Source organism: Trichoplusia ni, chromosome 26 (assembly GCF_003590095.1).
Source record: "Trichoplusia ni isolate ovarian cell line Hi5 chromosome 26, tn1, whole genome shotgun sequence".
Taxonomy (NCBI): domain Eukaryota; kingdom Metazoa; phylum Arthropoda; class Insecta; order Lepidoptera; family Noctuidae; genus Trichoplusia; species Trichoplusia ni.
This window is the reverse complement of record NC_039503.1, coordinates 2,406,185-2,461,103: the sequence shown is the minus strand read 5'-3', so window position 1 is coordinate 2,461,103 and position 54,919 is coordinate 2,406,185. Positions and strand designations below refer to the sequence as shown.

General features: G+C 38.0%; 2 protein-coding genes across 2 annotated transcripts; one reads left to right on the top strand and one right to left on the bottom strand.

Annotated features, from left to right (window-relative positions):
• The first annotated feature begins 993 nt into the window (after positions 1 to 993).
• Positions 994 to 43,610, top strand: LOC113505713 (serine/threonine-protein kinase 10-like). The gene is made up of 26 exons (XM_026888521.1): positions 994 to 999; positions 1,360 to 1,485; positions 2,484 to 2,657; positions 3,056 to 3,254; positions 8,603 to 8,733; positions 9,400 to 9,579; positions 10,110 to 10,253; positions 12,624 to 12,702; positions 13,119 to 13,315; positions 13,709 to 13,936; positions 14,306 to 14,770; positions 15,597 to 15,755; positions 16,983 to 17,121; positions 17,561 to 17,673; positions 18,221 to 18,342; positions 18,875 to 19,021; positions 20,862 to 20,954; positions 21,550 to 21,652; positions 22,289 to 22,446; positions 22,903 to 23,110; positions 23,400 to 23,603; positions 25,415 to 25,569; positions 25,958 to 26,132; positions 26,519 to 26,614; positions 27,504 to 27,647; positions 38,822 to 43,610. Exons 1-26 carry the CDS (start codon positions 994 to 996, stop codon positions 38,969 to 38,971), a joined length of 4,095 nt encoding a protein of 1,364 aa, XP_026744322.1. The 3' UTR covers positions 38,972 to 43,610.
• Positions 43,611 to 45,349: 1,739 nt separating this feature from the next.
• On the bottom strand, positions 45,350 to 53,188 carry LOC113505689 (complement factor D-like). The gene is made up of 10 exons (XM_026888491.1): positions 52,867 to 53,188; positions 52,003 to 52,100; positions 51,047 to 51,114; positions 50,897 to 50,958; positions 50,403 to 50,569; positions 49,562 to 49,674; positions 48,551 to 48,703; positions 47,459 to 47,576; positions 46,944 to 47,075; positions 45,350 to 45,545 (listed from the first exon to the last, which is right to left on the bottom strand). The coding sequence occupies exons 1-10, from the start codon at positions 52,934 to 52,936 to the stop codon at positions 45,378 to 45,380; spliced, it is 1,149 nt and encodes a 382-aa protein (XP_026744292.1). The 5' UTR covers positions 52,937 to 53,188; the 3' UTR covers positions 45,350 to 45,377.
• Between the last annotated feature and the right edge of the window lie 1,731 nt (positions 53,189 to 54,919).

The following is a 54,919-nucleotide window of genomic DNA, read 5'->3' as shown; positions in this document are numbered from 1 at the left end:
GCAGTTTGCCTGAGTGTAGACGATGACTGATTTATCAAGCTAAAAGTTGCGGAATAAGAAAAACATATTTTAGAGTTTTTTTTTGTGATTTTTTTTAAATTAGTTTAGAGAAATTTGTTCATGAATTGCGGCGCGTCTCAAACATTAATTTCACGTGTCTCTTGATGATTCACAATTAAAGGTTGTTAATTGTGAATCAATTGTAGGTATTTATCGTGTTTGCCCGACTAGTTTCAGACCAAACGGAGTCCTTAATCATGAACTGACGCGGCTACGGGTCACGAGTTGGGTCCGAACCTAGTTCTTTAGCCCTTTTCGATTGAAAACAAAACTTTCGGTTTCTTTATCGTTTAGCGTTTAAAAGCTAGGTATATTATAGCGTCCTCATTACAAATGTAAAATGTCCTTTACACGCGGAAAATTAAACAAACTTTAAACATACATACATTGTTTGTCCTCAAACATGCTAATTATATTTTATGTTATGTCACGTTTTTGTTATAAAAATATTCTCTAAAATTGTCTTTCTTAAATTTTTACATCACATGTTATTTGGTTGAAAATTTTCTTCTTTAAATGGACTAAGATTTTTTTTGTTGAGCAATTCTCTTTTCAAGCGACTATAAAAAAAGAGAAGTTTCCCTATTCGTCTGTATTTTCTTTTTATGTTTATTACCTCAGACCTTTGATTTTATGAAACGATGTTGATTCAGTTTCATTTATCGTGAAATCGCCGTCATGGATTCCATATTTTTTCATTTGTATGTTTCTCTTGTTCAAACAATACTATACTTGTAGTTTGTCATTACTAATGTATTATTATAATTTGTTACAGCGATGCGCAGAGGCAGAGTGGCGGGTGTGACACGATGTGCAAGGACGGATGAGGCCGCCGGCGCGCGCTCACGCGACGCGCAATCTAGCAACATGTCGTTCTTTAATAATCTTAAAAAAGGTAACACTGAAATATCGATCTGGACACCTGTCGCCGGCATGTGCGTGCACAAAACAAAATAAATAAAACTCTATTGTCCTAGCCATAAGATTGAAAATAGCTTGAAGTACCCCTTGTATAGTTTACTTCGATGGTTGAACTTCCTCGTGGGTGGGTGGAGGGGGGGGGGAGCGGGAGCTTTAACCGTCGACTTTTTTTATTATTTCTTGTTTCGTAACTTAGAAAGTAATGTGTAAATTACTTGCTTGTCAGTGCCGTATTATCCATAAGGCACTTTATTGCCTTGGGCCCACTAAGACTAGGGGCCCAGCACTCCCGAATTAAAAGGCGGAATTGTGTGGTTCTATGAAACCACGGTAGAAAGCCCACATTATGGACACTAAGACCGGCCCTGCTTGTTGTAGGTGCTGCACCTAGGCAGCGGCAACGATGCCAGGAAGAAGAAGGTGTTCAACAACATCCGCGACAACAGCGACCCCTCGGACAACTGGGACATGGTCGGCGAGCTCGGCGATGGCGCGTTTGGGAAGGTGTGTATACAACAGTATTATTAAAATTAAAATTAAAAAAAAAGTTTTATTGACATAAAAATACAGTTCAGTATAAATGTAACCCTTACGCCTGTGCTAGGCTTAAAGCCTGTGTTACAGGAGCCAGTGTCTTCGCCCGTTTAGGTTATAATATCTATATCTATTTATATGAAGAATATAGATAGATGGATAAAATGTACATTATTGCATACTGCATAAATACTAGATTGGCTGAAAATAAATAGTTATATGGTGATAAAATGGGTGTTTTATCGCTTAAGTGATCTTAAATGAAGATTGAAGACTCGAAGAATATGTAAACGATTTCAGTTTGCTTGCACAGATAGCTGAGTGGATTTGGCCACCTCGCCAAATCTACTATCGAAGAAATAACGATTATGCCACTTAAAATGTTCTTAAAATCCAAGATTATAACCTGGACATCTAGGATAATAATAAAGGCACTATTTTAGGCAACTGCTACCCCTAACCAGTTGTCTCAGGTTCTAAACGAAAGAGCAAAAAATCGTCTAACCTAAAGTTGTTACTTTTCAAACGTTGCTAGCTCCGATACTATATTCACCAAAACGAGACAACGTCTCTGCAGTGCCGGCGTAAGGACCACTGACACCCCGGGCGAAAATATTGTGGCGCCCACTTGAGGGAAGCAATATCAAGTGTTAGTTTTTGCTGATCCCAAGTAAAATTATATTAAGAATTTCATCTTTCCTTTAGCGTTACGTTTGGCGGTGGAAGTATTCCACCTCTAGCGTAGAGCACAGTTCTGAGGGTTTGCGCCAGGAGAGGCAAGAGTCTCCAACTTCACATCTTGGCGCCCCCCAAAATGTGTCGCCCTGGGCCATCGCCCCATCATGCCCCCCCCCCCCCTAACGCCGGCATTGCTTCTCTGCCCAATACCTAGAAGAAATAAACCCAGTTCACCGTCCCTAAATCCTTCCCATCGCAGTATACTTTAAACAATCACCACCCTTCCACAGGTATACAAAGCCCAGCACAAGACGACCGGCCAGCTCGCCGCCGCCAAGATGTGCGTTCTGGACAACGAGGACGACCTCGCGGACTTCACCGTCGAGATCGACATCCTGTCCGAGTGCCGGCATCCGAACGTCGTCGAGCTGCACGAAGCTTACTTCATCGATAATAAGTTGTGGGTGAGTTGGTCACTGATATATCATCGGGTCTATAGTTACTTCTCAAAGACGAAGAGAGGCCGTCTCATGCCGCCTTGCAATACGAATGTAATAACGTATAGCCGAGTGGTTGAGGTCGCCACGCCAGACCTGCAGAGACTGCCAAGCGTTTGTGTGATCCATGAATGCTTGTACTGAGTCCATACGTACGGGTGTCCATGTGTTTTTGAATCCCCTCGCGACTCAAAAATCAAATTCCTTAATAGTGGAATTGATTTTTTTTATCTGTTCACTTTTTAATAGTAAACTAGACCATCTTCAAAACCTACAGTATATTTAATAAAATCCAAACTAATAACTTCAAAGACTCTTATTCTCATCTTCATAAAGCCTAATTCCCCCTAACCCTCAACCTCCAGATGCTCCTCGAGTACTGCGACGGTGGCGCCCTCGACTCGGTCATGGCGGAGCTCGAGAAGGGTCTCAGCGAGCTGCAGATAGCGTACGTGTGTCGCGAGATGTGCCGCGGCCTTCAGTTCCTGCACTCGCGCCGCGTCATACACCGAGACCTCAAGGCGGGGAACGTGCTGGCGACCATGACCGGGGGCGTCAAGCTAGGTAAGGATTACCTCAAACCTGGGCCCCAATTCTGCTATTTACGATGGCCGATAGATAAATGAATGAAAATGATACTTTTGGTATTATCTTAAGCATTTTCCCGACACAATAATTGGAAATTCAGTATGGGACTGTACACTCAAGGTCAAAGCAATTTACTTCCTATTATTGTGTTGGTAAAATTCTTAGGAGAATAGGAATAATTTCAGATTTAAATCCAATTGCCATTCATTTATCGGCCATTGTAAATAGCAGAATCGACGATCAGGGATGTTATGGATGTATATTTTCGGATCCGGATACGGACACGGATATGGATACTGGTAAAATAAAATATCGGTTTCGGTTACGCTTATGATGGATATTCAATTATTTCGGATTATCCGATAGTTTCGGTTAGGGATATTAATTTTTTAAGGAACTGTAAAACGAAAGGTGTCAGCTGTTGGGATTTGTCAGTTTTATGTCAATTTGACATGTCATTTTTACTATAAAGTAAAAATAGTAAATATGACACGTCGTGACAAGTTTTTGGTTTTCCCCCGCGCCTAATGACTCCGCCCTATCTGAAGCTATCCGTAACTTTTATTTCGGTTATGGTTACGGTTACGGATATTTTTTTATTTCGGATGTCCGGTAGTTTCGATTACGGATATGGATATGGATCCATAAGAACACTGCCTCAAACAAGACTATTGTCTCTAATGCTAGGGCCACATTAACAAGAAATACCATTAATTATCGCGATTTTGAACGTTAAACTTTGGCGTAGCTACTACTTTAGGCGTTAAAATTACCGTTTAGAGTGAGGCGAGATCTCAATCAATCAATCAATTAATAACTTTATTGCATTCCATAATGTGTACAAAGCTGGTAGGTAAAATTAAAAGAAACAATTATGGACCCTGTCGGGCACAGCAAAATTAGTTTTTTAGAGGAGAGGATGAAGAGGGCTTTTTAACATTTTAATATTGCTTCAAGTGGCGGTACATCAAAAAATAGTTAATGGGCATTGACGTTAGCCACTAGTGTGGCCCAAGCATAAATGCGTCGGCAAATGTAGTGTCAAGGCCCCATCGGCCGATGTATGATGAACTTCTATGTGTAGTCAGGGCTGGACGTGGTGCATGAAGGATCGCAACGCATTGCCATACACCGACACAGAAACGCAGATGACGTAGCGCGGTTTAGGATTCAGTAACAGTTAGTTCAGGCCATGAGAATGGACTGTTAGAAGAGTGTAGGTCTGTAGTAAGCTCCGCAGCCCGATGGATAAGAAAAGAGGATGACCTGCCTTTGTGGGGTAAGTTTTGGGAGAGTTCTATGTTTAGCAGTGAACCGCGATATCGAATTAATTCATGCCAGGGCGTGGTGGTTTTACATGCACGAAGTGAAGGTTCACTTATAGCATTGCCCTGTGACTACTGTAAGGTCTGGACGGGAGGGACTATATTACATCGACCAGATAACTGGCCAAGAAGGAGACGGATGCGTTTTCCTTCTCGTTCGTTTTTACAAGAAGTGCTAGGTTTAGGCGTTTTACACTTACCCTACGCGAGTCCAATGGGACGGTAGCTAGGCAGATTCATGCACTAGTGATCTCGTGGGTCTTATATTACTTTAAAACGTGGTGGTAAACCCCAAGTCAAGGTGGTTTTCATAGAAATTCTAATTCACAAGTCATGTCTGGGTGATAGGAAAAGTGTTGTTGCAAGTTTACTAACTTTATATGTTTGCGTATTTTTTAGTGATTATAGTTATTTAGTATATTATAACCTACTAACAATAGGGATGATGACTGGGTATAAAAAGAAAAAATCTCATCAGTCCCTCAGTTAGATAATTGAAAAGTATGAGACACGTATTTTTTCCTTTTTCAGAAAAACTAGAATTGACAAAGATTAACTGCTTTAAAGTTTAGGAGAGGGGGCTTGTGACCTAACGATAGAGTAAAATTTATACTCAATCGTGACGTCACGCGTAAGTTTAATTCACTGTAATTTGGTCAATTTATGTTTGCGGGACAAATTAAAAAATACGTATCCATTTTTATACAAAAAACTACAAGACGGACACTGCAAAAAAAATTGTCGTCATCCCTATTATATATTTGTCAATTTTCTTATATTGGAAAACCTTTTTTTTTACTAATATTCTTAGTATAGAATTGCTTTGTAACGTAGGCATGTATAATAAGGTTTATTATTATGTTTATTAAAAACTATATTTACAATTTACACACCAATGGTAACCCATAGCAACGGTTTAACTACCTAACAGATGATAAGTTTATATGACTAGCTGTTGCCCGCGACTTCATACTTGTAGATATAAAAATAAAGCAAGTAATTGTATAATAAATAAGTAATGGTTTATTAATGCAAAATCAAAATCTACTTAGATAGGAAAGCGAAAAATCTATATCTATACTTCTATACTTGGGTGATTCTCCAGAAAAAATTAATAACACAAGTTAACGTCGTCATTATCCTCACCAACTGGTCTAAGTAACTGTAGTACAAAATTTTTAAAATTTTTAAGTCATCTTTTAATAGCCTGAGTACTTTGCGAACTTGGATAAAAATAATATAGAATACATCAATCTGCAGTATCAAAAGTGTGGTGAGGATAATGACGTTTGCAACTTGTTTTTCTTTTTTCCGGAGAATCACCCACTTACTAATATATAATGCTTTAAGAGTTTGTTTGTTTGTTTGAACGCGCTAAACTAAGGAACTACTGGTTCAAATTTAAAAAATATTTTTGTGTTCAATAGACCATTCCTTGAGGAATGTTTTAGGCTATATAAAATCACGCTGCAACTAATAGAAGCGAAGATACAATGGCAAATGTGGCAAAAACGGCTATAAAAATTCATCTTCATGGGCTTCCGTTCAAAAATTCCTAACTTATATCTTCTAACCACGCGAACAATGTCGGGGGCAACAGCTAGTGTTTGTATAAAAAGACACACTGCGATAGTTCATCTTTCAATCAATTTAGAATATAGACATAATCTTAAATCTCAAACTAACTGTAATGATAACCAAGCAGTAACCATGGCAACGCTTCGACAACAGACGATCTCTCCCAGTCATACATAGAGACCTGAAGCTATGTTGTGCCTTCAAATCTCTGTGTATGATTGGCCGCGTTCGTCACTAACAACGGCGGAACGGGAGCGGTATGTTATATGTGTATCTTGTATGTATATATATGTTGTTATATATGTTGGTAGAATATGTTTAATATACTCCCAGATTTGAAAATTTTGGATTTAGGGGTTTTTTGGCTAAGTGAGTTTGCTAGACGAAAGCGTGGTAATTGTTGTTTCAGCTGCGTTAATATGTCTTTCTGACAATTATTCATTGTTTTTGCCCATCAGACGGATTACTTTTATTGGTTTTTAAACGATTCTGGCAGTGATGATTTTAAAAATTGTGTCGCAGGGCTTTCATACACATTCAAGTCTACCTTATATAATATATAATTATTTACTAAAATACGCGATTTCACATAAATAAATGTCTGGGAGTATATTACATTGTAAATAGTATGTATTTTTACGTAAGTTTAATTACCACGTAACTTGTAAATATTTGCTTTATTATATTTAAATAAGCTTCTCACGTTGAAAGTACAGTTGATGGCATGGTAGTGGTAACATTTAAACTTCATTACCGGTACCGTTTATCGTAAATCATTATATGACTCCTTCAACTTGGATGGGCTTTAGGGAGTATCAGATTTCTACTGACTTAAACCCTGGGTGGGTTTAAGTAGTGTGACACTTTCGGACAATCCCGCTCGTCTTACAGGCATCAGTCCTCAAGAGCTCCCCTGAGCTTGCGTCATCTCAGTGACCTACCCATCACTCACCAACCGCAGGTGTAATATTCTATGTAGCTAGAACAATTAATATTAATAGAGTTTATTTATTTATTTATTAAATTTTTTTTATACAAATATGTACAATGGCGGTCTTAATGTCAGAGGCATTCTCTACCAGTCAATCAAGTGGTGGTGCAGAGTTACAAGAAGTAGGTGTACTAGCAAATAGATAAGGCAAATATAAAAGCAAAATTCAATATTAAGTATATACGCGACAAAAAAGAGGATTGTTTGTTTTAATGAACAACTGCGAGATTCAGTAATTTAATCCTTGTGTCGCTTTATTTGCATAAGTATTCAAGTTACAAACAACCTAGTTTTCGGTCCGAAACTAGTCGGGAGATACTGATGAATATACGTTTGGAAACCGTTTATTTTTTCTATAATTCCAATATATTTAAATATAAATATGTTTTCAAAAGTTTCTAAACGATTTTAATTATCCTCATCATTACCATGCCATCATTTGTACAAGCATGTAGCCATATTTATGTTTACCGTATCAACTTACATAATATTGTGTATGTAATAATAATAATATGCGAATGTTTGTGTTCTGTGAGAGCGTTTCTGTCAACATTATATTAATTGTCTCACTGTTAGTCGTTGTAAAGTGATGGGTACTTGTGTAATAGGGATTTAAAAATAGTTAAAAAACGAGGTTTATCAAAACGTGTTTGCTTTAAACTAAACTATAATATAAAAGTTATTTCCTTTATTTAAACATAAACATATTGATTACATTTTTAAATATACATACATACAAATACATAAAAAAAACAACATATATTTAAAAATATAAAAAATAGTGTCCGACTGGCATCGTGAAAAGGGCCCAACCAGCTGTGGTCAAGGCTCCAGAGAGAGGAACGTGCCGTGTCCAGAAGTACCGCTTTCTGAATTTAAACGTCATTATTATTAGCTTTTGGTGTCCCACTGCAAGCCAAAGGTGTCTTTCTTTACCGTTTGTGTATGTTATGTATTTATATATATTTAAAAATTGGTGTTGAAAATTAAACATCTTTATTTTCGAGATGGGTGGTTATGGTTTGTATTGTAACTCATTTTAGTATTTGAAATTATAATTGTCTAGTGTACAAACACTCCTTCGAAACGGCTTGACCGATTCTCATGAAATTTTATGTTTATTGGGTAGGTCAGAGCAAGATAACAGCAGTTTTTTTTGGTATTGAGTAAAGTGTTGTGAAGTTTTGTAGTGTTTTTTAAATATTCGTCAAGTATTTTTAAATGTGTTTCTGCAAATTGATTGAATTTTATGATTTTTAAATCTATTACGTTACATTCAACATGCTTTTCAGTTTATAATCATAAGATCATTTATTATAAACGGATTCTTTAAAAATCATCATCTCCATACACCATAAGCATTGTCACACCTACGTCATTAGACTATAACAATTCAATCACCTTTACCAACCCTCACATCATTTGTTCAGCGGACTTCGGCGTGTCGGCCAAGAACAAGTCGACGCTGCAGAAACACGACACGTTCATCGGGACCCCGTACTGGATGGCGCCGGAGGTCGTGCTGTGTGAAACGTTCCGCGATCATCCTTATGATTTCAAGGTATGTGTGTTGTTTGTGAGGGTGGTGTGGTGGATTTTGTGCAGTCCGCCCTCCCAGTGGTGGATTTTATTTACTGCAACGCCTCGCCCTGTGGTGGATTTTATGTAGTCCAAACCCTTCCCCATGGTGGAGTTTATTTACTGCAACGCCTCCCCCTCTGGTGGAGTTTATTTACTCTATTCCAATACTCCCCTAGTGGTGGAGTATATAGTCCAACGCCTCCCCTCTGGTGGAGTTTATTTACTCCAATCTCCACCTACAGTGGTGGATTTTATTTACGAAAATCTCTCCCGCACCGTGGTGGAGTTTATTCACTGTCTTCTAACCCTCCCCTGTAGTGGGGTTTATTTACTGCAACCCATTCCCCCCGTGGAGGAGTTTATTTACTCTACTCCAAAGTGAGGAATTTTTATTAAATCCGCCCCCTCCTCCGTGGTAGAGTTTATTCTGTCTACTCTTACTTCCTCCCCGTGGTAAATTTTATTTAATCCACGCCCATCCATGATGTGAATTAACTCGTAGAATATTTTATAATAGTACTGGACTATCGGTCGACTGATCTCTGATTCGCACAGTCATACCCAACCCTCTAAATTCCTCTGTCCACGGAGGATATTATCATAATTATTATACTATTATTTTATTTTATTGTTTTTGTTCCTCCAGGTGGACATCTGGTCTCTAGGCATCACGTTGATAGAGTTCGCGCAGATGGAGCCGCCCAACCACGAGATGACGCCCATGAGGGTACTGCTCAAGATACAGAAGAGCGAGCCGCCCGCCCTCGACCAGCCCTCCCGCTGGGGGAAGGCCTTCAACGACTTCATAGCCAGGGCGCTCGTCAAGGTGAGCCTTTTTTATTGTTTTGGGCGAAATTGATAAAGATTGTTGTTTGTAGGATATCTTTATTCAATAAAACACCGCACATACGTATACAGGCAATTACTATTCGCCCAAGAACGGGTGCCTTCTTTACTATATGGTTTATAAGTAACTACTTTTACCTTTTAAAGCTTATGTTTTTGTAAAATTATTTTGTAGAAGGCCGTATATAAATACTTTGCGCAAAAGTCGTCTTAAACTAGTCAGAGATAAATTGTTGTTTTGTATCGTCGCGCCTTCTACCCTAAAATTTGTTTTACTACTATTGAATAAAACAGTAAGTTATTTTCTGTGATTGTAGCATTTTATTTATTAGTCAGAAAGATATTCCACCGCGCCTTTGGTCTATAGCGGGCATTAACGAAACTATAATACTACTAAAAACACGATTTGCCTGAAAAGACTTTAAAGACGCACAAATACGTAATGGTAATCTTTATTAACTCCCAAAGTTCCATTGCGCCAAATATTAACCATCATATCTTCGCTCCCAGGACCCTGAGAAAAGGCCGACGGCGGTGGAACTCCTGAAACACGAGTTCGTGAGCGGTAACCTCGACTCGAAGCCGTTGCGAGACCTGCTGCTGGAGTACAGGGCCGAGGTCGTCGAGGAGGAGGTCGTGGATGATGATAGCGAGGTATGTGCATGGAATATTCTACAACTTGTACTAATATTATATAAAAGTACTAACACCGTTGGCTCAGCGAACCAAATCTTCTCTTGGCCTTTGATACGAAAGAGCACCTCGTTAAACGATCCTCGGCTATACACCGTGATTTTTTTGTCGTCTTACAAAAGCAGTTCGTGTATCCAATGACTAGAACACATTCATGATAAAAAAATAGGTATTTATGAAATTTGAATAAATTTAAAATGCAATTTTTATTCAATATTATGATGCAATTTGTAGTTTTTTAGAAACATAGCTCTGTTGCGAGCGCTGTCCGAGCCTTGTAACAATGGTGAGGGGCGCGGGCGGCGTTTTTATCATTTTTAAGAGTAGCCTAGGGGTATTTTACGTCGGATACATGAACTGGATTCCTTTTGTAAGACGACTAAAAAAACACCGTGTATACTTCTCGCCAGTCATCGGCTTGTAGCGCCGAATATAAGATATTCCCACGTTTTTTATACACTCACTTTTATTATATTGTTTGTTTGTCGTTCCGTTTGGATTATTGCAACTCAATTTTGAGGCACTTCCCGATAAGCTAGCAGGCTGACATTTTCAGGGTGGCTTCAAACCCTATTACAATACAATTTACGACTATAAAAACATCTGTACCGATTTTGATAAAATTTTAATATATATTTAAAAACGTGGGCTTTAAGATCAATTTAATCTATTCATTAGTTTAAGAGTCACACCAAGATTTTAAGTAACTTAACAAATGGAGTATAATATTATATTAACACTGTGTGTATGCTTTTATTGCACGCTTACTAACATGCTTGCCTCTTTTCGATCGAACCTTTTCAAACTATAGTCGAAATCGAGGAGAGGCAAGAAAAACAAGGAACAGTACCAGAGAATTGGTTAGTATATATTTTTGATGAATATTTATTATGCATTTATAATTTTGTATGTGAAATCAACTCCGAATAATATTGCTTTAACAACAAAAACATACAACCAATTTCAAATAAAAACATCTGAGCCAAACTGGATGAAGGCTTATGGGACTAAATGGAAGCTCCTTCCCGTAAATAAAAAAGGAATAAACAAAATCGGTTCATCCAGTCCGAAGTTATGTGGTAACAGAAGTTCAGATGAATTGAAAATGTCTCTTTTTTGATGTCGCTTGAAAATAGGATTTTAATTATTATGATATTTAAAGGCGACTGCCCACTACACCGTTCCATACCATGACCGTGCTATGAACGTGTCAGGCAAAAAATATTCTCTATATTAAAAAGGCGACGATGCTGGTCGGAAACAGCACGGGCTAGTGGGCATGGTCGCATACTTTTAGACAGAAAACAGATTTATAAAGCAAGTGTTGCGCGGACGCCTAATTGCCTATTTTAATAATTGAATTATATAACAAATAGTTTCTACATTTTAATATCGACTTTATCTATGTATGCTAACAAAAAATATATATATAACTGTTTTGCAGCACTAATACCATTTCAGTATTATGTTAATTGCTAAAATCTATTTAAAATTCTCGTGTCACGGTGTACGAAATTGCACTCCTCCGAAACGGCTCGACCGATTCTCACGAAATTTTATGTGCATATTGGGTAATCCGAGTATCGGAAAACATTTTTCAGACTCCTGGGATAACTTTTTATTACTTTTTATATATTCCTTAGAAATAATATTATATATTGCAAAACTAATTTTGCTGGGTCAGCTAACATTAGTATGTCATACATAACTGTATGACATACTAATGTTTAATATATGTTTATTGTAACAATACGTTAATTTATTTGTGTGTATGGTTTACATTGCACTCGAATCGGACGCCCAGCCGCGCGAGCGTCCGCCTGCGTCGAAGGTATATTCAATACTAACATATAATATGATATTTTTATGTATTTATGTGTTTTTATTACTATTTTTATAATTTATATGAATTTATTTTTGTTTTTAGGTCATGTAACGTTGTTTTTTTTATGTTGTAGATTGTGTATGTTTTATTATTTATGATGCATTTGGTATAGAGGATTTACTAACTTATCAATGTTGCCGTCCAAGGCAACGTAGAAAAAATATGTTGAAAGTTTTCTTTTGTAATCTTTATCTTTTTTTACCTACTCATTAAATTAATGTTCACCGTTTTTTATAAATTAAAGTATAAAAAAAACAGTAGGTATGTATCTACAAAAATGTTAGATTTTTCAAGACTCGTATCTGCGAGTTGTTTCAACAACTAAACTCACGAAGAAACGAATCACCCCGACCACGTCTTCAAAACCCTTGGCAAGGCAAAGGCCTTTACATACTTCTTATTATTAATTCTGTTTTAGTAATATAATTATGTTTTTGTTTAAACAGGAGCCGCGCAGTTCTCATATGCCTATGGAGGAAGATGACTCGACGTCGGTGAGGTCCGGCGACACGCCCGATGTCAAGAGTGAGTCGTTGATTCATGTTAGAGTTGATGTAAAGTGGGGTTGTTAGTTTGTCTTGTATGCGTGATCGTTCGGATACATGTCATATTTCATATCATCTATTTAATTTTTAAAGGAAATTCAGAGTAAAATCTTATAAAGGAATTTATAGTAATGACTGAATATAGCCTTACGTAAAAACTTGTCTTGAAAGAACTTTAACTTCTTTTTGTACTTAACAGAATGTTAAACATACAGTCAATACACCCAAACATTGTTGTTGGTTGATCTGCAATCATGCTATTAAGATATGTAGAAAACTGAATCACATCTCACAATATTCTTTATACTCTAATGTCACATAGACATAAAAAATACTATTATTAACGAATCAAGTATAGAGTATAGATCTTCAACTAAAGTTAATGTCACCGTCCAGTGTCGGAAGAGCCGGCAGCGGGCACGCCGCCTGGCGCGGGGCGCGCCCCTTCCCCGCGCGCGCCCCCGTCCCCCGCCGCGCCCCCGTCGCCCGCCGCGCCCCTGTCCCCCGCCGCACCCCCCGCGCCCCCGCCCGCCGCGCCCGCCGCCAAGCGCCCGCACGACGACGACCTGCCGCCTGCTGACAGGAAGCCGCCCGTATGTATACCTCATCTGCTTTATTTCTTTTAAAAAAATAAATACATAGCTCACATAATTGTATACGCACTAGAATTGTGATATCAGGGACATTGTCGGATGACGTCGCAAAGCAAGAGAACAGACTTGCTTATAGCTTAAGTTCTTGAATGTGTAATCCCCTTTTTATCCGTGATGTTATGAACGAGTGTCCAACAGTGCACTCTGAATTTCACCGTTGGTATTAGGGCTTGTAGATCTTTACAGATGAGTCTGCACTATCACTGAAGACCTTAGTCTGACGTCATTGCTGATTCACTTGCCTTATATCGGACCATCCCCAACGAGTAGGCAAGGGCAGTTAGCCCTTGAATTTCTTTTTTAACTATTTACAAGTACGTTTTGTATTCCCAGGCACCGAAGAAAGAGAAAGGCCCCGCCCCGCTCCCGCCCGCCAGCAGCCCGCAGCCCTCGCCCCCCGCCCCGCCTGCCCCCACAGCCCCCGCAGCCCCCGCAGCTCCCCCGGTGGCCCCGACGCCGGTGTCGAGCGCAGGCCGCAAGCCGCCCGCGCCGCCGCCGCCCTCGCTGCCGCCGGACCAGGCCTCGCCCGCCGCCGCCGCCGGCAGGCTCATCGTGGACCAGGTCAGTACCAACTATGTTGGGGTCAGCTTCCAATGTAACCGGATTCACCTAAACAACAGTGTTTTACAAGGAGCGACTGCCTATAAACCTCTTCTTTTGGTGATGGAACAAACTTAGGCTTATCCAACTCAGACTTTGTCCACATCCATCAGCTGTGGTGTTTTAGGTGATCGGAGCATGAGGTAACGTTACCCTGAACCGCACCTCCGATCTCACGGTGGTTGTTGTTTGCAAGCACGTCCTGAAGAAAAAGAGTAAGTCCGCTGAGGTGCCAGTACAGAAGCAGTTAAGAACACCAGCTTGTAACTGTCTTACTGCAAGCCTCTCATAAATAGATTATGCATTATTAACGTGAAATATCTCCTATAGGTATGCAGAGACGCAGAAAAAGCAGTCGAAGACAAACACACAGAGAAAGACGCGACAAAACAAAAAGAAGAATCAAACAAAGAAGAATCGGACGTCAAACTAACAGTCAACAGAACGCAGCAAGAAGACAACGTATCACGAACAAATTCCACAGAAGAAATATCCATAGTACAGTCCAAAGAGATCAATTCAAGAACAGACTCAACCGAAGACGTCACAATAATCAGAACAGAAATCAATAAAGATATTAATACACGAACGGACTCCGTCGAAGATGTTACTGTGATAAAAACGGACACGAAAAGAGATGTTATTAAGACTGGTATAGAAGTAAATAGAGTTAGCGCAGAAGTCAGTCGGCTGGAGAAGAATTACTCGAGATCAAGTTCCGTTGATGAAGGTTTGGAGGAGAAGAGAGAGAAGAGGAGGTCGCAGCATAATGCGGTTGAGATCAGGCCTGTTACGGTGAGTTACATTACGACACTAGCTGTTGCCCGCGACTTCGTTCCCGTGGGTAGAAGATATAAGTTATGATTTATACCTGCCCTGTTTTTTTCACATTTTCCATTGTATCTTCGCTCCTATTAGTCGCAGCGTGATGGTTTATAGCCTAAAGTCTTCCTCGATGAATGGTCTATTCAACACAAAAAGAATTTTTCAATTTGGACCAGTAGTTCCTGAGATTAGCGCGTTCAAACAAACTCTTCAGCTTTATATATTAGTATAGATATAGATATAGATTATTAGGCCACAGCTGGGTAGACAATGGGAAGGCTATTATCAAAGAGATCCCTTTGTTTTTGCTATCTATACATTGCTTCTTGCTGTTCGCAGTCTTTTAGTAATGCTGTGAAAAGACCATGGTCATGTATGAGCTCTCGAGTTCGATCCCAAAGTACGCATAACATTTTTGAATGTTTTAGTAATATATTATATCGCATAGTATTGGAATGAATGCAATAAAATCATTTGCCGTTTTGATATACATATGCGTGACATTTATAAACGATGGAAGAATGTAAAATATTTTTTTTAACAAATTGCAAGTTGTTATCAAGATATCGATGTAAAGCGATTTAATCGCTTATTTTTATATCGGACTTGAAATCATTCAATGTATCCTCCCGCTTTGGGTTGACCTAGATTGTCAAACTTCTACTGACTAAATCCCACCCAAATCATTAAATGAATGGTTCCGCTTTGGGTTGAGAGGAAGGGAGTATAAGACTGTAAAAACGCACCCACATTCCTGCATTTGCCGTTCGTGTACTCATGCAGTGTTCCCCCGCAGCCGCCCCCGCGCTCGCCCAAGGCGGCGGCGCCCGCGCCCCCGCTCGTGGTGGCGGTGCGGCGCTCGCCCCCGCCCGCGCCCAACAGCCTGCGCGCCGCGCCCGCCGGCCTCGTCACCGTCACCACCACGCACCCGCCCGTGCTCAACACCGCCGCCACGGTATGTAACACACATGTGTCTGGTATCGCGGCGCCCGCCCGCCCGCCCGCCGGCCTCGTCACCGTCACCACCACGCACCCGCCCGTGCTCAACACCGCCGCCACGGTATGTAACACACATGTGTCTGGTATCGCGGCGCCCGCCCGCCCGCCCGCCGGCCTCGTCACCGTCACCACCACGCACCCGCCCGTGCTCAACACCGCCGCCACGGTATGTAACACACATGTGTCTGGTATCGCGGCGCCCGCCCGCCCGCCCGCCGGCCTCGTCACCGTCACCACCACGCACCCGCCCGTGCTCAACACCGCCGCCACGGTATGTAACACACATGTGTCTGGTATCGCGGCGCCCGCCCGCCCGCCCGCCGGCCTCGTCACCGTCACCACCACGCACCCGCCCGTGCTCAACACCGCCGCCACGGTATGTAACACACATGTGTCTGGTATCGCGGCGCCCGCCCGCCCGCCCGCCGGCCTCGTCACCGTCACCACCACGCACCCGCCCGTGCTCAACACCGCCGCCACGGTATGTAACACACATGTGTCTGGTATCGCGGCGCCCGCCCGCCCGCCCGCCGGCCTCGTCACCGTCACCACCACGCACCCGCCCGTGCTCAACACCGCCGCCACGGTATGTAACACACATGTGTCTGGTATCGCGGCGCCCGCCCGCCCGCCCGCCGGCCTCGTCACCGTCACCACCACGCACCCGCCCGTGCTCAACACCGCCGCCACGGTATGTAACACACATGTGTCTGGTATCGCGGCGCCCGCCCGCCCGCCCGCCGGCCTCGTCACCGTCACCACCACGCACCCGCCCGTGCTCAACACCGCCGCCACGGTATGTAACACACATGTGTCTGGTATCGCGGCGCCCGCCCGCCCGCCCGCCGGCCTCGTCACCGTCACCACCACGCACCCGCCCGTGCTCAACACCGCCGCCACGGTATGTAACACACATGTGTCTGGTATCGCGGCGCCCGCCCGCCCGCCCGCCGGCCTCGTCACCGTCACCACCACGCACCCGCCCGTGCTCAACACCGCCGCCACGGTATGTAACACACATGTGTCTGGTATCGCGGCGCCCGCCCGCCCGCCCTGTGCTGGACATAGGCTTTCCCAATTGCAAGCCATCGAGATCTATTTCGACCAATTTTTTGTTATTAATCGTCAACCCAGTCTTCATCCCTATTTTCTATTAACTAACTAACTGGTATCTTACCCACAGCTACCTCCGAACGCGGTGACGATATCGACCACCCCGCCCATAGCCGACGAGGTCGTGATAGTGGGAGCAGGCTCCTCGTCCGACGACGACTGCTTCGCGCCCTCATCGCTCGACTCACTGGACTGCACGCATTATAGCGGTGAGACTATAATTACTCGGTTTTATACACTTCATCATCATCCTAGCCTTTACCCAACTATTGTGGTCGGCTTCCAGTCTAACTGGATGTAACTAAGTACCAGTGTTTCACAAGGAGCGACTGCCTATCTGACCTCCTCAACCCAGTTACCTGGGCGACACGATACTCCTTGGTTAGACTGGTTGTCGCTTTCAAGCTTCTGACTACCTGTAACGACTGTCAAAGATGTATGAATAATCATCAGCCGGGACCCACAATTTAACGTGCCTTCCTCTACACGGAGGAAAAGGAGACCCCTGAGTTTGTTTCGAAATTTCTTCCCAGGGTAGTCGGAGAGGAAATGTCCACCGACACAAAGATGTTTATTCAAATTTAACCACATATTCCTACTAATTTATAATACCTGAATATTCTAAAAGTTATATTTAAATATTTGCAGAGAAGTCTCGCGGCCGTCGCTTGGACAGTAGCGAAGTATTAATTCTGAGTCCGACTGCCGTCACCACCGATTCCGGAGTGTTCGACGACAGCGTCACTAACGGACTTAATTTGGTGCGTATTTTCTTATTTAAATGATTATCTATGTACGCACAATATACACTGAGTTAACGCATATAAAAAAACAAACACTTTAGAATTTTGAATGCATAATAGGGTTGATGACATTTTTTTTTCCAGTGTCCGTCTTGTAGTTTCTTGTATGTATGATTAATAATGGATACGTATTTTTTAATTTGTCCCGCAAACATAAATTGACCAAATTACAGTGAATGAAACTTACGAGTGACGTCACGATTGAGTATAAATTTTACCATATCGTTACGTCACAAGCCCCCTCTCCTAATCTTAAATCAGTCAATCTTTGTCAATTTTAGTTTTTTCTGAAAAAGGAAAAAATACATGTATGACACTTTTCAATTTTCAACTAAGGGACTAACTAATTAGTTTTTTTTTCTTTTTAAACCCAGTTATCTTCCCTATTCGTTTTAAGTATATAGGTAGTTTTGTAACCACAATATCCTTTTGTTTTCAATTTTGACTTCATGTCACCTTTTTTTGTAATCCTAATTTATATTAACCTAAATATTATTCCCTACAGGACACCTCCCACGTGTCAGTGGTGACGGTCGGTAACGAAGAGGTGCGTGTTCGAGACTCGGCCGCGACTCACATCGCGCTCGGCTCCGTCAGCACGCGACTCAGTCCAGACAGCTTTGAGAGGTAAGATTATATCCATAAAAAAAGAGGAGTGTTATGAGTTTGAAGTGGCTATCCGTCTGTCTGTGGCATTATAACTCTCGTATTGTAGCTTTATACTAAATTTTACCGCTATGAAAAAAGAGGCGTATTTTGAGTTTGATGTGTCTGAGGCATTATAGCTCTCGGATTGTGAGATTTTTAGTTCCAGCCAGATAATTTAATTATTACAAACTAATTGAAATAGACTTATGTCAATTAGTTTGTACATTAAATTATAACCGCAGATGAGATTAGACTACTTACGATTACTGTTATAAACGCACCAATCGCTTTACCAACTAAGCTATCAAGTTCCCAGCCACTTTCGCATCTATACATAAACGTGGTTATAGTTACCGGCACGGATGTTAAGCGCTGACCTTTACCTGCTCAGAAGTTTTTGTGTCCCTTTAGCGGTATGAAGTGAGGCGCGGGGCGTTGTCCCGCAGCGCATCGCGTCATACTCAAGTTATTTTGGTTCCCACTCTACATTTAACGTAACCGCCCCCCGCAGCCGCTCGCAGTCGGACAGCGGGTCCGTGGCGTCGTCGTCGTCGCGCGCGGCGCCGGACGCGGACTCGCTGGCCGCGTCGCACTGCGCCAGCGCGGCCAGCGGCGAGCACGACGACCTGCACAGGGGACAGCTCAATGGGGGAGCCAGGTTACTCATTAACTATTATATTATATCTAATATATAAGAAGGAATCACTCCTGCTTCTTACTTTCTCAATGGGGAATATGCACGTGACTTAAATATGGACAAAATATTTTTTTTTGTAATATTTATTGCTACTGAAAACACACTATACAATTATTTTTAGAATTTATTTTAATTTAATAATGAAATTTAATCATCAAAAAGTGGCTGTTTTGAAATTACCGCGCAAATTTTCGAAACGCAACACTATTGGTGGAACAAAACGTGACGTCAGTTTTACACGAGACGTCTGCTGTCAACAAGCTATTTGTATGGTTTCTTTTTGGAGGAATAATTGTTATTGTATTGTGTCGCTGTTTTTTTATCTTAAGTTAATAGTTTTATGTGTTCAAAATATTAATTAATTGTGAAGAAGGACTTAGAGAATGACTGAAACCGGTTTCGTAAAAGCGCAGTCGGATAATCTTCCGAAAATCGACGTGTTTATGATGGCCACGTATTTCGCTTCAAATCCAGATTTATACATACATAAAGATAAATTTAGAATATCGAATAAGAATTTTTAATAATATCTTTACAACTTTTTGTAAACTAGGTTATGTTTTGTAGAGGTTTGTAAACAAAACAAGTAGGTAGGTAAAAGTAAGAATGATTTGTATATGTATTTTACTTTTTTGATATCCTTACTTACATTGAAATGATCTTCACAACAGTATAAACAGCTCAAACACGATACATTGTCTCTTCTCATCGCCTTGCACCACTTTTTCCTTAGATTTTCACCTTTCGGCATAAGGAAATACACTTTGTCAGGTGCAGTGTGGATGTTATTTGGACACATAGGAACGACACAATATTTATAATATGGTTTTTTGTGCTTTTCCATGGTAATTAAGTCGATATTCACTCACTTTATTTATTTTTTGGTAATTTTGTAAACCAATCACTTTGCTGTTGACATCGAACTCGTGTAATGGTGACGTCACGAGCAAGCGCGCCAAAATGGCCGCGTTTAAATTGATCGCGATTTTAATATTTAATTTTTTGCATAATAGTTTATATTTTGGACGTGATATTTGTATGTTTGGTAATGTAATAACTAGTAGAAACATATAAAAAATAAAAAAAAAATCATGCATATTCCCCATTATTTTCAGTGCATCTACCATGTTCTTATCTCTGCATCACCCTAAGGTCGACTGGTAGAGAATGACTATGGTATTAAGTCACATTGTGCACATTATGCATAAAGGATAATAAATAAATCATATAGTGACGGATTTAATGTTTGTGTTGCGTGGGGTTTTTGAAACATTCAAGTCATGCACAAAGACACTCAGACTCAAGAGGAGTGTTCGTGGACCACACGTATTCTTATCTTAGGCAGAGATCGATTTGTGGTTTAGCATGGTGACATTAAACGACGTATCGCAGGTTATATACCCGCAAAGCGTAAGAATTTCTACGAAGCCGTGCTACAAGATTGCTCGTCCTGAGGCTGAGTGTCTTTGTGATTTTGATTTGAAAGTTGGTGATACCGCTGCGTCACAAAGATTTTAAATTTCTTAAATACGAGGGTCATTTATAAAAACAAAAAGGAAACACCTGCTACTTTAAGAAACAGCGGTAGGCCATCTGCTCGGTCGGTCGGTGGATGGGTAACCTTACACCATAGAAGATCACTAAACCATGTCATGGCTGAGTAAAAGTTGCATAGCCATTGGTTGAGAACACGGCAGACTTCTGAATAAGTGCGGGACTCCATAAAAAAAATACTCATGTTCTTCGTGGACACAATAAATTACACAAGCCGACCGAATTAACGACATGTGTCTTGTTTCAGAGTGAACACTGACAGTCAGAACTTAGATAACGGTGAACCGGTCGTGTTGAGAAGAAAGCAGCAAGACGGACAGCCCGTCAACAGGATACAAAGGTAACAAACACACCAAATAATATAATGTTACGCAAAAACGATTAAAATAATATCATTGTTTTATAAGAACATATTGAGTCATAGAACATATTGTTTCTATAATGTAAATAAATATTATGGAAGCGAAACTGTCAATTATGAGGTCCTAGGTTTCAATCTGAAATCCACTCGATTTATTTTTGTTAAGAGATAATTTGATCCTAATTTTGTGTTTGGAAATTGATTGATGAATAAAAAAAACAGTCACAAGAGCATAAGCTTTCGTTGAATGCATTTTTATTTAATAATAATTTATGTACACACACAAGAGGTCTTAAAAGTCATATAAATATAAATGATGTACAAGGGTACTGCTTATTTCTTAAGAAATTTCTGCCAGCAGACCCGCGAAAGGAGAAGTCATCAATATTGGCAGTCATGGTGTGTAGCTCAATTAAAAAAAAAATGCATGTTCTTAATGTTACTATATTTAGCGATAAGACTGCCCATTGTGGCACCATGTAACTATTTATTTTTATCCAATCCTGTACCTATGTGGTATGCAATAAAGATACTATCTATCTATCTATATCTAACATAAATATTCATCCTCCAGGTCAAAAGAAGACATCCACATGGCTAACCTCAAGAAGAAGACTCGAAAACGTACGAGAAAGTTCGAGATCGACGGCGTTATAGTCACAACTACCACGTCCAAGGTGTGTGTCGTGTTATATCACATACATATACACATATAAATTATATAGTATCGCAATTATAATGTTAACGTGACTTGTATGATTGTCTATCATTTTGTAAGTTTTCTGTTTTTAATCGTCTCAAAAATAGTTTTTTATAAGCAGAAAGTGCGGCGAATCTGAGAGTCATTCCTCATCATCCTCCTAGCCTTTCCCCAACTATGTTGGGGTCGGCTTCCAGTCTAACAGGATTCGCTAAGTACCAGTGTTTTACAAGGAGCGAATGCCTATCTGACCTCCTTAACCCAGTTACCTGGGCAACACGATTCCTCTTAGTTTTTTATCTTCTGATTAACTGTAACGAGAGGTATGAATAAAAGACGGGACCGACGGTTGAATCTGCTAAAAAGAACCAGGATTCACACCTGTGGCTTCTGGATATACGTGCCAGTACCTTTACCAACTAAGCTGCCGAGGTCAGAAACCAATTTCACTGTTTCAATTGAAATTGAAATCACACTCGATTCGTTCGTGAACTGTGATACTACAGACGGACTGACACGTCAAACTTACAATATCCCTAATTTATCGTCGGAGTTAAATAGAACGTTCCAATTTCTTGATATTTTTATATAAACTTTGGTCCTTGTCCACCAGGTGATATGGGGCGACGAAGAGAGCGGCCGCACGTGGGACGACCACGCGCTCCGCAAGCAGGAGCTGCGCGAGATCAAGATGCTGCAGAAGCAGGAGCAGAAGCAGTTCCAGGACCTCAACGCCAAGGAGCTGCAGCTCAGGGAGCAGCAGGACAAGAGGTACGTACGACCGTCTGTGAGAGATGGTCACTTGAGTAGATGGTTTTATATAATACTAGCTGTGCAAGTAAATTTTTATATTGAATAAACTGATTAAATTAAATCATTTAAATGATTCATCATTAAATGCTGCAACTGTTAACGCATGCGTATTTATCAATATGACTTATGAAACAAAATCATTTATTCTGGAAGTAGGATATATCATCACTTTTACATGTTTTTTTTTGAGAACACTGGAGTCGACATTTCCTATCTGGTTTTTTATATGTTAGCCGTGTGTCGTTAGCCTATTTATCGGGGTTACCCGACTAGTTTTGGACCTAACCGGAGTCCTTAATATGACCATGACCATGACCTGATTCTGACTCGCTCACCCGTGATTTAATCATTAATGATTAAATACGCGTGGGTAAACCGTTACATCATGTAATAACCTGTCACGTATTGCTGCAGGTTCGAGGCCGAGCTGGTGTCGCTGGAGCGCGCGCACGAGTCGGACCTGGAGGCGCTGGCGCGGGCGCAGCGCGGCGCCGCCGAGCGCGCCGAGCAGCAGCTGGAGGCCGAGCTGCGACACGCCGCCAAGCGACTGCGCGCCGACCACGAGCGCGACCTGCGCCACTTCCGCGACACGCTCAAGCAGGAGCTCAGGCTGCTCAAGCAGGTACGCACTCGCACGCCAATGCTCCCAGCTGGGCGGAAGAGTGATAAAACGTACTCGTCGTCTTGAGGTGCGTGCGACTACAGCAGAGAACGAATTTCAACACGAGTGACGTTCACTCGTTATTGCTTGAAATTCGAGTGAACATCGAGTACGCACAATTGATTGGCGTTTTATTTTACGATACGCAAAGCGAACCCCGCTCTTCTGCCGAGCACTCAAGATCTGTGCCTTTAATAACATTATGGAATGGAAATAAATATATGAATATGAACATTATCGTGTCCCACAGGAGGTGGAACTAGTGGCTAAGGACCGTCGCAAGGACGCGTACCGCGTGCGTCGCGCGCGCCTGGACGCCGAGCACGCGGAGCGCGAGCGCGCCTTCGTGGCGGCGCTGGCCGAGGCGGGCGACGCCGTGCTGCGCCGGATACACGACGCGCACCGCGACCGCCAGGCGCTCGCCGACAGGCAGTATCTGCAGCAGCGGCATCAGGTGGGCCTGGAGCTGGTGTAATGTGTTTTACTGAATAACCTAAAGGTTTTTGGTGATATCCGAAACTTTGAGATTGATATCCGAAACTTGGTGATGATATCCGAAACTTGGTGATGATATCCGAAACTTGGTGATGGTATCCGAATCCTTGAGATTAATATCCAAAACTGAGTTTGATATCCGCTAAATGGCGATTATATCGGAATCCTTGAGCTTGATATCCGAAAATTAAAGACATACGTATAAAGAAAGATAATATCCGAAACTTGGAGATCGATATCCGAGACTTTATTATCAATATCCGAAACTTTTGATAACCGACACTTATAAATTGTATAAATTGTGGCACTCGTCCGAATTGGAAAATGATACCCGCTATATTTGACAGTATTCAAGCAGGACATATGAAACTCTCTCGCCCTAAGCTTTCATGCCGTCTTAATTACTGACGACCAACAGTCTGTCAACAGACAAATTGACTTACGACGGCCTATTTGCCTATTGATGTATGTATTTCGATGAATTAACATTTGACTTATCTTTGCGCGGCGCCATGTTTGTGTCACAGAGACGTTTAGTTCAAACACAACTTTCATTTGTGTGTCAAAAACTTCTATAATAAGCAATCGTACATAGCGCCAAGCGTACAGATGAGCTGAATTATATCATATATGCACGCATTTCATCTACTAAATAATTACTCGTCGAAGACATCTGAATAAAGCCGAAAACATACGAAGCCAGCCGAAGTTCGCCGAAGTTCCCCGAAGGGACCCGAAAACGAACTGTGAGAGTAGGGCTGTACTTATCGAAGACTTCCACATTACCCAGAATATACAACCTCCGTGGTCGAGTGGCGTGCGCACCGGTTTCAAGGTGTCGCTAGCTCTGAGGTCGCGGGCTCGATCCCCGGTCGAGTCAATGTAAAAATTCACATTTCTACATTGTCTCGGATCTGGGTGTTTGTGGTACCTTCGTTGTATCTGAATTCCATAACACAAGTGCTTTAGCAACTTACTTTGGGTTCAGAACAATGTATGTGATGTCCGAATTTATAATTTATACGAAGTTACACGAAGCCAGCCGAAGTTTGCCGACGACATCCGAAGTCGCCCGAAGAAACCGTGAAACCGTGAGGGTTGGGCTGGAACATGGTTATCTATGCGTGTGTCATGTTCCACAGAAAACCATGTTCCAGCCTGACTGCTTGACGGGCATTCTGCTAGAGGAAGAAAGAAGAGAAGAGAAGAAAAGCAAAAAAAATATATTTTGATGATCTAAAACTTTTGATAGATGTAAATGTGATTGTCTAGTGGTTAGTGACCCTGACTGCTGTACCGGTGGTCGTGGGATCAATTCTCACTGTTTGTTTTTGTGTTTGTGTGATGAGCACGATCATTTGTTGTGTCTGGGTGCGATTTTTTTATATTATGTATGTATTTAGAAATATATAAGTATGTTTATCAGTTGTTGAGACTTGATGGAGTTGTGAGAAAGGGAATATTATTATATTATATCTTTACTAAGAAACTTCACTTGTTGTGGTCACCACGCCAAACCCACTGAGCGCGACGTGTCGCGGGTTCGATCCCCGCGTAGGACAAGCATTTGTGTGACCAATGCTGGTCCTGAGTCTGGGTGTCTTTGTGCATTGAATGTTTTTGAAACTTCCCGCTATATCTGAATTTTATTCCTCGTATATATTGTCTATATACAACTAGCTGTCCCGGCGAACTACTTAACGCCTAACAGTCCATGATAACAATGCAACCCTTTCATTTTTGCTTCTATAACCTTCGTTTCAATCACAGATTATGCGAACCCGTGAAGCGGCGCTGTGGGAGCTCGAAGAGAAACAGATCCACGAACGGCATCAGCTCGCCAAGAGACAGCTAAAGGACGAGTTCCTACTGCGGAGACATCAGATGCTGGTCAGGCACGACAAGGAGTTGGAGCAGATCAAGAGGTGATGAACCACGGCATCATTTATTTATTTACGTTATCCATGCTATTTGACTAGCCTGTTGGTCTAGTGGCTAGTGACCCTGACTGCTATACCGGAGGTCGTGGGTTCGATTCCCACCCAGTACAAATGTTGTGTGATGAGCACGATCATTTATTCTGTGTCTGGGTGTAATTTATCTATAATATGTATGTATTTAGAAACATATAAGTAAGTTTATCAGTTGCCTGGTTACCATAACACAGGGTAGCTTCAAAACCGATAACAATACAATTTACAACTATAAAAACGGCTGGACCGATTTTGATATAAATAAAAAAGTTTTTAGTCTTTTTAAATGGTGTTTTTTTAATTTTATCTCGCTAAATAATATTTTGTTTTTCTTCCACAGGAAAAACACCCGTAAAGAGGAAGAGCTAGCGAAATGCCAGGCTTTGGAGAAGAGATCCCTACCCAAGAGGATCCGAGCCGAGCAGAAAGCGCGCGAGATGATGTTCAGGGAGTCGCTGAGGATCAGCGCCGTGAACGCGCCCAGCCACGAGGACGAGAAGGAGAGGCTGAAGAAGGTGAGTCGTTGACGCAGAGTTGAGCAACGCTCGGCGAGGATGCGAAATGGATGGGTGGCTTTTGAGCGTATGGTTTTTTTTATGAAAACGTCTTCCGCTCTAAGGAATTTAAGCCTTGTGTTGTGGGGAGTTTGATAAATATTCAAATTCCTTGCATAAAGGCAGTCGTAGTTAGGACAAGCATTCGTGTATACGTTTGTCTTACGTGGGGTTCGGACCCAGGACACGTTGCGCGCAATGGGTTTTGCATGGTGACCTCACCAGTTAAAACAAGCGTTAAGCGTCCCACTATGAGGTCACGACATGAAGCAAACAGGATAATTAAAATCTTTTGTCTCACAATGTATTCTTTTTTTACAATATATGTATATTGTTTTTGATCATAGTTCCAAGAGAACGAGAAGCGTCGCTACCGAGCGGAACAGCAGCGTCTAGCGACCAAACATGCCAAAGCCAGGGAGGAGCTCAAGGCCGCCGGAGAGGTGAGTCACTCAACCATAACTATATCCTGTTCCCAACTATGTTGCGGTCGGCTTCCAGTCTAATCGGATTCAGCTAAGTACCAGTGTTTTACAAGGAGCGACTGCCTATCTGACCTCCTCAACCCAGTTACCTGGGCAACACGATACCCCTTGGTTAGACTGGTTGTCAGACTTTCAAGCTTCTGACTATTGGTAACGACTGTCAAAGATTCGATTAGAACACTTTTGACAAATGCATCATTGTAATACTAGCGGTATTTGTTAAGGTTAAGAAATAATGTTTCAAGTTTCTCTGTTGCTACTTGCTTAGCCCCCTTCTAACTGAGAGAGTCTTTTGGTTGAGCACTCATTCCGGGTGTGGACCTCATCTGTCTTGGGGCTATAGCTCAACTGGTCTGGTGGTTAGTGGCCCTAACTGCTATATCGGAGGTCGTGGGTTCGATTCCCACCAATTACAAATGTTTGTGTGGTGAGCAAGATAATCCATTTGTAATTTGTCTGGGTGTAATTTATCCATGTTATGTATGTATTTAGAAATATATAAGTACTAGCTTTTCGCCCGCGGCTTCGCCCGCGTCGAGGTCGGATATATCGCGTTTTCTAAAAAACTCTTCAAAAGTAAGGGATAAAAACTATCCTATATCCTTTCTCAAGGTCAACTCTATCTCTTTACCAAATTTCATTAAAATCAATTCAGTGGTTTAGACGTGATAGCGTAACAGACAGACAGACAGAGTTACTTTCGCATTTATAATATTAGTAGGGGTGTTTATCAGTTGTCTAGTACTCATAATACTCTGCTTAGTTAGACTACACAGCGTTGTGTGATAGTTGAGGAGTATTGTATATTGTATTATAGTATTTTATAACCCAACAACCTCACCCACAGGCGTTACTCCGCGAGTTGGAGCAGTACCAGAACGAGAAGCGCAAGGCCCTCATGAACCACGAGAGCAACAAGATGAAGGCCGTCGAGGAGCGCTACTCCCAGGAGCTGAAGGACTGGAGGGCCACCCTCGGGGACAGGAAACTGGTGAGTCTTAGACATAGGGAGACAGTATATGAAGGGCAGGAGGCAGGGCGGCTGGGGGCAGTTGGTAGCTCAAGTGTTGCGAAAGTAAAGTGTTAGAAAGAATTTGGACGGACATTCACTGCTAAAATTAGCAAGCACAGTATTGGAGAGCACACCAGCGAAGCTCTCAAAATTAAGCGCAGATCCAAGGCCGAAATCGGCCACGATCAATAAAGTACAGTAATCGAAAGAATTGGAAAATCCGTTAAATAGACTAAGCTAACTAAATTGTTTCACAATCACAGATCAGCCGATATCGGGCAGATAAATACTCATGTGCCTTGTGTACTCATCATATTTGTTTGTATTGTCCTATTTTATTTGCCTTATGGTGTAAAAAGAATAGTATTATATTGACAATAACCCCTTGAGCTATCAACCGTTACAGCCAATGAGTCTATTGATAATTTATGTCTTTACTTTTCCACAATAGGTCTTAAACAGACGGTGATTATTTGTTGTCCGTCTGTATGCGTCCTGTGTATGTTTTTAAAGTGACGTGGATATGTAATAAATTATCAAATCACAAATAGTTCCTCTTAAGAACATTAAGTTTAATATGTTATAGTTACTGGCACTCCCGTTTTCTGAAATACTAATTTACTTCATAGAGTCGAGTGGTTGAGGTCACCACGCCAAATCCACTGTGCGCGACGTGTCGCGGTTTCGATTACAGCAAAAACTTTAATTTTTGCTTTCCATGAACGGTTGCCCTAAGTCTCGGTGGCTTTGGGAATGTAGGTGAAAACCCGCGAGATATAAGGCTTGAAATTGGAACCATTTTGTAGTTTGATTTTATGGTATACAAATTGTTGTTTCAAAAACGGATGAAGACATTGGCTTCTGTAACACAGCCCTAACCTAGCTCAGGAGCCAGGTTTCCAATGTAATTAGAGGAACAGTAACTGGCAGAGGCCTTGTTGAGGACAAGCCATTATGTTATTTTATTATTGGAGCGGGAATTATAAGAAAAAATATAGTAATCGCTGTCATTGGTCGACCAAAACACTGTCGATCATTTGTCTGCCTATCAAATGTCTGCAAGACCACAGCGTTTGTGGTTTGACGATAAACTAACACGTTCCAAATGTTGATTAGCCTTTCACAAACCGGGTTTCAGTAACATTAAGTTAAATATTAAAAACCCAATATATTTTATAGGTTACAAATATCCACGTCACTTATTGTATTTTATTATCTAGGTACAGGTTATATCGACATTCAATTGATCAGGATTTAAATGAAATATTTTCAGGGATACTAAAATTCTTGTTCACAAATTCATCTTACATCTCTTTCCTATAACAATCTTTAGATAAGGATGGAAGAGTTGCACTTACATTAATATAATCATGTAAATATGCCTCTTGCAATAACTTTATTAATTTTGGATTTAACATAATCCATCCTTGTCTAACAATATGTAATAGAAAGAGATGAAACTATGTGTGTAACAGATTTTAATGTTTTATTGTTGCGAGATGTATGCATGTTTATGTTTTATATGAACGTTCGTATTGAATTATTTTAATATAAAACTATCTGAAAGAAACTTAATATTGTAAAGACTGGCATTCAATTGCCTATCATTTGAGATTTACGAATAACGTGACGTAATTTTTGAAAAAAAAAGGTGGGATGTGTTGTTTCTTTCAAAATTTATTTTAAGTAACTGTATTTGTAAAATCAAGTCTTCTAAAATAAAGTTAAATACGCAGAAAGCACTGCGAATATTATGATATTTGTCTGGCTCGTATATATACGTTTTTATACATTTTTGCTCATCAATGTAGCTTGTTCATATTATAATTCAATACGATCGTTCATATGTTGTTGTTATTCATAATGCTTGTGATGTAAGTAGCTTGCGATGGTATGGGATATGTTGCATGTTATGTACCTGGCTATGTTAAAAGGGATGGTTTATATACTAATAGATGGCCTAATAAACGGTCTTATGAAAATGAAGTTAAAATTTGGTAATCTTTGAGGATTAATTAATAGACACTTAACTAGTTTTAAAAATATTATTCTTGAATTAAAATTCTAAATGATATTGATTCTAAATTTCGTTTCTAAATATTGAAATCACAAAACTAAAATTCAATTCAATTTTAGTCATAAATATAGTTATTCAATCAATTAATTTACAAATGTAAATAAGTATTATATGTCTATACTTACCTATAGTATAGGTACTTATTTTAGGCCTTTACCCAGCTGTGGAAAACTTAGGTCTTAAAAATAAAAGTTACCAAATAGCAAAGATTTTTAATGCAAAGAAATATTTGTCCGTCTATTCGTACTAAACCATCCTTTTTAGCATACAAGGTGAGCATGTTAATAGTGGTTGGACTAATGTGTGGACTGGTGGCGGGTCGTGGGTTTGGTTCCCAGTCGGTAAAGCCTGCTGGGCTCTGAAACGATAATAAATTCAAGTGATTCTAACATGTGGCTGATGAGATAGCTTTTTGGATACTGCTTTAATTAATTTGCTTTAATAATTATTGGAAAAATTGTCCTTTAAATAAGGCTTAAAGTAACCTTAAAGTTGAGGTCTATTTTTATGCCTGGAGAACTGATTGTTAAAAGATGATGTTTTGCAATCAGATGATAAGTTGTAAAAGTACCTAAGAATTGAGGTATCTTACGATGGTAGTCAGTTTAAAAGTAACTACTTAACTACCTATAAATGAGATGGATTCATAATTGATGAACTGAAATTTCGTCGTAATTGCTAAGATCCTGTTCATAATAACTAGCTTACAACGATTCCCGAAACTCGTTTTTAAATTGTTAAAAAGAAATGCATCTTAAATCAGTCATCTGTTATCCTAGAGGTCCATCAAGACATACTGTCTTAGACTCGAAAACTATAAATCGTTTCAGAGTTCAAACAGACAAAAAACAAAACGTTTTGTCCGTCCAGTGACGTCTATGCGTGACAGTTATAAATCTCGAAACTCTTAAAAATCGTGACGTTAATCATCCGTATTCTCGAAACAGAACATCATAAAAACCTTCGAGAAACATTTGGACGATCACGAGAAAAAGTTCTGCATCCCAATCCCGGACAGAAGCGTCTATCTGAACGCGCCCTGGCCGAAGAACGTCCTACAACACGTCCTAAGCGCCTATCACCAACGGAACTCGTTCATCGGCTCCTTATCCCGGTCTAGAACAAGTCTCAACTTCTTATCAGCCGCCAACACACCCAACATGGACAGAAGGAGGAGCATCAGCCCAAGTCGAGCGTCCAAATCAGCTGTGACCAGCGCCAATAACACCACAAAACGTGGAAAGTTAACTAAAGGACAACGTTACGCGTCGACTTCCAATCTAAAACTGGTCTCAGATAAAATATCCGGATTCTCAGTCTTCAACTCAAGCGACGATTGGCGCAGAGAACCTATAATGGCTTACGGTGACGAAACACAAATCACCGAGGAAAAGATCGAAAGACCTAAAGACAAGAAACTCAACAGGCAATCGATGTCCGAACATTTATTAAAAGCGGACATAACTCAGCCAATGAAGAGGAGCATTTCACAACAGAGCCTGAAACAAGACCGAGCGTTAGAAGCGGTCATGATAGACCTACCGTCACTGGAAACGCCATACGATACGTTACGCAGTGACCGCAGCAACAGTACTTACACTATCGATTCCAATGAGGATCTTGAAACTCATTTCAGTCGGTGGGGGGCCGTCCGAGGGTCCAACAGCTATTCGAATACCGAAGTTCCCGTGAGTCAGCTGTCGACGTTGAATCTAAGGAAATCGATTATAAGTGATCGGAACGAGAATCGGGATTCGGTTGTTTGAGTTGGATGCGGATGTGACGGTTTTAAGATGGATCGGTATCGATTTAATCGCGATTTTTTTATCGATAATGATTTTAGCATGTTAATTAATCGATACATTTGGTTCGTTATCGATGTAGTCGTGATTGTTTTATCGATTAAGATAGGCGTTTTAATTAAAGAAAGTCAAAATATAGATCGAGAACGATTTTAGCATACAACAAATCGGTAAATTTATTCTATAATCGATTTAGTCGCGATTGTTTATCGAATAAGATAGGCGTGTAAATTGAAGTAAGTAAAAAATTTGTCTATACTCAATTTAATCAGGAGGTTTTGTCGACATTTTGTGGCCAGAATAAGTATAGATATATTTCGACATCGTCTATGTATATATTAGTGCGGAACAGCTACTTACCCAAAAACACAGACGCCTATAACACACCAAATCTTATCTGTATTATAATCTTCCTTCTCACTTCCGCATCCAAATTAACGCATGAATATTCGCATGTTTTTCAATGTTTCTATCTCTGTCATATTAGTACATTATTGTTTTATCTACACGACTTTTTTACAACTTATAATGTCCAAAGATGAGCGAGGAATATTGGTCGACTTGCAATGCATAGCCGTCGACTTTATGCTACTTTATCCAACCGACTTCAAAACAAGGTGTATTTTTTATGTTTGTTACGAAATAACTACCATAACTTCGGTCTGGATGAACCGATTTCGTTGATTCTTTTTCACTTAAAGTTAAATAGCTGTCATTTAATCCCATGAAAATTTCATCAAGTTTAGCTGACTAGTTTTTATTTATTTAGAACTTATTTGAAGACTGTTGCATATTTTTTTTATAAAAAAAAACTATTATTACCACATCAACGCCTCTTTGGTATGTATTGCAAGTTGAACGGTATTCCTCGTCGCGTCTAAATGTACTATGAAATTACTTATAAGACGATGCATCTTCCATACCCTGGTGGTATCCTGTGCTTCGAGATATTCAAGCTGAGAATACACTCAGACACTCAAGACTAGCGTTGCATTTTTATGAATTAGGGATGATGACTATTTTCTTTTTTTAATATCCGTCTTGTAGTTTAATGGATAGGTATTTTTTATTTTGTCCTTCAAACATTAATTGATCAAATTACAGTGAATGAGTCATGAGACGATTGTTAATCAATTTTCTAAATCGTTACGTCATAACCCCCTCCTCCTAATCTTTAAAGCATCTTTCAGAAGAAGGCAAAAATACGTGTCTAATATTATTTAAGTGGGGGACTAAATTGATTTTTACATTTTATACCCAGTCATCATCCCTATTCATTGTATATTACCTCTTTTTTATACTGAAATTGGATCATGTCCTTATAATATTCATTATTGTCACAAATTTGCCTTTTTAAGGGGTAGACACCAGTTGCGCTTTACTCAATTGCGATAGGAGGGTTATGTGTTGTAATTCTACATGTATATTACATATTTGTTCAGTCTCATAGGTTGCTTTTCTCAAAGTTTAAAATTTTTGTTTTTAATCTTTTTCTTCTGATGGCCTTGGCCTTAAATTACTTACGAAATGCTAAAATATAAATAACACGTATAATTGTTTAAAATTAAATCTCTAGAATTGCGAACTTGCATCTTTCGAATGAAAATAGTAATAATAATATGACTAGCCATTGGTGTCTTCGCCTTAATAAAATTATTATACTCAAAAATAACTTCCTTTTAAAATGCCAAAAGCTTTGCTTCCATATTTATTAATAGATTAGATTCTTAATTATAAAAACTATCCAAATAAGTCTTCGATTTTCCATAATCTTTTCTAAGGCTTGAAACCAAAGTAACAAAAGTAAAATATATTTGTCTCTTTTCCACCTTTGATGTTTATTAAATGATAGAAAGAGACAACGCGATCCCTACAAATTTAAATGGCACATTTATTCTCTTCTAAAAATAAATTACCGGATAATATTTCTTTATATTTTCCTTAATAAACGTTTTATATTTTAAGAGGATTTACAAACTTTATAAATATATAAATAATATTAATCATAAAAACTTCCCTCAAATCTTCCATATGTCATATGGATATGTAATATTTTTATCATGTAAAGTCGGCGGGGCTTGTATTTCTAAACTTACCCGACTGCTAAAAGGAGGGTTATGTATTTAAAATACAGTATAGTAGATCCAAATACAACTTAGTCAATCTCTCTAAGTCGTCGTTATCTACACTTAAAGGTGTAAGTAGTAAAAGAAAAATCTTGAAGAGATAGTCGAAGAAAAGTAAAATTGTCTTTAATTCAAGTCGCTTTTGTAAAGAAAAAGCATCTTTATACATATGACAATAAGATTGATTATCGTAAAATTTTGCTCATATTAAATTATAGTTTGAAATCAAAAGCAATACTTTTGTTTTAAACGCGGGGGTTCTATAAAATAGCTTCTATTATATCGGGGAACTACTTGACTAGGACTAATTCCGCTTCAGAGTCTCTCAGAGTGATCCCATGACTCTGGGTTTAAGCAGTAGAGGGTGTTTCTAGTTGATGGAAGTCTGATACATCCTCATGCCGTGCCCTCGACGTGGGTTGAAGTCAAGATCAGATGAAAGAAAGATAGGATAGTTAACATTTCAATTTATAGTCCCAATATTTAATTTTCTATTATCTATCTATCACGTGGATAAAGTAACAGACAGCAGCTAGTTGTTTCATAAAATGTGGGCTAAAATTTCTTCGTTTAGTTAAGTGTTGGGATAAGTTTGGGAACCTCTGCCCTAAAGAGTCGGGTATCTGACCTGTGTTGGTTCAAAATCAAAAAACTAAAACCAAAAGTTTTTATTTCAAGTAGGGCCTTTTCCAGGCAACTTCAAAACGTTATAATATCTATTGTAGGTGCATCTATAGCCATACCAAAACTCAAGTAGTTCCCCGGTATTTAATTAACATGAAAAAGACGGCAATTAATTATATTGTCTTAAAATCGTTTTAAATCTTAGTTTTAATATCAATGTGCCTCGTTCCAGAAGTAGGTTAGATAAATATTTAAATTAATGTAAAAAAAAAAACGTTAAAATTGATATTTTTAATTGTTATTCTTGTGAACGAAATATGTTTATATAAGATACGATACCAAATTAGTTTATACCTATTAAGATTGAGGAATAGTTGAAATATATTAAATTAATTATTTCATAAAGAAATTCTCAATTTTGGGATAATATTTCTTATACCAAGAGAGTTGAGACGTAATATATTCGCGGTATTCATTTAATTCGCGAGATTACGTTCTATAAATATGCCTTTTCGTTTTTTTAACAAACACGCCATTATATAATACCATATTTTGATTATAAATATACCTTGCGTAATAACTCTACAATGAAGCATGTTTGTTATGCCTATTGATGTATTCTACTCAAGACCATAGACCAGAAAATGTATAGACAGAGAAAACAGTAAAGATGGAAGAGGAGAAATCATTTTTGATTGTGATTCTGGTCTTGCAAGTCGAATTTAAAATCAAAATGCTTGTTTTTTTCTAGTTAGCCTGGAAAACAGCCCCTAGTTGTACTGTTCCAATGTAATTTGTTAACTTTCGTCTTTCGTCTATACGTTTTCGTGGTTTCCATCTGACTGTCAAAGTTGGGTATTTTCGTCTATTTATAATTTTTATTTAATTAATGCATGTAAAACTATTAACTTTTATCTAGCTCGCTTCAAAATGTTTAATTTAATATTATTGTTTTGTAACCTCCTCTTTTTAACACTAAATACTTTGTGAATTTTTGATTTTTTTCCATTAGAATAATACTTTTATTTTTAAGTTTTTTTTCTTTAGGATATCAATAATCATTATTGTAAAGACTTAGATCTTATGTACAAGGTAGTTGTAATAATGAGAAATTACGCCCGCCTGTGCGTAATCGTGGATTGTCATTTTAATTTAAAAATAAATCATTTATAATATACCAGTTATGTAAATAAAATGTTATGTTTCATAAATTTGTTGCTGATTTTCTTTTTAAACGCTGGTGGTGGACAGTCTTACTTTTGGAATAGGTTTTTTTGATATATTTTTTGAATTTTGGTATAGTATACACAGATATAAAGAATAGAAAAGAATTTTCCCATTTTGAATGTGAAAAAATATATTTTATCATTTTGGGAGAACAGTTATATAATTTAAGCTATCATGAAGCTTGTTTTTTTGACTGTTAACAGAAAAGTTAGCAAGGTCAAAGGTTGAACAGTGACAAAAAAAATGTCTCTAACCTAACCTGACTGAATTTCTTTCAAACCTCAGAAAATCAAACTTAATAAATACCTGTGGGGTTTTAAATCTCTAATTGGATAAAAAAATACATTCAAATTGTCACTGATGATGGCTATTGATTGTAAAATGACACGTTAGCGTTATTGTTTGTTTAGGATTTAAATAAATATACTACTGGTCTGTTCTGTAACTTATCAAAAAATAAATCTAAATTCTACTATCAAGGACAGTGACATACAAATTTTATATATATTTATTAATGTTTACATTTGTACAGACATTTCGATTTCAGTCGCGCGACTTATTGTCGCAAGCATGCGCATGTTGCTTCCTAATATTGTTGTTGTTGGTGTTTGTTAAAACCTTTTTTCAGCCAGAATGTTAAAAATAGAATAAATAAAAAGTGTTTTTATTTATTTACTTGTTATTTAAATCTTTGTTGTGCTCTGTTCAGCAAAGTAAGAGAGAATATTAGAAGAACAACAGATATTCTAAATTATTTATAGAGTTCTATATGTTACAAGGATAATAAAAATAACTAATTAAAGATACAATATGGATGGCAAAAGCGAGGAGAGAGGAAGAGGGCTGAATAGCAGTTTAATTAGATCAATATTATGTTGAATTATTGGACATTTTTCAATATTCATATAAATAAGTATGAAGAAGCATCTAACAGCTTACGCTTTGGCTAACAGCAAAGAATGCTATAAAAAATAGCTTGACAGTAGCCTTTAATAATAGGAATGACGTCATTTTTTATTTCTATATCCGTCCATTAGTTTGATGATAAATACTGGATTATATTATATAGGTATTTCTTCCTTAGTTCCGCAATGAAAAATTTATCAAGTAACGATGAATGAAACTTACCCGTGACTTTTTTGGACAAGCTTTCTAAACTTAGCAGTTTATCGCTGACAATTTTTATTGTTCATGCAAAAATAAGTGTCCAATATTTTTAAATTATGAAATAGACTATCTGACTTCTACGTTATAAACCCAGTACTTATCCCTATCATTAAATCTAGTTATAAAAATCCTTCACACATTATGGCTGTTGAAAAGGTTTTATCAAACGCATGCAATGGACAGGTATTTTAACATCCGCCTTTAAGATTTGCAAGGAGTGGAACGCCGTGGATGCATGGTATGTTATAAAGTACTATTGATATTATATTAACATCTAAATATACTAAGAGCACAAAATAATAAAGACTTTGGACTCTCAAAAGGAGGGAGGGATAACGAAAGACGATTTATACAAGCATATACACCGTGATTTTTTATTCGTCTTACAAAAGCAGCCCAGTTCATGTATCCAATGACTAGAACACGTTCATGATAAAAAAAATGGTATTTATGAGATTTGAAAAAAAAAATGCAATTTTTATTCAATATTATTATGCAATTCGTAGTTTTTTAGAAACACAGCTCTGTTGCGAGCGCGGTCCGAGCCTTGTAACAATGGTGAGGGGCGCGGGCGGCGGCGTTTTTATCATTTTTAAGAGTACATTTCAGATTTTCTCTTGTTTAATTTTCTTCGTACTTATTATCTTAGTTGATGATAAAAAAATAATAATCGCGCCTAGGGGTATTTTACGTCGGATACATGAACTGGGCTGCTTTTGTAAGACGACTAAAAAATCACCGTGTATAATGTTTTTTGGTTAAAATGATTAAGAACTGTATACAAGTTCATGTTTATTTTGAACTCTTTGTTAAATTGAACTGCAGAAAACACGAAAGGGATTACATAGTGGTTTCTTAGGTTTACGCAAATGTTAGACGTTGAAATGAAACTACTTTTACGGATTTTATCGCGGTTAATTTTAGATTTTAGTTCCCGACGTTTCGACCGTGACCATGATACCTGCAAAGGTGTCAAAACGTCGGGAACTAAAATCTAAAATTAAATTACGAAAGGGATTGTCAACATTTTTGAAAAAAAAAATTGAGGCAACATTTTATGATTTAGTTTTTTTTAAATTGCGGTTTTTTTTGTGAATGCGAACATTTTTCCTGGCAAATGTTTTTTTTTAAGCTTTTTTATTTGAAAAGCATGTTATTTAGATAAGGCAAAACCTTTAGCTTACTCTGATTGTATATCGTTCTGATATTAAAGCTATTTTGAATGATCATTTGTTTTTATTTCTTTTTGATATTGAAATTTTATTTGATACTTAAAAATAATAAGTTTTGTAAACGTAAGATGAAATTATTTTACCGATTGGGAATCAAATCCACAACAGCTCAGTCCAATAGTATTTTGAAAAAGGTTTTGCATTATTTACATAACTCATAGTTTTAAATATTTTCCTTTATTTTGTCCCAATATCTCAGTTCTTATCGTGTTTTCTGCTGTTATTTTAATTAATTTCCTTCTTCAAACGAACAATATTTTAAATCTCTTAAAATATTGGTTGTTAAATCGCATGTATATTGAATGCTGATTCCTCTTATAATTTAAGACACATTTGCATGGGGTAAGGCCAGGGCTCAGTCAAGCTTCCTTATTCTGGACGCTAACACAGAGATTATCGCTCTCAAGGATGTAAAAAGTCCTAAATTACGTCATTTTGTAATAAAGCTTTGAATAGGATTATCTAATATATAAATCAAAGGCGTTTTGATTTCGGATTTATAGTTGAAACAAAAGCAAATTTGGAAATGACTGCTATAAATTATTCTGAACGAAAAAACTAGCAGATTTTAAAGCGATTTGCATTGACTATTCAAAATCAACAGATCTACCTAAATACCTAAATGATACAACGGTTTACTCACTTATATATCGGGATTAACCGACGTAATACTCGCGAGCTCTCCGCCTCGTCAGCTCATGATTAAGGACTCCGGTTGGGTCCGAAACTAGTCGGGCGATCCCGATAAATACGCGTGAGTAAACCTTTACGAAAATCTTTAGTTTGAGTAAATCTTTACGAAACTACAAAAACGTCTTCAATTCCAGGGTAATTTTAACTAGTCTAAGCATCACAATAATGATATACAACCTTTAACAACTTATCCTCAAATCCTCAGGCTTTGGAAGACGAGTTTACTGTTCAACTGGAAGAGCAGGAGAGGCAAGCGGCCAGCAACAGGATCCCGCCACCTTCGACCACGATGCCGCAACACAGTTCCACCCTACACTCATCTAGGACTAGCCTAACTTCAAGTCATTACGATTAGAGACCTCAAAGCAAGTGTAACAAGGTATAAATTCGCCTAAAATGTAGGTATCTACAAGATTTATTCAGTAGTTTTGTCGTGTACTTTTAAAGTAGTGTGAGAAGGTATAAATTTGAATGGCAAGTAACAGCGGGAAGGATGCCTTATGACGAGTTTTAATAAGGTATAAAATTGCCTGAACGAAATGTATCTGCACAACTTTAGCCTAAAAATTGAGATTGAAAGCCTTAAAACTAACAAAACAACATAAGGTATAAATTCATCTTTTAATGAATTGTCAAAGAACTATAATAAAACGCCTTAAGATCAACAAAACAGAATCATCGGGATTCAACACCTTATGACTTACACGATAAGGTATAAAATAACTCTAAAAACAGGACTGTTGCTAGTTTGTCTATTAGCCAATAGATGGCGCTACATTAGAACGTTAGTTGACGGACATTGATAATAGATGGCGTTTGTAATAGTAACTTTCGTAAAGATGATTTATATTTAAATTATACAATGCTTTAATCGAGCTGTCACCTTGATTTGCTCGTCTGTCACCGCGTCAGCTCATGATTAAGGACTCCGGTTGGGTCTGAAACTAGTCGGGCGATCCCGATAAATACGCGTGAGTAAACCGTTGTATGATTTAAATAGATGGCGTTTTAGGTTCGATCGAGACTGCTATGAGACTTAAAGAATTTGTAGACTGACAGATATTGTATTGTTTATGAAGTCTCTGTTACTACGTATTTCTGGTCATGGTTTGGTCGCAAATGTTGGTCACCAACATACCAACATATTGGTTAAAGTTTGGTCACCAATGTTGGTAGCAAATGTTGGGCCAAACCTCAATTGCGTATCTACACCTGGTTCTTAACATAACCTATCCCAGAATAGGTCTACTTAATTAGAAATTCGGGGGCATTAAATCAATTAGTAAAACGAAATTATAATTGTAAAAATATTTCTTTTGTATTGAACGTAGCTTAAAAATGGCGGAAAGCGGGCTTAATTGTACATAAATAACAATTTTGGATGAATTTTTATATAAAATTAGATAGAAATTTGAAATTTTATTGGCTTCATGTGTTTTGGGAGCCTTTAGTCATTATTAGGTCTTAATATGTTGGCGAAATTGTTAAGCCAGAGGGGTGACGTCACTGATCTCTATTAAGCGTTGAATACCCTGGTCTTATGTAAAATACTCGTTTTGTCAATGGAAATAAACATTATCCATCCTTAAAGAAATTCATTAAAAAAAGACAATTGTTTTAATACAATTGAGTGTATTATTATAAAAGGCCTGCATTTTAGTCAAATATTTGTACCAAGGACGGTCACAACTTACAAAAATCTGCATCTAGACTCGCAATATCAAAGAAGAAAAATATCTAGATTCTAGGATCAAAATAATGAGTAACGGTCACTCCAGCGTATTCTAAAAGAGATCAGTTGATAAAATAAATGTATTTTCTAAGTCTAAGATTTTAAAAGAATGCAATAAAATTAACTAAAATTGCGTTTTAGTATAGTAATTGTGTGGCGGAACCCTTAGGCCTTTGCAATGAAACTGCCTTTATCCAGACTAGACTTACTAGGAAATCCTCCCGAGCAGCGGAAAGTCTAGTAATTTCGATGTTGCCTATGATCTTAAAGGATCTATGCTCCATTTGTTGAGGTACTTATAAATAGGTAAAAATTCTTGGTATTCAAAATTAATAGATTTAAAAATCAAAATACCACGTTTTTTACTGTCGCTCCTTTCAAATTATCAAAATTGGTACAGCAGTTTTTATAGTTGTAAATTGCATTGTCATCGGTTTTGAAGCTACCCTGAAGATTTCTTATCGGGAAATGCCTGAATACTGAAATATATAAGTAATTTATTTAATATATTGTGTTTGTTTGTATTAAAGGACACCAAGTTTGTTCGCCTTTTTAAGTACCTTAACCAATGGGCTATAGATTCAATGTATTAAATTAAGTATTAATTCATGAACTCCTAAGAAAACCTTTAAAATATATAGCGTAAAACTCATATTCTTCGTAATGTTATAAATTAATGAGATGTAAACTAACCAGTCCCAAAACGAGCAGGCTAACACGCTTTGCTCGCACGACACATTTCCATCGCACATCTCTGGTGGAAACACAGCCTAAAATTAAAAGTACTGTTAATAAGCTTAATGGCCGCCAAAACAGTTTCAATAAGATCTAAAATTGATTGACACACACATTACTACAAACTCCGTCTAAATCCTCCGCTCGCCAAAACTTTAACGTCACGAACTCCGCTCGAAAATTCTTCAAAGAAAATATGCGTAATGGATTGAGTAAGAAATTATTGTATGAAACAATGGTGTCTAACTAAGAGGAATTGATAAAGATATAGTAATGGGTGCTTTCGGAAAGATTGAAAGGCAATTTTAATTAGTATTACTTAATAGGGATGTTGAGGTAAAGTAAAAATATATTTAGTACGTGTGTAAGGTAATTAAAAAATATTGGACAGTTTTTTTCTTGGTGAAATCTTGATTTTTCGTTGTATGGTTGATATACAACCTGGTGTCAATGTTTCAACCGCCCAGACCTCTGAAGTTGGTATATCTTCACATTGTTTTGTAAGTGATCATTGTCTAATACAGGCATGATTTTGTAAAGTCATTGGGCTAAGTCGGATTCAAACTTAAGACCCTTGATTTGGCAGACTCCAGGAGGCTATCAGTTTTAGCACATAACCTAGAAAAAGCAAGTAATATCCTCATTACGTCACACATGCTATATTATTTATATTTAGTGACGTCAGGCAATGTAAGAAATTAATGAATTATACCTAGATTTATTTTCTTTGAAATAAAGAAAAGGTGTCCAATATTTTTACTCCCTTGACGGATATTAAAACCGTTTAACCAACATCCCATTTATTGTTAGAATGAAGTTTGCAATGTTAATTAAGTACTCGTACTGATTAAATAAACTTTAAACAATTCTTCAGTATTTTTAAAGCAAGAGGAAGGTGCCTAATAGCAGCCCGAATATCAATTTTAGTTCAAAACATTCTACTTCAGATCAAGAAAATTTTCTCACAAAACAATCCAAAATCTACTGGGAAAAAACTTATTGTCGTATAGAAAAAGATTGCCCACTGCTTAATTAAAATTGATTTTAAACATATATAAAAGACTTAAAAAAACTACTTAGGTATTGTAATTTTAACAAAATGTATTGTGACAGAAGTAGGCTACGCTAAGGTCTTAGTCAAAACAACCCTCGAAACTTAAAACTTAATATTGGTTTAGTTTCTGGCCTCTATTAGACTACGCCGGACTGGCTACTTCTCATAGACAGGCAGCTTTTCTTTGTAATTATCAACGATAAAGTGTAGTTATAAATCTTAAAATGGTCAGCATTTGTCAAATTTAACTCTAAAAGGCTTTTTTACAGCTTTTAAACACCTGTCACTCCCTAAATTAGCGAGTTTAAATAGGACCAAGAAACTTTGTAATAGCCAGTCCAGTGTACTTATAGAAGAGGCCAGATTTTAGGTGTAAAAATTAGCATTGCTAGTTGGGTGTATCACTAGTAAAGTTTGTCTAGAAAACGGCCTAAAATGCACCGGCTACGGGCATTGAATATCGAGTCTTTTAAGAATTTTTGTTCTGTAAATTACGTGTGATTTTTATAACGTGTAATTATTATAATAATAAAATAATAATAAGCGACACGGCACTGATTGTCTATTTAAGTAGACTTAGGTAGTGCAGAAAGGAATAAATGCAAAAAAAACATGCAAATATGCAAATAATGCAAATGCAATGTTGTATGTAACACATTTTCGTAATTGAATTGAATATCTCAATAAATGTGCACTATTTTTTAAAAAGAAATTAACAAAATAGGAATTGGGAGGAATTTGGAGGATTTTACAGTATTTTAATACCATGTTATTGTTGTAAATGATGATCAACATAAAACTCCTCCACCATCCTCACGATTCCGCGACAAATCAACACAGTTATGTTGAACACTTTGCTCATACAGCTAAATGGTTAAAATAGGGTATTTGACCTAAAAAAAAAAATAAGTACTTACAAACAAATTTCAAGAAACTATTGGATACGAGATTTTTCTTTTTATTATACGGATAAAGTATGGAAGTGGGGTCTATTAATGTCACTTGTCGGCAAAAACTGTACTGGCAAGTGACGTCACACGAGATTTCAACGCGATAAAAGGAATAGGTATCCGATATGTTTTTGAAAATCTATCTGAAGGAATTATTAAATTTTTCTAGGTAAATACCCAATTGAATTGAAATGTATTCCATAATTTTAAGATAGGTTTGTGATTAAAACCTTTTCCCTCCGGGGTTAAAAATCCGTTCAAATAATTTTGCAATGATTGTAACGTAAAATACATAGTCTTGAAACCGAGCAGTAAGGGTCATTTTCGTATATCACTGCAAGAGACTTTCAGTAAGATTATTTTTGCAAAATTATTTCGACGTTAGTCAATAATGGTCTTTATTGTAAATTTTGTACAGTTAGAAGTGCACATAGCCAGATAAAATGACTTGTAGATAAATATTACTGAAGAAAAATTATTTTTCCATGTACAGTTAAGGTTAAGAACGCCTACTTAATTTATATAAAAAAAACTATCAGATATATGCAACTTGGGTTCCGTATGAAATGGATTTTGTTAAACGACGGATTTTTCTTTTAACTTAAAATTTTAATTCTTTTTTTTTGCTATCAACGTTTTTTTTTCTCGGGAACCCATTTTTTCTTCATGTTTTAGCCTGCCATAACATTATTCTGTATTTCTGTAAAAACCAAAGAGATTCTTGCATTCTGTTTTAAAAGTGTGCTTAATTGTGAGGTTTTTGTCAATTAAAGACAAAGTTTTGGGCGAAAATACAAAATTGGACTTATCCAGAATTTTAAACTATTAAAAATATATAAAAAATAGATGACCAATTTATTTTCATTTTTAATATATATTTTTTTTACAAAAATAATTTAAAACTAACTTTTAAATAAATCTGTCAAGGCCTGTAGAAAAGTTTAAATTCGAAATGTATTGAACTGACAAGTCAAAGTCACGTCACTTGTCGAAGAGGAATGTCATTCACATACATTTGAAGATATACTATCATTTACCTATTCTAATGCAATGTAACTTTCTTAAAGGTGTAAAATCTTAAAGTTTTATACCTTATAAATGCGGACAACATCACATACATTGTTCTGAACCCAAAGTAAGTTGCTAAAGCACTTGTGTTACGGAATTCAGATACAACGAAGGTACCACAAACACCCAGACCCGAGACAATGTAGAAATATGATTTTTTACATTGATCCGACCGGGGATCGAAACCGGGTCCTCAGAGCTAGTGACACCTTGAAATCGGTGCGTACGCCACACGACCACGGAGGTCGTCTAAAGAAATTCAGCCATCCACAATTAAGCACAGTTTTAATCTCCCTAGTCTATCGGGCTGATAAAAAAGACGTAGTTAAATATATAAAGTATCATTTTTTTAATAATTTTAAGTCGGAACAACGATGATGGCGGTTTTTCTTAAATTATTATTATTTTAATAAGACCTCCTTTATTTTATACTGTGTAAAAAATACTTTTTAATCTGTTGTTATACTTTTATGATTTGCTTGACTTATTCAGTTTCCTTATATTGCAGGATGCTTAGATTTTTATGTAGATGGCAGCACCGTCTTGTATTAACCAATTTTAATTCGGTTTTCTGTCGCTAGAGGCGCCACTTGTGTCAAATTTGATTTTGATGTTCTTTTAGTCCTGCAACCGTTTTTTTAAGTGTTTTTTTTTCTCGAAACGTTCGTACGTTCGCAACCGCGTATTTTATTTAAATAATAATTTTCGTTAGAAACTTATTAATTTGTAAATATTGGATAATATTTTAACGTAACAAAGCATTTTTAATCTAAACATAATTTCAGAGATTATGCAGTATTTTGTGTAAAATTTTCTATTTTATTTTTTTTAGTTTTAATGAAATAGCCATAACCATCTTTTTTAATGTTAATTTTTGTCAATTAAAAGTGACAAAATTTTGTTACATTTTTTTTGAGATATAAACGATTACACTTTGTATTTGTTTGTTTTATTCTTGTACTTTATTACCCCTTTCACTATTCTTATGTATAATATCATACATTTAATATACTAAAAGAATGGTAAGATAACTTGTATTACCTACATATAATAATGAAATCTGAAATCACGCACCAGCAGTGAGCTAGCGTAGAGATCCATGTGCAAATTTTCCGATATGGAAACAGACCTGTGCCCAGCAGTGGCTGATGTTAATATCGCACAATTTACATAGTCATAGTAAAATACAAGCAATAACCAGTTTTTTTTATTCAAAAGCCTTTTAATGCCACACGACGCTCTCAATCCAGGGTACGTAATAGCTGACCCTGGTATATAGTCCTGAGCTACCAGCTGGCCCGCAGACCCTGTCGGATGCTGTTACTCCGTAGACCAGGGGCGCACAGCCGACTGCGTGGTATGAAGCCATGAGGGGGCTCCCGCTCTTACTCTAAAATAGAAAAGAAAATACGTAAAGTAAAACGGTGTGAATAGAAAATAGTGTTTTTTAGGGGTTGCATGAACATTTCCTTACATAATAATGCTTAAAAACTAGGGATGGGCCGAAATTCGTTTTACATTCGGTTTAACCGAACTTCGGCAGCTTGAACCGAACTTCGTCATTCGGCCGAATTTCGGTTAAAATGCCGAATATTCTGCACTAAATATACTTGAACTATCATAATAGAAATTAATGAAAAAACGTATGTGTAGTAACCATAGAATAGTAGTAAGAAAAAGTAATCATACGTGATAAACAAAAAAAATAAATTATTTTTTTAATTACCTTTCTCAAAAATATTTGGTTACTTAATCAAACAAAACACAAAATTAAACCGCTCTTCTTACTAATCAAACCAGCCTTAGAAATCTTTATTTCTTAATCAAAAACAAAATTTTAATCGACAAAGTTTAGTCAATCAAACCAAGAAAAATCACGTAAAAACAATTAAATTTGTGAAATGTAAATAATAGCACGTGACAAGATGGTGACGTCTTTAGAAATGACTAGCTTGCTAACGGCCCCGCGGGGAAGTGCGGAGTACGGGCGAGGTACATCTAGCAATATTTGCAGCAAGAGTGTAAACAAGACAACACGAAAAAGCTCGGCGAAATTGAACAGAAGTTCGGCCGAATTTTTCATTTTTACCGAATGTTCGGCCGAAGTTCGTATTCGGTTTAAACCACATTCGGCCCATCCCTATTAAAAACAATTAATTTATGAAAAGATTGAGAATTTTCGTATTATCTTTATATTATGTCTTGTTGAACGTCAAAAATATTAATAAAAACTCTGTTTTTGTCGACCCCAAAAAACCTCTATTCATCCCGGTTAACGGTATATTAAAAGTCAAATCGGCCAAGAAATTGATTGATTGAATAATGCAATGGATTGATTTTAAATATTTTGAACACTAGGTCAACAATACTAGGTCAGTGACTGTTGGTTTTAATAACGAATTACAGATAACTATCAAGTCTTTGGTTGAAATTTCTCCAGTAGGTTCAGTAATAAAAATTTTCTGCACGGCTAGATGGCAAATTTACGGAGCAGGACGTGTCGCGGGTTCGATCCCCAGTTACGACAAGAATTTTTGAGATGCAATGATGCTTGTTCTGAGTTTGATTATAATAATAATAGCTTTATTTAATTCCATATAAAACACATTTACTTCTAAGCTTAACATAATAATAATAATAAAAAAAAAAAACTCAAAAACTCAGGACGCTGAGTTTGATTGCCTCTGTACAAATGCCTTGAATGTTAATTAAACGCTCCGCGACACAAAGATTAAATTCCTTAGCGCTGGATTTAAATAAATGTATTAAAATTACGAGTTTTAATTACCTGACAAGAATCTTTCGGTTCATTAATACTACCAAAGCAAGTTTGTATTGTTTTGTTAAATCCATTTGGAAGTGTTTTCTGGTTTGGATACAAGAATGAACAAGCGAAGTCGTCCAGTTGCGAAAGCGTCGTCTGAAAAGAAAAATGAGCGTTTATGAAACTTTTATAATCTAAGTTGTAAAGACATAAGTTATTTGTGTGTTGAGATTAAATCCTTTTTTAGAGTTCTTTACCCAAATAGTAAAATGGGACCTCTTACTTAGATTTCGCTTTCTGTACGTCTGTGTTTTTTTTCGCTTTTTTTTTCATCTATTAATTTCGGGAAGTGCCTCAAAATTGAGTTACAAAAATCCCAGGGAACGACAAACAAAAAAACATACATACAAGAAAGTGAGTGTATGAAAACGGGGTAAAATAATTTCACTTCTCGCGAAGTTCGGGCTCCTCAGTGTTTTTCACCCTTCTTTTAAATAAATAAACTACATCAATATAAGTCAGATAGGAATAATCCCCACCGTTGTCAGGCTGTCTTGGTCTTCCGCTGTTGATCCCCAGACGATTGTTTCAGCGGTCTCTTGCTCAAATGTCTCCGTATACAAACACGCCGGTAACACAAACTCACTGAAGCTGATTCTGAAATTTACAAGTAAATAAAAGTTGAAAGAACAATTGAAAAATAATTTATAACAATTATAAAAGACTAGGTGTGGCCCGCGAACCCGCCCAAAATCGAAATGAAAAGTTTTTATTTCAAATAGGCCGTTTTCCAGGGACTTTCAAAATGTTAAAATGATGACTCTCTTGCGCGGTTCCAAAGTGTCATTCTTATGCAGAAGAACCGGCAAGAAACTCGCTACAAATCAAAAATGATTTCACGGGAACATAAAAACGGGATAAAAACTATCCTATGGGTATATCTTTGTTATAAACTATCTGTGCACCAAGTATCGTTTATATGTTAATGGCCGACGTGACTTTGACTTATAATAATACCAGCCGACCAACAAATAAACTGCTTGGCACAAGACTTCCTTTATAGGAAAAGTTTGAGCATTTATCACCAGGATAGCTCACTGCAGGCGATATTGCGTAATAAATTAATAATAATCTATACTAATATATAAAGCTGAAGAGTTTGTTTGTTTGTTTGAACGCACTAAACTCAGGAACTACTGTCCAAATTAAAAAAAATATTTTTGTGTTCAATAGACCATTCATCGAGGAAGGCTTTAGGCTATATACTATCACGCTGCGACTAATAGGAGCGAAGATACAATGGAAAATGTGAAAAAAACAGGGCAGGTATAAATCATAACTTATATCTTCTACCCACGGGGACGAAGTCGCGGGCAACAGCTAGTTTGCAATAAATTGAAAACTAACTGCACGGATAGCTGAGTGGTTGAGGTCGTCACGCCAAACCCACTGAGCGCGACGTGTCGCAGACTCGATCCCCGCGTAGGACAAGTATTTGTGTGATCCACGAATGCTTGTCCTGAGTCTGGGTGTCTTTGTACATGTGACTTGAATGTTTGTGTAGCCCCGCGACACGAGGATTAAATTCCTAAGTGCGGGACTCATATTTTTTAAATTACAATATAACTTACATTTTATTCGTCTCCACTAACGCTATATCGTGGTATTTGGAGGGAGGCTGGTAATCTGGGTGAGGGACAGTCCTCATAACAGTATACATCTGCCACAGTGGGGCATAAGTATCTGTTTTCATAAAATCCACGGCTATGTACTTAACTGGTACTCTAAAAAATAAAATACTGTTAGTATTGACGGGCCTGTTGGTCTAGTGGTTAGTGACAATGACTGCTATACCGGAGGTCGTGGGTTCGATTCCCGCCCAGGACAAATGTTGTGTGATGAGCATGATCATTTGTTCTGGTGTCTGGGTGTAATTTATCTATAATATGTATGTATTTAGAAATATTTAAGTAAGTTTATCAGTTGTCTGGTTGCCATAACACAAGCTCTGCTTAGCTTGGGATCAGATAACCGTGTGTGAGTTGTCCCAGGATATATTATTATATTATTATTATTCACTATTTTTTGTCTATTCATAAGTTTCACATAAAATAATAGTTGAACCGAGATAGAGATACCTAGATCAGACCTTAAAAAAGGCTATCTTTTAGGTCGGTTCCTTAAGGGTATTCCATGGGAAAAATAACATAATAATGTAGTCAAGATGCAGATAGCCTCGTTCGAGTTCGTTAAGATCGTTGCGTGAAAATTGTAAAATATAAATTGTTGAAATGAAACTACTTTGACGGATTTTATCGCGGATTAATTTTAGATTTTAGTTCCAGACGTTTCGACACATTGAGCTCATACTGCGTAGGTCGGACCACACATACTTAGTTAAAATATGAAGGTAGAACGAGCAACATCTTCTGTCAAGACGAACGCCATCTCAGTCTGCCCGTGACCATGATACCATGATACCTGCAAAGGTGTCGAAACTTCGGGAACTTAAATCTAAAATTAAACCGCGATAAAATCCGTAAAAGTACAATTTTCATTTCAATGTCTAACATTCGCGTAAACCTAAGAAACCACTGTATTAATTGATATTTTTTCTATTGACAATGAATAAAGATACTTACAATACACTGTCTGATACACAATGTCCGGCAGTCAGAACGAATCTTTCACTGATTATAGCACCAGCACATGACAATTTCACATCACCGATTTCATCTAAATACGCCAGGAGAGCCTGCAAGAAAAGCCATCATTAGGAATTCGTGACTCAGTAGCAGTAGCCAAGTTTATTTTTTAACGATTCCCGTGAAAGTATTTAATTATTGTAGCGTGGAGTATAAAATTCACAAGCGTACTAATCATATGCACAATGACACCCAGACTCAGGAAAAGCATTCGTGGATCATACAAATACTTGTCCTACGCGAGGATCTAACCCACGACACGACGAGCACAGTGGTTCTGGCGTGGTGACCTCAACCACTCGGTGCAGTTCAAACGAACACATGTTAAGTAACATTTAGCGTTCATCTGTTGTAACGAGTTTGTCTTTAAAACAACTTCATGTTTTAAGCCTTACAACTTCGGTCGGTATAAACCGATTTTGTTGATAATCTTTTCAATTTAACGTCATTTAGCTGTCATTTGGTTCCATTAAAATATCATGGCTCAGTAGCAAAGCTCAGTAGTTTTTGTTTAAAGTTGGTATAAGTACGTTTTTGTTCTTAAAAATATTACATTAGACGTGCCGATTCATAAAAATCGTCCCACAATATTGAAAAAAGACTCCCGTATTAAGCAATTAAATCCTTATGTCGCGACGGGTTCACAAACATTCAAGTCACATGCACAAAGACACCCAGACTCAGGACAAGCATTCGTGGATCACACAAATGCTTGTCCTCACGCTTATTGGGTATGTAGGACCTCAGTCACTCAACTATGCGTACAGTCACAACTTACCATATAACTTTCTTTTCGAGTTGGCGTGGGAGCGAAGGGCGTATCAATCTCACACTTGGACTGTCTGATTGAATAGCAGTTTGAAATCGGATCCATATATCTCGATAATTTAGCTTTATACTTCGTCTTACAGCGATACGGTAAGGCATGGACGTAGCTCATACATTCTGTAAGGTAAATGTCATTATAATTTTTGCGTACAGCGCCATCTGCTGGTAGCCTTTATAAATATATAGTGAAGTAATACAAAATTTGTTTAGTTTGAGACTAATGGCGCTGTGTAAAGCTATGTTATTTACTTTCTAGCTGCAGCCCGCGGGCCCGCCCTCTAGAAATCGAAAATGATCCCATGGGAACATAAAATCTTATGTGTTATTTCAGGTTATAAACCGTTCAGTAGTTTTTGCATAAAAGAGGATCAAAAATCCATACATACAAACTTTCGCGTTTATAAAATTAGTATCATATAACAATACATATTATAATAAACTTACTGTCTTTTGCTTTCGGCCCATTGAAATAAAGAAATCCTAAATTATCGTCGAATTTAACTTTCCTGAAAAATAGACAAAACATTTTAATTCTACGTGAAAAGTGCTATATATAATACCCGCTCTAAATATTTTTTCTCATAATGGGCTCACCTTAAATCTTCAACAGCATAGCAATCCGTACAGCAAATAATTGGACCGTCGCCTTCAAGTGTGCAAAGCTGGAAAACAAACAATTTAAACATAGGCTTTAAAAGATTTACCTTGGCAGCAGGAGTGTCAGCAGGTTATTATCATCATCCTAGCCTTTTCCCAACTGCCTTGAGGTCGGCTTCCAGTCTAACCGGATTCAGCTAAGTACCAGTGTTTTACAAGGAGCGACTACCTATCTGACCTCCTCAACCCAGTTACCTGGGCAACACGATAGTCACGTGTCTGTCTTTACACAAGTTTGTCTGTATGATGGTAGTCTGACAGATTTCTGACGGGGCAACGGGATTTTCCAAAAAGGTTACCGTGGCCGCAGTACACGACGGGCAAAGGAAGGAACATGGGTTTGTTTTAGCCAGTAGGACACTCTCTTACGCATAACTCAAAAGCGTCAGTAGTCATTTTTTTTCAACTTTCCTTTTACGCCATGACTCAATTTAGTAAAGCTTGTATTATGAGTACTAGACAACTGATAAACATACATACATATCTATACTAATATATAAAGCTGAAGAGTTTGTTTGTTTGTTTGAACGCGCTAATCTTAGGAACTACTAGTCCAAATTGAAAAATTCTTTTTGTGTTGAATAGACCATTCATCGAGGAAGGCTTTATTCTATAAACCATCACGCTGCGACTAATAGAAGCGAAGATACAATGGAAAATGTGAAAAAAACAGGGCAGGAATAAATCATATGTTATATCTTCTACCCACGGGGACGAAGTCGCGGGCAACAGCTAGTACATACATAATATAGATAAAATTACATCCAGACACAGAACAGACGATCGTACTCATCACACAAACATTTCTTCCGAGTGGGATTTGAACTCACGACGTCTGGCACAGCAGTCAGGGCTACTAACCACTAGACCAACAAGTCAGTCGCGTTGCTTACCGGTGGGTATGTCCCATTTTTCACGAGATGCGGAGCGCTCCAGCAGTTGTAGAAATCGACACAGATTCCGTTGACGCCATTCCAGGTGCATTTAGACCCTTAAACAATGTCAAAGTCAAAGTCTTTATTTCAATTAGACCAGTATACTATACTTTTGAACGTGAAACAATTTATAAATGAACAATATTAAAAACTAGTGTCAGTCTGTCGGTCAGTCTCCTATTGAAGCTACCGCTCGTTCGGAAGGTAGATTCTCTTGGAGAAGAACGAAAAAGAAACTCCATGGATACTCATACGAAAACTCCCTAAACGAAAAACAGTTTATTAAGTTTCTTGCCGGTTCTTCTCCATAAGAATGACACTTTGGAACCGTGATGCTAGGATAGCCGAGTGGTTGCGGTAACGCTTAAAAAGCACTTATGTAAGTTTGGGAGTGCGGGCTAAAAACACCACTTGCGGGTAAAAAGCGTGCTGGTAAGTGACGTAACAGTTTAAATCAGTCAATCTTTTTCTTATTTTAGACTAAGAAGCAGTGGCGTAGCTCGGGTCATCGTCGCCCGGGCCGGATTCATTCCTTGGTGCCCAAATTTGGAATTTAAAAAAAAGCTCGTATATCGTTGCATTTGTCACGAAGTTACACTTGTTTGTTTCATTTTTGCCGCTCTCCTGAAAGTGGCGCCCGGGGCGGTCCGCCCCTCCCGCCCCCCGTCGCTACGCCACTGTTTAGAAGAAAGACAGTTTTTTTTTGTCAAATACTCCATTGTCACTCGTGTCAGGTTCCAATACCAACTCGATCTCAATTCAAATGAATCAGAACTCGATTCTAAGAGTAAGCCAAATAAAAAAAAAAGATACAAAACATACCTTCCTTTTTATCGAGATAACACCGCACCGACGGACAAACAAACAATATTAATAAGAAATATTTGTACATTCTACACGGCACCAGTCATATTCGAGATTAGACGCAAACTGAGGAATTATTTGTAACAAAATGTTTTGAGGATTCGGTTCGTAAAAGGTTATAATATTGTTTTAACAAAAAAAAAACGTACAACCGACTTCATATAAAAGTGTAAAGCTAGAATTAAGTTTGTGGGGTTGCCAGCCTTGTCAGACATCCACCATTTTGAAAATAGGTACCTATTAAAATGGTTTTTACGATCTCTTCAACTATTTATCTGAACAATAAAAATTTTGTTAGTCTAGTAAATAATAAATATTAAATAAAAAAAATATAATCGAAAATGTTCAGAAATTTGTAAAACTAGGTAGAATACTAGGTATTGTTTTTAAGATGGCTGCCGTTGACAAGGGTGGCAACCCCACAAACTTGATTTTTCACATTTCAATGAAATAAATAAAAAAATCGGTTCATCCAGTCCGAAATTCTGAGGTCATCATCATCCTAGCCTTTTCCCAACTATGTTGTGGTCGGCTTCCTGTCTAACCGGATTCAGCTGACTACCAGTGTTTTACAAGGAGCGACTGCCTATCTGACCTCCTCAACCCTATCTGGGTAACGCGATACCCCTCCGTTAGACTGGTTGTCAGACTTTTCAAGCTTCTGACTACCTATAACGACTGTCAAAGATAACAGCCGAGACCCACAATTTAACGTGAGTTCCGAAACACGGAGGAACTCCTTAATGACAAAGATGGTCACCCATCTACGGACCAACCGCGTCAAGCGTGGTTTAACCAGTGATTGATTCACTTATTCGGTTATAGCTTAGCCACGAGCTCCGCCGATATTCTGAGGTGACAAATATAAAAAAAAATATGCAGACCAATTGAGAAATTTGCTTTTTCAAGTCCGTTGAAAACGTCGTAACCCTATTACTAAGGCCGGTTTATCCGTCTGTAGCCAAGCTGTATCTCATGGACTGTGACAGCTTTATAGTCATTTTTTTACACAATATGATACAATTTTGTTGCTATTATAATAAAATATAATAATTGAAATAAAAAATCATTTGAAGCAACAGTTGATACGGTCAGGAATTTGAGGGGTGACCAAATATTTTTTTTAATCTTCTCCTAATTATACGGAACTTGTAGCATTGTCAGTCTCTAACTTTACCGATATTATTTATCATATTTCATTTGAAGTTGAAATAAATTTATTTGTTTAGAAAAAAACTTGTTATCTGAGTCCATTCCGTCTGGGTCAGTAGTGCATCTCTGAGAAATAAAAGTATTCTTAAGAGTTCTTGATAAATTAGCGTGTGTAAGTTTATTATTTACAATCACGAAAATTTACTTATGATTTAAAAAAATACCGAAATGTTTGGTGGTCCCACGGTAGGGCGCCATTACTGAAGCTGTTAATAACACCAGCTGGTAACAGTCAGGGCCGGATTAACCATCTCTGGGCCTCTAGGCACAGTTCGTTTCGGGCCCCCTTTTTTATACCACAGCAACGCAATTTTGGAATTTTTACACTCCCCGTTTTTTTTTTCGTTTTTTAATCGGGAGTGCTGGGCCCCTGGTCATCGTGGGCCCCTAGGCACTGGCCTAAAGTGCCTTATGAATAATACGGCACTGGTAACAGTCCTTTATTCTAAAGTTTGTAAATGAAATGCTTCCATCATCAGCCTAGCCTTTCCCAAATTCTTCCTTTTCCTATGGTGAGGTCCGCTTCCAGTCTAATTGGATACAATACAGCTAAGTACCAGTGTTTTACAAGGAGCGACTGCCTATAATCTGACCTCCTCAACCCAGTTACCTAGGCAACACGATAGTCCTTAGTTAGACTGGTTGTCAGGCTTCCTAGAATCACACTACGACTGATAAAGATGTATTTAATAAATAGCTCGTAATGACATAGATGGTCACCCATCCACGGACCAACCGTATCAAGCGTAGCTTAACTTGTGATCGATCAATTTAAGCAGTTGTGGCTTAGCAACGAATT

Coding starts and splice junctions, on each gene's coding strand:
- LOC113505713 (XM_026888521.1), top strand. Junction 2,658..3,055: donor TCATCGATAATAAGTTGTGG/GTGAGTTGGTCA, acceptor CTCAACCTCCAG/ATGCTCCTCGAGTACTGCGA. Junction 9,580..10,109: donor TAGCCAGGGCGCTCGTCAAG/GTGAGCCTTTTT, acceptor CTTCGCTCCCAG/GACCCTGAGAAAAGGCCGAC.
- LOC113505689 (XM_026888491.1), bottom strand. CDS start 52,936: ATGTACAAATATTTCTTATTAATATTGTTTGTTTGTCCGTCGGTGCGG. Junction 52,101..52,866: donor TTATCTCGATAAAAAGGAAG/GTATGTTTTGTA, acceptor ACATTGTTTAAG/GGTCTAAATGCACCTGGAAT. Junction 47,076..47,458: donor ACCAAGACAGCCTGACAACG/GTGGGGATTATT, acceptor TTTTCTTTTCAG/ACGACGCTTTCGCAACTGGA.